Here is a 72,089-nt window from a genome sequence, read left to right on the forward strand (position 1 = left end):
GTATGTATGGACTGGAATATGGACAGTGTTTGTAAGGCGTACCAGTCTAGGCAAACCCATAGGGGTGAATGGTGTCCGGCATGGAATAAGGTAATAGCATATACCGGTGGTTGGACCCCGGAAGAACCTAGCCTTTGGACCCGTACCTCGGCGTAATTTGATTTCAAAATGCAAAGAGATTACACTGCAAGCCAAAATCCACTCACCCTTTCAATATCCATCAGAACGGGATCAGCCAATTATACAGGGGAATTTTTCCTTATTATGGGGGTAAACATGCAAGGAACAGATAGAAAAGCAGTAATAAAATTTGTTGTGAACAGTTCACCTGAGGAGGAAAGAAATAGACAATAGCTGAGCCATTATCGGTAGAACAGAAGAATGGGGTAGTAGAAATAGATTACAGCATGTTAAAACCAGAAGATATGATAGAAAGAGCCACAGGATATGGGGAAAATAATTTGTGGCTGGAATGGATAATCACCACAGCCAGAGAACAGAGGTTAGATGATTGTGTTGGATGTGCTAATGCAAGACCCCATTTATACATTGAACCAGCCCCGTTGTACCAAAATGATACGTGGGGTTATGAGTGTATGCTGGCATTGACACGGATGGCCAGTCCAAAAAATTGTACCACATTGGCAGCAATATTCCCACCAATAACCAACCTTTCACGGGCAGGTCCATTTACACCAAAGAAAGCAAATTATACCTGTTTTGATATTAAACGTCAATCACCAACCAGCAACCTGGGGGAGATAAACAAGGAGTGGTGTGATCAGATAATAGTAGATAATGGGACTAAAATAGGTACGTGGGCTAGGGCAGGTTTGTATTATTATTGTGGAGATCGAAGATTATTTACTAGGATACCTGAGAAGGCAAAGGGAGTGTGTGCTTTGGTAAGACTGGGAGCCCCAATAACCCTGATAGGTGACAGAGCAGTCAGAACGAAAACTGTGAATTCAGCAACATTGACTAGAAGACGTAGGAGACACATCATTAAAAAGAGAGCAATAGTTTCAAGTGTAGATTTGTCATTGAATAGTCTAACGTATATCGACGCGATAGGGATCCCAAGAGGAGTGCCAAATGAATATAAACTAGCGAACCAAGTGGCAGCAGGTTTTGAGAATATACCCATAATAGCTGCTCTTTTTCCAGTCACCCCAAACAAGAATGTAGATAGGATTAATTATGTGCATTATAATGTGATGAGATTAGCAAATATGACAAGGGATGCCGTAGATGGTTTAGCGGAGCAACTAGCACCAACTTCACTGATGGCCGTCCAGAACCGTATGGCTCTGGACATGTTGTTGGCAGAAAATGTTTGGTGATCTTTGTTGTACTTACATCCCTAATAATACGGCCCCAGACGGATCAGTGACGAGGGCGTTGGAAGGATTGAAAACTTTGTCTATCGAAATGAAGGAACATTCAGGAGTAAATAATCCTATTGGAGATTGGCTAGACAAAACATTGGGAAAATGGAAAGCAATAGTAATGTCTATTGTGATGTCCATAGGGGTATTTGTAGCAATTTTGATTACGTGTGGTTGTTGTTGCATTCCTTGCCTTAGATCACTGTGTAATCGCCTAGTAATAGCAGCTATTGAGAAACCGGAAAGCCCCAACCATTTAATATGCCATTGTTATCTAGCAATAATAACGACACAGAGGACCAGGAATTGTGACTTCTTTCGAGGTCAAGAGAGGGATTGATGGGTTTACGATGTTCTATGCATTATAAGTTTATATTTACTGTTGTTTTACTGTCAAATATAATGATATGAGTATGTTTATGCTGTGCTTGTTTTTAATCTTGAAAACTAGTTTGCAGGAGTGAGAGACAAGAGCTGTAAGGAATGCAGGAGCTGAGTTTAAGATAACGAGAGAGTGTGTGTGTGTGTGTGTGCGAAAGAATGTTCCTGTCATTAATCACATTCTGCTACTAGACAGGCTGTTTTCAAAATCATGTTTTGCAGAAAACCAACAGTTTGCGGGGAAATGGAGTCAGATTAACGTGTCCCGAGGTGATTGGTTCCAGAGGAATGAACGCCCGCCCCAAGGAAGGGGAGGAGCCTGAACAGAGATTCGACATCACATATATTATAAATATCTGTAAACCGGAAGTTTGTTTTTTGTTGTTTTTAACTCGTCTGTGAGGAAAAACAACCCCAGCTGGAAAGAAGCTTTTACATCTGATAATAAATTTTACTTAAACTTTTTGGGAAAAACTGTCTCTTCGACTTTCTTCAAATTTTGAACATGCAGGACTGAAGTGAAAAGTACGTCATTACTTTCAGCTGGCTCATGTTCAGGGTTACCTGATTTTAAGCAGATCACTCACATTGTTGCAGTGAACACAGAAAAACTGTTTGTGTGCAAAGTCATGACATCATGGTATTCCGAACACCTCCTGTCTTATGAGCTTTGCTGCCCAGATACACCATCATTCTGTGTGCTTCAACTTGAAGACATGAATTATATCCTTCCACTATCACCATATAATGTAAAAAGTAAACTGATGGTGACATTAAAGCGTTGCTCTTAGATGGATTCTCCTATGATTTTGAGAGTTATTCTAACAGATGCGGATATTAGAAAAATCTAACTGACTACAAAGCCATGCTCACTTGAAGATTTGATTAGTTGTCTCTCAACTTCTCTGGCACTAGAGTATAACTTTACTTTGCAATTTCGAGATCCAGATTTTGATAATGAATTTTGTAATCTTACTGATTTGTCAGAGTTCCCTCACAAACCAACTGTGAAAATCATTCCCTTGATTAAACTGATGCCACTGTCGTTAAGTGATACACAGGCATCAAGTGAAGCTTTAAGTGATGCTGCAAGTTCAACAGATACAGTACTGGTCTCCACATCACCCCAGGAAAAGAAAATGCCAAGGCCTGAAGTCTTTTTCATTCCAAAATTTTCTGTTGAGGTAGAGTATAGGATGCGTCAAGCAAACTTAATTTACTTGAGAGATGGAACTTTCCTAAAGTTGACTAAGGAGTTGAAACACGACATCCTTCAAAAGCTGGCAGAGAACATATACTCCTTCAAAGCTTACCCAACTTCTTCTGATATATGTGATGTTGCTAAGGCATTGGTGGAGGCTCACCCATGCCTTCGAGAATCAGGATTACCTTCTGGATACTGTGGGTGGACACACAGTTTAAAAGATAAAATGGGCAATTACAGGTCAAAAATGAGGAACCTTGGGCACATAGATGTTATGGTTAATGCTGGGAAAAGAGGAAGATATTCTGCCAGTCAAGATCCCCCAAACAAGAACATTAAGAAACCCAGGAAAGGAGAAGTCAACTACCTACCTGATTGTCCTGATGGACTGGATGCCTCCACCCTTGAAATATACAGACAGGAATTGGTGGATGAAATGAAGAAAAAACCCAGAGTGCAGTCTTCAACAGTCAGAGGATGGATCTAACACTGTCTTTCCGAAGAAAAGAAATTGTAATTGACAAACCTCCAGTAAGCCAGATGCTTCAGCGTTGGCCAGCAATAATTTTAGAAAGTCAGGTAATGTGAATTCACGAGTTCACCTGCGCAGATAACAGCGATGTTGATAGGGATAATAAAGCAAGAGCTTGGTTATGAAGGTTATGCGTATTTGGCGTGCTGTCCGGGAAGCGGGCTCCGAGCTCGCCAGATCTATCCGAACCCGAAACACTACACCTTGGTCAGGGTGAGTGCGCCGAGCTCGGAACCGGTTTGAGCCCAGAGCACACCCCCCGGGGCTCTTGCAAAAGAAAAGTGAGTTTGGGAGAGGAGCCGGGGTGGAGGAGGGATGCTTAATCTTAGGAGATCGAGCAGGTAAGATGGATTCTCTATTTATGAGCGAGCTCGCTATGGCTAATTGTGTATGTGCAGTGATTGCTGATTGTGGACCAGCCGGCTGATTATATGCTACGGCTCCTCCCGAACTTTGTTAATTAAACATCATTTAAAATTTGAGTGCAACCAATCTAAATTCCTTGATTTTAAATGTTTTTTTGTACTCATTTAGGTGTACCAAGAATTCAGCCGGGTGGTTGGGAAGAACCTCAAACAGGAGTTCTATCACTCTCTTGATCGTCACTGTCCACAATTAATCCAGATCTTAAGGTCAAAGAGAGGTCTCACAGGCCAGATTTTGAATGATCTTCTTCAACAAATTAAGGTTTGTTAATTTAAGTTTATGTCAGCATAATTTTAAAGTCAGCCCGTTATGATACGATACTTCAAGACTGTTAATCAAAACGGAGAGAACAATGGTTAATAGACATTTTCTGAAATTATTTTCTCTCTGCCTCAACTGTACCTCAGACATCAGACCTTGCTGACATGAGATGTGCTGCTTTAAGAGGGCTTCCAGTAATACTTGGTGATGACCCAACTGAGTTCTTTACAGCATGCTTTGTAAGTATAATTTTTTCAAATCTCATCTTATATCAGATAGCTAAAATTAGTTTTTATAATTTCCACTTTTATATCCAGTCTTCAGCTGACGAGACGTCATTTCAGGATGTGGCACTTGGAATCTTAACCAAGGAAAGTGAAGCACAGCTTCCCCAGTCCTTCCACCTCCATCCATCCTCGGTGGGAATTATCTTGGAGGGAATGTGGTGATGGACAATTTGGAAAACCTTCCTCAGGCCATGTGTCTTCTTTTTGGATTGACCTATGCCCTGCATCTGGACTATCCCAAGTGTATGACCAAAACCTTTCATTTCATTCAGCAGGTGATGCTATGTCTGGGTAAGAAGGAGCTAAAAGGCAAAGTTTTAGAACTGTCAAATCAGCTCACCATTTAAGACAAGTTCCTGTCGTGACTATGCCTGTTTAGAGTTAGATGTTTTTACGGCATAGTGATACACTGTAAGAGTGCATATTAATGTGCCTATTTAGGGTCTGTCAAGTTTGTTTTATGTTGAAACACCCTAAGTCTTAACAGTTAAACAATATAAGAGTACATGTTGTGCCTATTCTAAGTGAGGCAAATGTTTACGCAACATTACAAAATGTGAAAGTTTGGCAAATGTTTATGCCTTTAAAGCAATAATTAATATTCTGCCTTTTTAAAGTTTTAGAGGGAAATGTTTATGCAGTAATTATTTCACCTACTTACGATTTGGCAAAGATGCATAACAATGCAGTGAAAGTCAATTTGTATGTTACCTCTTGGAAATGTAGCATTTGTACATGAAAATAAATAATTTTAAGATGTATTTTTTGTTGTCTTATTGTGCACTGTAGATTAAATTCAATAAAAGAATATCAATTTAATTAACTACTAAAGCAAGTTAGTGCTATTTAGTATTTTGAGTTACCTAAACTGGTAATTTGTTGTTATTATAACATATTATGTTCATTTTAATTACTAATACTTTCCAATGTAGTAGTATGTTAATTTTAAGTACCTTAAACGTAAAATCTCTTGTTTGTTCAACAAGACAAAATTAACTTTTTTAGGGGAACGAGTTTCCATAACTTTTTTAGGTTGAATCAACGTATTTGGGTTTAGAGTGTGGCTATTCACCAATACTCTTCTAAAATTTGAGGTGTCACTGACGTTGAAAGGCTATACTGACAGAAGACACAGGTAGAGAATATATAGTCCATCGGTGTTGAGGGGATTGTTGACAGGTGTGGGGATTGCAGACACGAAACAGATTCCGGAGCGTGGAGGACCGTGGGTAATGGAGTCCTGGGGCAAACACTGGTAGAAACCGGAACACAGGGTGGCTGTGGAGGAGATGCTTACCACTTAGGGTGTGCTTGTCAGAATGGTCGAGATCAGTGCTAAAGGTCTGTCAGCATTTTTGAGCATTTAAAAGCATTTAAAAATGAATAAATATATAAATACTAATATAGTTATACGACAGGGCAAAAATGAGTGATTTTGCACATGCTAAATTACAATTTTGTTTTGAATGTCATGGATGTTTAGTACTAAACTAAGAGCTTTATTCAAAGGTCCATATCAACTTAATTAACATTCACTATATCAACAAAAGTATTGAGATGCTTCTTTTTAATGAACAGTTTCATTTCTGTGACCTCAAATCTTATTGCTGCAGCATATAATGATATTGTAAACTATGTGCCTCTAATTTTTTAGCAATAGTTTGGGAAGGGCCTTTTCTATTCCCACATGACATTGATCCTATATAAAAGACAAGGTTCAACTCATCACTCCACATCAGTCACTTGTACATAAAGGTACAGCCATTTTGGACCAGAAAAGATGCTTCTAAAACTGTTGCGAAAGAGATGGAAACAAAATGATATACAAAGGCAGTTGTAGACTACTCCTGACTGTGTACAAGTCATTGGTGTTGGGTGACGAGTTTTTGGCTCAAAGTTGAATTAAAAGTCACACACCAAATGTGCTTTATGCAGACCAGTTAAGTTGTTCCACACTGACTCAATGAACGATGTCTTTTTATAAAACGGTCAGTTCTGGTCCTTGATTCTGATTGGTTGAGCAGAGATCTAAGCCGTTATAAAATACCCCGATATATAACGGCTGACCGCATTACCTAGAATCACTGCGCCACTCTTGCTACGTACAGCGAAATAATTGTCAAATTGTCCGATTTTGTGAAGAGATTGACATGACAGACAAATTAGACCAATAACAAAGATGACACGCTGAAATGAATGAAAGAGAAATTGAAGACATCAAAAAGTCTAGAAATGAGGTGAATACTCATAAACAGACTCTGTGCTCTGTTCGTTGTTTTCAGTCCTGGTGTGCCGGAAAAGGTATTGTAGTGAGGTAGGCGGCACGAGAGTTGGGATGCGAGGCCGGTGCGTGCAGTGTTTACGAGCGTCAGCTGTACGTTAGGGATGTGCACATCGATGCTATAGTATCGATATATCGATACTCGAAAGCTACTGTTTAGGTATTGATATTTCATAAAAAGTATCGATATCTTAATTAAGGCATGACTAAATGTTATCAAAGCTGTGCAGTGTTTATGTCAATCGGTGACGGTGTTTATAATGTTAAAACTTTCCAGCCGGCTGTGCGTGCGTGCAGTCTGTAGCGCGATGACGTAGTGGACTTTACCCATACGTAATGGATGTTATACCCGCATGTACTGCGGGTGTATTTTGATGGTGAAGAGCGAGTTGTGTGGTCACGTGGACAACGCATTCATTTTAAACAGAGCGGCACGATGGCAGAGAGGAAACGTAGCGTGGTGTGGTGCTATTGTAATGGAAATTTTCTAGTCTAGCTTCTTACATTTACATTTACATTTATTCATTTGGCAGACGCTTTTATCCAAAGCGACTTACAAGTAGGTTTTTTTTTTTTTCAGTGACACATTACTGCAGAGCAATCAGGGGTTAGGTGCCTTGCTCAAGGGCACTTCAGTCATGACCTGCTGGCACTGAGATTTGAACCAGCAACCTTCTGATCACAAGCCCTACTCTCTAACCACCAGGCCACAACTGACCCATTCCACACTTCTTGATGTGTCTATCTATATGTTTATGAAGTTTCTATCTATGTTTTCTTCTCTATGTTATCATGTTTTTCTCTATACACGTCATACCACTCTGCCTTTGCCCTCGAGCAGAGGCCAAGATGTTCTGTTTGGAATAACGGGCATCACTTCTCGTAAACCAGCTCGGGATTCTGGCTAGGGGGCAAAGGGAGGGGGTGTCACGTTTTAATATATACACTCTGGGTGCAGGAGGAAAGAGTGCCTTTGCTCTGCACCATGCGCATTGCTTATGATGCAGATTAAACGACAATAAAATACTTTGCAAAGTACCTGATGTCTCTGTATATTGCGTTTGTCAAAATTGACTCACCTTGATTAAGGAATAAGAAAATTCCACAACACTATTTTTCTACATTTGAAAAGAGTATTGCACGATGCAATATATGTGATAAAAAAGTGGCACACAGCAATAATACTAGAAATCTTTTTAAACATTTACAAACGACACACCCTGAAACTAATAAAGAGGTTGAACGAAACCAAGCTGCCCGTGCCCAGTCTTCCTCTGCCCAGTCTTCAACTGTCCGACAAAAGACGTTACAGGAGACTTTCCAGGGAGGAAAAAATTATCCAGGTACAAAGAGCTGGTCATTAGTTAACCTATTACGTGTAATCCCTTGTCACTTGGTACAAATAGGCAAATAAAAATAAGTGTGTTTGTGCGCGCACACAAATGAAAGTTTGCAATAGGAAACTTCAGTACAGTACAGTAATAGTTCTGTACAGTAAGTGTAACAGTTCAAGAAAAATGGCCTGTTTAAAATGACAGTGAAAAAATGCACAGTTAATGTTTTTAGGATTTACGTTATTTCGTCATAATTTTTGGAAGAATGTGGTTTAAACATTTTTATTATTTGTTAAATTAACCTTTTATAATAAATATGTTATTAATGGCCAGTACAAGTCGTAATTTGTCTTTAATTGTAATTATATTCTATTATAAAAATGAAAAATTCTCATACACTTTAAAAATGATAGCAGTATCGGTATCGGTATCAGTATAGCTTAAATTTAAAGAAAAAATATCGGTATCGTATCGCATAAAAAAAATGTGGTATCGCCCATCCCTACTGTACGTGCGACGGTCTCGTATCACGGAGGAGATTGTGGAGCATATAAAAGGACGAACGATCGGACCGTCAGTGAGAGAGGAACAGGCCTGGATTTTATGGTGTGGTATTTACGTTTGAGTTATTTATTAATTAAAAGTTAGTTTATGTTCGCCGGTTCCCGTCTCCTTCCTTCCCTTTTATGGAACTTTGTTACACGTATGTTTATTGACTTTAAAACAATGTTCATGTATAAAAATAGATACATGTTAATGTTAATAGATAAACACCACAGTCTTTAGGCACATTTTTCATTGTGTTCTGCGTCTGTGTTGCTTGGCAGCCGCTGTTTCTGGAGAACTACTTTGTTTGGCGGAAGAATATATTTCTATTAAAATAATTACATAATATTTGTTGTTTTATTTCATGAAACTTTACTATGCATATGGATTAACCGTTTTATAAAAGCAATAAGCCTAAGCAATAAGCCTAGCTGTTATAAAATGCACTGTAACCCACGGCTTCTTGGGGCTTATTGCTTTATTAAACTATGCATTTCTAGACCCATCCCAAACTGCTGCTTTAAAATGAGAAGCACACAGTTCCCTAGAATATCATTATATGCTTTGAGATTTGTTGTCACGGAAATGACTAAAGCAGTCAAACCTGTTCACGAGAAGGGGGTGTCCAAATATGTAAGCATGTAAACTACGTGTGTGTGCTTGCTTTCTGTGTCCTCGTAAACTTTATTGCCTAAAAAACATACAAAATTATAATAAAAAAAAAGGTTTTCTGTGATGTTAGGTTTAGGGGTAGGGTTAAGGCTTAGAATATACAGTTTGTATGTCTTGCGTCTATAAAGAGTATTTGTAAACCACAGATGCATGTGAATGTGTATATACCCGAAAATAAAACCAATAATTTCCAAAAATAAAAACATGTCATTCTTACCTCTCAAAATACCAGATGCTGCAACATGTTGTCATACACATTGAAAAGATTTATGTGCAGCGCTTCTCTCACATGAATTGCCATTTACTTGTTAAACAAAGCGATATGCATCCACTTTTCTAAAAAAAAGAAGGAAGAATAATAAAGATGTATAGAAGAATAACAAAAATGTTTCCCAGTCTTTTTACAGGTTCTCTCAGTACTGCACACTTAATAATTTTTATATTGGCATTTTAACAATTCCAATCTGATTTGAGTGACACAATACTGTCATTTTTCTGATGTAAATTACCTAAATTATAAGCGGACTGGATATACAGTACGTCAATGTTATTTCAAACTATTAATAAAATCTAGTTATTTATTTTACTAGGAAACATTAGAGAAAGCAGTTTCCCCAATAATGCATTTTATTTTAATCATTATTTTAATCACTTTTGGCATTTGATGAAACTGTGATACAAGGCATTTATTATATAAATGTACATACAACAATTTAAACTGAAAGAAAAAAAAATTGACTACTGTATATAGAAGAGTAACATAGTCGCGCGCCAGGCCCACGAGCCTGACTGCGGTCATATAAGCCGAGGTCTGGGCCCTCCATGCACACGCACAGCTGGATTCCATTCTTAGTAGACGGACCGCGTACTGTCAACTATCCGGAGGTACTTTTTACTTAACCAGTGATGAACATTAAAACAATGTTCTGCGCGTTCAAAAATTGGAGAAAGGCCAGTTCAGAAAACGTTGAAATTTATTGATCAGAAGTCTCAAACAAACAGCTGTTTCGGTGGATTCTCAGACACAAAAAAGTCTCACAAAGAAATCGACCACGAGAAACAATCTCACAGGCATTTATATGTATTTCTCGACGAGTCTTTTCTCCATGGTGGGGTCCAATCAGATCGTCTCCCCTTTGTCTGCTCTCCAGCCAATCAGCTCACTGCCTTGTTTTTCAAACCACCATTCATCTGTAACAAATTATATAGGAGGCCCCAACATGCTCTGTGCATAACCTGATCTTAACACACACACATAGCAATTTCCTGTGGAAAAAGCCCACAGTATCAGCGCTTAATTCTTGGTTACACACAACTCACACACTTGGTTATATTTTCAACATATTGGTTATATTTTCAACATATTATGCACAGTTGGTTAACAATAATAAAATCCTAAAGAATATTAAATGTAAAGGCACGTTTAATACCACAATAAGATCCTTCAGTGTACACATTTCTTCCCCAAAAAGAAGATTTAGATTAGATTAGATTCAACTTTATTGTCATTACACATATACAAGTACAGTGTAACGAAACGTAGTTTAGGTCTAACCAGAAGTGCAGTTAGCAAGTGAAGGATATACAGTTAGAATAAATACAGAATACAATATGAAAAATATAATACAGTGGGCATGGACTATAAAAATATTTTGCATAAGATGCTTCTTGTTACACACACACATAAGCAGAACATGCAACCCCCACTTACTGACCACATTCAGATCTCTGACAACATCTAGCAACTGTAGAACTCTCAGCTTCAAGCTTTTGTTCACAATCATGTCATGTAGGAAAATACATCTGATTTAAACAACATCAATCATCCATTTTTATATCGATCCATCTATGGATCTAAATTCCCACAATCCCTCTCTTGACCATTAAAAAATGGTCACAAATCATCACAAACATCATTATCATCCTCATCTAGGAAGTGGTCGCCAGACAATAGAGGCATGGTATATTTGGGAGGGGTTAGGTCTGTCTTTTCTATTGACGCTAATATCAGCCGGTTACACAGTGATCTGATACAGGGAATACAACAGCATCCACATGAGACCAAAATACCTACAAATACAGCTATTGATAACACAATCGACATTAATACTGATTTCCATTTGCCTAGTGCCTTGTCTAGCCAATCTCCAATAGGATTACTCACTCCTGAATGTTCCTTCATTTCGATAGACAAAGTTTTCAAACCTTGCCCTAGTGACTGATCCGTCTGGTGCTGTATTATTAGGAATGTAAGTACAGCAAAGATCACCAAACATAACACATACTCCTCCCTTTTCTGCCAACAACATGTCCAGAGCCATACGGTTCTGTATAGCCATAAGTGAAGTTGGTGCTAGCTGTTCTGCTAAACCATCTACTGCATCCCTTGTCATATTCGCTAACCTCATCACATTATAATGCACATAATTAATCCTATCTACATTCTTGTTTGGGGTGACTGGAAAAAGAGCAGCTATTATTGGTATATTCTCAAAACCTGCTGCCACTTGGTTCGCTAGTTTATATTTATCCGGTACACCTCGTGGAATCCCTATCGCGTCAATGTACGTCGGACTATTTAATGATAAATCTACACTTGATCCTATTGCTCTCTTTGTAATGATGTGTCTTCTACGTCTTCTAGTCAATGTTGCTGAATTCACGGTTTCCGTTCTGACTGCTCTGTCTCCTATCAGGGTTATTGGGGCTCCCAGTCTCACCATGGCACACACTCCCTTTGCCTTCTCAGGTATCCTAGTAAACAATCTTCGATCTCCACAATAATAATACAAACCTGCCCTTGCCCACGTACCTATTTTAGTCCCATTATCTACTATGATCTGATCACACCACTCCTTATTTATCTCCCCCAGGTTGCTGGTTGGTGATAGACGTTTAATATCAAAACAGGTATAATTTGCTTTCTTTGGTGTAAATGGACCTGCCCGTGAAAGGTTGGTTATTGGTGGGAATATTGCTGCCAATGTGTCACAATTTTTTGGACTGGCCATCCGTGTCAATGCCAGCATACACTCATAACCCCACGTATCATTTTGGTACAACGGGGCTGGTTCAATATATAAATGGGGTCTTGCATTAGCACATCCTACACAATCATCTAAGCTCTGTTCTCTGGCTGTGCTAATTATCCATTCCAGCCACAAATTATTCTCCCCATATCCTGTGGCTCTCTCTATCATATCTTCTGGTTTTAACATGGTGTAATCTATTTCTACTACCCCATTCTTTTGTCCTACCGACAATGGCTCAGCTACTGTCCCATTTCTTTCCTCCTCAGGTGAACTGTCCACAACAAATTTTAATACTGCTTTTTTATCTGTTCCTGGGCTGTGCACCCCCATTATAAGGAAAAACTCCCCTGTATAATTGGCTGATCCCGTTCTGGTGGATATTGAAAGGGTGAGTGGATTTTGGCTTGCACTGTAATCTCTTTGCATTTTAAAATCAAATTTTGCCGAGGTACGGGTCCAAAGGCTAGGTTCTTTCGGGGTCCAACCACCGGTATATGCTATTACTTTATTCCACGATGGACACCATTCACCCCTATAGGTTTGCCTAGACTGGTACGCCTTACAAACACTGTCCATATTCCCGTCCGTACATACATATACCTCGTACCCCCTCCATGAGCTATTTTTTCCCCCACAATTTATAACAGCGCATAGGTCGAAAGTAAATGATGTGGTCTTACCCCAAACATAGTTAATTACAAGTTGTTCACACGGTAACCTCGTATCGGCTATGGCTCTTTTGTAACTCGGTTTCGATATGTTGTTGTTGCTTTTCTGACCCTCAGTTATGCTAAAAATTATTCCTACTATAACCCCTGAAATTATTAATAGGATCCCTGACAGCTTACAGTTTTCCCACAGCTTCATCCTGTTACCCTCTCTTGGACTTTAAATGGTTAAACACACTCTTGGAAAAATTTAAATGGTTAAACACACAGTACGCTTAATGGGAATATGAAATTAAGAAAAAATATGTGGTTAAAATCCCACAAAATAGAAATGTAAGGAATAAATGGTTATACGTTAATGAATATGACAATATAAAATCACAATAGCAATATAAAAGTATGGAAAATATGGAAAATACTGAATATGAAATATGAAAACTGTGAATATAAAAATATGAAAAATAGTAAATATGGAAAATGTGAATATTAAAATTGAAGAATCACAATAACAACAATATATATTGATTATAAAGAATTAGAAAGAAAATTAAGATATAGAGCTTACGATAAAAATTAATATGAAAATGTTGACTTTTTGAAAATCTAAATTGTCCAAACCATAGCCTTTTTTGCACTAGATTGTTAATGCCACTGTCGTTGATGCCTGTGTCCCACTTTCTGCTCCAGAGATACCCTCCCCCTCTTGGACTTGAGCCCCCAGGTCCACAGCAGTCTCTGACAGCGACCTGTTTGGTGGATCACAGTTAACACCAGGTGTCGCCCTTGCCAGATAGACGGACACAATGTGATGTCCTTGCCGTCACTTTCAGAGGCTCCGTCCAGCGTGGCTCATTCCACTTCCTTCGAAACTTCTTCAGGCGCACCCACTGTGAACCGGGCTCGACAGGTTTTCCAGCAATGTCAGAGGGAGTCTGCTGAGAGAAATGTTGAATCATAGCAGTCAGTTTGTCAAAATATACACAAACAGGTGTCCGGCTTCAGCGGCGTCGACAGTCCTGGAAAAGATCTACCTGTAAGCAATTCAAAAGGTGTAAAGCCAGTGATTCTGTTAACAGAGGAACGTACAGACAGTAGAGCCAACGGAAGAGCTGATAGCCATGATAATTTGGTCTGTGCACAGATTTTAGCCAATTTAAGTTTCAGTGTTAGGTTCATCCGTTCGACCTTACCTTGCGATTCAGGATGATAGACGGCTCCAAACGCATGCGTTAGGCCCAGCGATTTCTATACGATTTTTAAATGCTCATTTTTGAAGTGCGAGCCGTTTTCCGACCGGATACGCCGGGGGAAACCGTAATGCGGAATGTACAGATTAATGAGACACTTAATGACTGCAGTGCTGTCTTCTTTTCCACAAGGAAAAGCCTCAGGCCAACCTGTGAATTGGTCAACTATCACCAACAAATACCGTTTCCCTTGCACCCTCTCTACCATGTCTGTAAAGTCAATCACGATTTCCTCTCCTGGGCCTCGCAATGGCAAAAATGTGCCCTTTAACTGTTTTAAAGTTGGTTTGATGTTATGTTTTTGACAAATGTCGCATGAAAGTACAAAGTTAGACACCATAGCCGTCAAAAAAGGATGCCACCAATATTGCAATGTTTTCATCATCTGCTTTGAACTCACGTGCGACATAGTGTGTGCTTGGTTCATGATAGAGCGTGACAGGCTCATGGGCAATGCTGGTCTGCCATCTGGGGCCTGCCACAGACCATCTGGTGCACACAGGGCCCCATACTCTGTCCACGTTGACAGTTCTTCTGGTGTGAATTTGCCATGTTCGGCCACAAGTGTTTCTCTGCTGAAAGATGGCATCAGTTTCACATATGAACAGTCAGTCTGTACCATCATGGTCACCTGATAGCCTGCAGCTGTTTTGGCAGCCAAGTCAGCAGCCTCATTTCGCCGTGCTACAGCACTGTCTGTTTGATTCTGCCTTCTCATGTCTTGATTTTCTAGTCTAGTAGCAGAATCATGACAGGTCCCCGTGTTTTGTGTGGAGAGAAACATATTATTGTCAGTCATGACATAATATGTGTTCTCTCCGGTCTCGTCTCTGACCCCGCCCCTCTCGTTAGCTTCCCCTGAGTGTTTCATTACCCACACCTGTCCCTTGTTAATTATCCTCTGTTAGTTTAATTTAATGCCCTCATGTCTATTGTCTTGTGCTCGGTCGTTGTACCTGTTTCCGTAGTCGTGTCATGCTTTGCTGTATATTTCCTTCCTCTGGTTTTGAGGTGTCGTGTCGTGTCGTGTCAGAAGTTAGTTCATTTTTGCCCCCCATGTGGGAATTGTTTGTTTTGTTATTTGTTAAAGTTGTTTACTTGTTTAACCCCTTCACCGCTGCCTGCGCTTGGGTTCTGCCTTCCCGATCCTTGACAAGAACAGACATACTGATAAAGATATTTATTGTTGGAGTATTTTTAAGTAGATTTCGGTAAAGGCACATGCTTAATGGTAAATGCATATTTTTTATTTATTAAACATGATGTAAACCCCGGTCGTTCAAATTTTACCACTGAGGGCCAATGCCCTTCAGAGTTTAACTACAACCCTGTCAAACAACAGTAAAAGAATATTTAGGATAATGATTTAATTGTTCTGTAATATGGTTGATGAGTTCGATTTTTAATAGAACAAAACCAAACATTGTGGAGATTGTGTAGACAAAGTAGGAGTTGAATTTGATTATAATCACTCAAACAGAGAAGGCTTCTGGGGACAAGTATGAACTGCTTTTGGGATTCCCGCTGTAGACTACAAGATGCTTTCAATAAGGTAAGCAATTTTGATTCAATGCCTGATCTTAGGAAAATAGTAATAAAATAGATTTGAATACAATTAGTATTGCTAATAAATTTCTATTGGTTTTCTCTAATCGGAAAATTTCCACATCTGTCAAATCCTCTGCTGAACCTAAACAGTCACCAGGTTATTTTATGTAATACAAACCATCTGAACCATATGTAACTTTTGCTATATGAAAAATTCTCACATCAAAATAACAGAAAAGCAACAGAAAATGATATTGTGACTGATATTTTTAAGCACCCTACATTTTATTTGGTATATTATGAGAGGCATCTGTAAAAAAGGTTGTTAATATAAATATTGTATAAATATTTATATATATACACTCACCTAAAGGATTATTAGGAACACCCGTTCAATTTCTCATTTCTCATTTCTAATCAAGCAATCACATGGCAGTTGCTTCAATGCATTTAGGGGTGTGGTCCTGGTTAAGACAATCTACTGAACTCCAAACTGAATGTCAGAATGGGAAAGAAAGGTGATTTAAGCAATTTTGAGCGTGGCATGGTTGTTGGTGCCAGACGGACCGGTCTGAGTATTTCACAATCTGCTCAGTTACTGGGATTTTCAGTCACAACCATATCTAGGGTTTACAAAGAATGGTGTGAAAAGGGAAAAACATCCAGTATCATCCATAGATAAATACTGGTAATGTTTTTTTTTGAGCTGTGAAAGCTTGACTTTTGTTATGACATTTTTAACAAAAACTGGAAAAACTAATGAACTCTGTCAGAAAACGTGTAAATCACGGAGAACGGCTGCGTGATAAATAAGGGAAAGTCTCATGAATGGTGGTGAAAGAGTTATAATAATTTAAGCAAGTAGTCAACCTTTATTAGACAATGTATGAAATTAATGTTTTTTTCCATGGTTTTGCTAATATATTTAAAGTTGCCACCTACATTACATTTGCTTTAACCATTTTATTTTAATATATCCATTTAAAGTTTTTTATTCAATTGCTAACAAGCGTTTACCGATACTTAAGTCATTTTTCTAAACTCTTAACACAGTAACACACCTACGTCACACAATCTGCTAAATAGTTTTTTTGCCAAGACCACAAACTCTTTTTTCAAAATGCACTAGTTTTCTATCCAATAGGAACACATGCTAACAAATAATGACATTACAAAACATGCATTACTTGTCATGTTTCAGTTCGATCTGTGTAGAACATACAATATGAAAGTCTTTCTTTTATTATAATTTTTTTTTCTATTGTCTCATGTTTTTCCTTTCTGTGTCCTATTCAATTCAATTCAATTTTATTTATATAGCGCCTTTCACAATTTGCATTGTTCCAAAGCAGCTTTACAGGGGAAAAACGAAAAACCCAAGAAAGGGTAAAACACACTACATGGTGTTTTATATAATAAATCCAATTATTCTAGTAAATAATATCTAATGTCAGCATCTCCTGGTGGTTTATTTAGCATATTTTGCATGAAGTGAATGCTTGGCTGAAAAGATGCGTTTTTAATCTAGATTTAAATTGGGCGAGTGTGTCTGATCCTCAAATAATATCAGGGAGGCTGTCCCAGAGTTTAGGTGCTACGTATGAGAAAGCTCGACCCCCTTTGGTGGATTTAGTTATTCTAGGTATTATCAAAAGTCCTGAGTTTTGAGATCTTAGAGAGCGTGATGGGTTGTAGTATGATAGAAGCTCTGTTAGGTAGGTAGGGGCTAAACCCTTTAAGGCTTTATAAGTGATTAAAAGAACTTTAAAGTCAATACGATACTTAATGTGTAGCCAGTGAAGGGTTGATAAAATTGGGGTTATGTGATGGTATTTTCTGGACCTGGTTAGAACTCTGACAGCTGCATTCTGAACTAACTGTAGTTTGTTTATTGATGATGCAGGACAACCACTTAGTAGCGCATTACAGTAGTCAAGTCTTGAGGTCATAAATGCATGAATAAGCTTCTCCGCGTCAGCAACACACAGAATATTTCGTAACTTGGCAACATTTCTTAGGTGGAAAAAGGCTGTTTTTGTGACATTTGAGATGTGATTTCGAAATGACAGGTTGCTGTCTAATATAACGCCTAGATCTTTTACTGTATTTGTTGGAGTAACAGTACATCCTTCAACTTGCAGTTTATAATCAGAAATTCCTATCACTGCTATGCGGATGACACATAACTCTACTTGTCATTTCAACCGGACTATCTGACGGTCTCTGCTCGCGTCGCGGCATGCCTGAGTGACATCTTGCTTTGGATGAAGGGTCATCACCTGCAGCTAAACCTTGCAAAAACGGAACTGCTTGTGATTCCAGCCAACCCAAAGATTCACCACAACCTTGCTATTCAACTAGGCTCATCAACGATTACACCGTCCAGCACAGCCAGAGACCTGGGAGTGGTAATCGATGACCGGCTTAACTTCACAAGTCATGTTGCCAGCACCTCCCGGTCCTGTAGATTCATCCTCTACAACATTAGGAAAATTAGACCTTTCCTATCGGAGCACTCTACGCAAGTCCTAGTCCAGGCTCTTGTCCTGTCCAAACTGGATTATTGCAATGCGCTTCTGGCTGGACTTCCTGCTTGCACAATCAAACCTCTACAGATGATCCAGAATGCGGCGGCAAGAGTCTCTACTCTCCCGTACCTCCTCTGGATCTGTTCCACATTGGTGGAATGATCTACCTGCAGCTACAAGATCAGCAGACTCTGTTGCCATATTTAAAAACGCCTAAAAACGCATCTCTTCCGTCAACACGTCGCAGATTGATTTTACCTCATTCTTTTCCCTTTCCTTCTTAAAAAAAATATTAAAAAAATATTACTAACCTCACTATTCTTAGCTTTGTATACTGTGTTAGGCTTTAATGGACTAGTTTGATGTACTTATGTATTTTGTTGCCTATGATGTTGTGGTGGAAATTTTCATGACGTGGGTTTCTTCACGCTAATCTCTGTAAAAATTGATTCAAGACTGTCTATCTTGTTGTTCTAAAATTCCTTGAAATTGTTTTGATACGTGGCATACCACTCAGCTCCTTTACCCTTGAGCAAAGACCAAGAGGTTCTGGTGAAGATAAGAGATGGCGACACACTTTTGTTGCCAAAGATACGTTCTTGCTCAAGGGAAGGGGTCCAAAGGGGTGTCATGTGTGGATCATATAAAAGGCTCTGTAAGTGAGAAGGAGGGACCTTCTCTCTGCATATTTCTTGTGATGCAGACTGAATGTCAATAAAACATAAAATACCTTGCAAGGTAACTCATGCTCTCTGTGTGTTGCATTTGTCTAAAGTGTTTAAAAACTCACCTTGATTAAGGAATAAGAAAATTCCACAACAATGTTATAATTGCTTCCAATGTTTCCTCATCTGTAAGTCGCTTTGGATAAAAGTGTCTGCTAAATGACCAAATGTAAATGCCCAATTACTCTGTGTGGACTCTTTTTTGATAGGGGAGAGCGAGGGCACAATGTAACGCTTTTTGGTTTCAGACTCACTCACTTTTCACAAATATTTGAGCTTGATTTATTATATACGCAAAAACAACACACACATCTCTACTACCAATGAACACTTTTTAGAACCTTCTGTTTACATAAAATTACAGCAAAAGTGACAGGAGTGCAAACCTTAGTATTCAATTACAGCAAAAATGGGTCAAGGGGAATTTCCTTTTAATAATCTTTTTGTTTTTTCATTAGTCTATATTACATAAATATCCACACATCTATCCCCTCATCTTTCCATCCTTCTATTATAGATCAATATGGATAGATATATGAGAAAGTGATGCACAAATAAGAAATATATATAACATAATAATTCAATTACTGTCTGTGACATAGACATTTCAGTTTCAATACAGTGCTATGTTGAAGATGATTTGGTGACTAACACGGTTACTGAGAGATCGGGAAAAAAACATATTATTTAAAAAAGTTAACTTTCATGATGCCCAAACACTCCAATATCTACATGAAAACAAACTTTCAAAAAACTCACAGAAGACAACATAATGAAGAAATCAGTAGAATGACTGCTGCAGTCAAGGCTTTATTAGCAATATATGTCATTGACGTCAGTAATAAAAATACATGCCCTTTGGTTCAAAGACAGCAAACATTTTACAAAAGAATGCACAGAAAAAAAGAGAGTTCTAATCTACGGTATATGATCTTCAGCATTTGGATGATCGTGTTCATTTTTGTCATGCTGTATTTAGGCATTTGTAAAAAAGATAAGAATATCCACATTTCTTACTATGGTGTAAGCTTGTGTGAAAAGAAAATGCAAGCATTTTAGAACGTGTTTATCGACCGAGTATTGTGTGAAAACAACAAATAGTGCACTAAGACAAATCAGGACGCGTTGCTTTAATGAGAATTTCAGCAGAAATACAATCAAATATATGATTCACTGCTAGGACTACACCACTGAGAGTATGTGCTCGGAGAGAGGAAGGTTAGGGGGGATTCTCTTTATTTGTGTTTGGTGCCGGCGCCACCTAAAGGCAGAGTATACAATAGCCTTGAGCCTCACTGTAAAAGCATTTTTGTCATTTTATCCATAACTGTAACTATTCTATACACTAGTTTAACCAATCAATGAAGGGAGGAGAAGACTGGGCTCTTTGACCACTGACTATAAAAGAGGTGTCGCTCACTCACTCACTCACTTGTACAGCAAACCTACATGATGGAGTCAAAACGGGCAAATCCTTCAGGGGCTGATAAGCAAACAGCTAAACTGACACGCACAGAAGATGGAGCTTATTATGCAGGTATGCAAGTTCACCATCATCATATATTTTGCCTTAAAATTAGTGGGTCAAAAAACAAGTGGGTCAGCTGTGGCCTAATGGTTAGAGTGTTGGACTTGTGATCAGAAGGTTGCTGGTTCTAATCTCAGTAATAGCAGGTCATGACTGTAGGGCCCTTGAGCAAGGCACCTTACCCCTGATTGCTCTGCAGTAACGTGCCACTGTATAAAACTACTTGTAAGTCGCTCAACCAAATGAATAAATGTAATGTAAATGTAAGTGCATTTAAATGCCAGATTACAATGATACTCTGCATTAGAAACTGAATACTACAGTAAATGTGTTTTGTGTGTACAGATGTTAGCAATTTTTAAACAAACTTTAGCCTATATAAAGAATGTAAGGAAGTTTAACATACAAACCCAGATAGCACCGGTATGTCTGCTAATATGTTTAGAGTAAAAATGTAGGGGCGGTTTTTCCAGAAAGGGATTAGATTAGTTAAATTAGCATATTTAGTTTAGTCAATATTAAGTCAAACAGTACTGATGTGCATCCTAAGATTAAACAATGGGCGCTGCTATATTTGAAGTTATATCAGTGCAAGCAGACTTCATTAAAGACAGTTCCTACACTCATTTTGGTTTTAAGACTAGGCTTAAACTCATCTAGTCTTAAGTATGTTGAAATTGTAAGACTCACAGAATTGTATTCTTGTTCCTAGATGTAAGAATTAGTGTGATTCATAAAGATTTGAAAGTGTTAAGACTAGTTCTCAGCTCCTGAATTTGTGCTGGGGGGATATCGTAACCTAGTTGGAGATGGCAGTACAGAGCAGAGATGGGCATTTCTGTTCCTGCAGAGTTCAGCTCCAGCACATCTGCCCTGAAGTTTTCTAGCTGTCCTGAAAGTCTTGACTTCCTGCTTCAGGCGTGTTTAATCAGGGCTGAAGGCAAACGTCTGTAGGACAGATGCTGTGTCTCCATCAGCTCTCTAGCTCCAGAAAAGTATTTTGTGAATCAGTATATGTTGGACACAGGTGTAGGCACTGGTTAAGAGCCTGGCTCACTTCACATTGGGACACTGTTCACTTATCTGTTACGTGAGCGTGTTGTAATTAGAGCTGCAACTAACGATTATTTGAATAATCGATTAATCTGTCGATTATTTGTTCGATTAATCGATGAATCGGATACAAATTTTTAAAAGCATTCATTTTCAACCCTTTCTTGAAAAATAGAACTGACATTGCAAAACATATTTCAAAAGCTTTATTATTACTTATTATATTATTATTACAGCTTGCTGTGGTTTACATGATGCATTTCCCATCAAGAAGCCTCTCATGGTTTGATGTTTTTTTCTGGAATTTTTTCGGGTCTCTCTGATGGTCTTTCCTCTACCTCCGCTCCGCTCTGCTTTTTTAATTTATTTGTTCTCCGCTATGCTGCGCGGCGCGATCAACTTTTTTTAGTCCTGTGACACACTAGATGCGTGGCGTGAGCGTCTCAGAAGCCTGGCGTGACCGTTTTTAAATCGGCTCCCATGTTAACAGGTTAGAGCTTGCACACTGCCTGCGTGAGACGAGCCGCACGGAAAACGCGCGCATGCTAGGAATTGAATCGACGCCTATTTTTCACGAGACACGCAAGCGTGTTGGAAGCGTTTCCAGGCAAAATAGAATAGGAAAAGATGTTTATATGTAATTTTGTACACGAATACATATTAATGAATGCCATTTTGATGTTTGAAAGCTAATCATCATTTATTTGAACGTATTTTCAAATTGAATTTCATTAAACCAACATCCACACGTTACGGGGTTTACATGTCCACTGTAGAAAACATCAGGACTTAAATCATGTTTAAAATGCATTTTTGGAGAAACAACAAGTGAATATTGAAATAAATTATACATTAATATTCCTATTAAGTATGAGATACTATTACTAAAATGTTGCAAATGAATACTCCAATTAACTACTTTTTTCCATAAAATCTTCCTCCAAGAAAATGCTTAGGCTATATCCAATGAAAAGATACATTGCATTGAATGGGAATATTAATTTATGTCCATCTTATACACATATTGCATAAAGTAAACTCGTGCATAAATTGATTACGTTACATCTTTAATAACATATCTGAGAATCATCTTAATACCAATTGTGGTTCGTATTAAACCCCAAAATGTATTGGTGACTGAATTATTTTTGTTTTTTATGCTCTTAACAATGTGATTAAAAATGGAAAAAAATATGACACACTACAATAACAACGTAGTCTAGTGTGTCATCTGAGTGACGGTCCAACATCAGGTAATAAAGCTACAAAACATTTGGAAATGTTATTTAAATAAACAGACAGCCTACTTACTCATTTTTCGGATTTTGGAAGGTGTAGGTTATGTGAAAAAAGTTTAAACTTGTCGTGAATACAAGACCCTTGTCTGTCGGCGGCCTCCCTCTATGTCACCTTTAGCAGCAGCAGCGCGCCAGCGCCGCGTCAGGCACGGTGCTGGTGTGCAAAGATACAGAAAACACGACGCAGCCGCCACAGAGCTGACACGCAACAGAAACGCCACGCTCACGCCACTCAAACATGTGGCGCGCGTTATAGTCGCGCGATACAACGAATCGATAATGAAATTCGTTGCCAACATTTTTAATAATCGATTTTTATCGATTCGTTGTTGCAGCCCTAGTTGTAATACTTCACTGCTGGGAATTAACAACAACAGGCTCATTTTAAAGTAATAAAATATTTGTAATATTTACATTTAGTCATTTAGCAGACGCTTTTATCCAAACCGACTTACTAAGAGTTCGCGGAGCAATAAGCGATATGTCATAAAAGAGCAATAGTACGATAGGTGCTAATACAAAGTTACTAGTTTCATTAAAAGCTAGACCAATACCTGTTGAGAGAAGAGAGTGGGTTAGTGTACGTCAAGTATTCACAGAAGAGCTGGGTTTTAAGTAATTTTTTGAAGGTTGTGAGAGATGTGGTTGACCGGACCGCGTATTTCATACACACTGGTAATTCAAAGTGCTTTTTATGAATGCAAATAGGCCTATGCTAAATAAATGACCGGTCATGCTTTAAATCATGCAAAAATCAAGTGAAAACAGGCTGGTGAATATTTTTAATTTAAGCCACGTGGGGCCTTTTAGGTGTATGTGTGTGTTTAAGGTCATTCTCAGCAGCGCCCCTGTAGGCTGGAGCAGGAACTGTAATAGCAGATTAACACACGCCGTTCACACGTCTCAATTGTTTGACTGGCTTGTCCCAGAGAAGCTTAAGGTTCATTTTTCAAACTGACCAAGCATTAAATATTGTTACATCGCCCTACATTACATATTTCTAATTGTTGCACTAAAATGTTGAGTTAGGTGCAGTGGCGGTTCTACATTGAATTGCAACCCGGGCGAGAACACCTTTGAGCATACGTAAGAGTTATTAAACCTACAATTAACATTAGCCCTTCAGATGGATACAGTAATCATACCACAGAGAGAACATTATAGTTGCATACCTTTATCTTTTCAGCATGCAGGGGCGCCAATTTGCCAATTCACCACATGATGAATGAATGATAGATAATAGAAAACCGCTTCGTGACGGCCCAGTTTTATTTTTTCACTGCTCGTGCCGGTGCCGCCCCCCCATGTGACATGAAAAAATTGCCGCCCCGGGCGACTGCTCGGTTCGCCCGTGCCTAAAACCGCTACTGGTTAGGTGTATTGAAATAGCAATGTTATAAAGCCTTGTCTGTGAAACCAGGCCATTAAGTTATAGTTTAAAACTCTAAAATCTTAAGTGAAGGTAAGAAATGACAACGCTGTCAAACAGATCATACATCACCGTCTAACAGGGGACCAAAGTCAATTTGTTCAACAAACTCACTATTTCACGCTATTTGCACACAAGTTCAGTGTCAAACTAATATATACGGTCATGCCAATAAATATCCTTAACATGAGCATTGTTAAACAGGACACCATTTTTTCCAGATGAAGGATGCATTAAATTACAAGAGCACACAAACACATCTACACCACAGATATTAAGTAGAGACAACAGGGCTGAACTTTACGTGAATACTGGCAGGGCTGAAATCACAATGCTATAGAGTTCATGTTATTTCTGTTAGGACTCTGTCCTTCCTGTCTCCAGCTTTCAAGCTCCCTGGGCAGAGTCGTGACATTGCCACGTCTTTCGGGTTTCTGTTGTGTTATGTGTGGAGACATGTGGCTTTATGTTGTTACTTAATGCCACGTGTCTTCCTGTTATGTCTCTCAGCCCCACCCTCCTATCTCCTGTAATTTCATTAGGGTTTCATTCCCATCGTCTGTTTTGTAATTCACCTCGTTAGGGTTTTATTCCCATCAGATGTCACCACTCTCCCCATGTAATCACTCCTCGTTAGTGTCTCCCTTTATATAGTCTTAGTTTCCCTCTGTTCAGTGTCGGTGCATTGTCTATATCAATGTCTATGTTTGTGCCCAACACTGATGTCTTTCGTGCATGGTATTATCCCCCTGGTTCCTGTTACAGTTTGTGAATTTATTATTTTCCACTTTTCTAGAGACTTTGTTTTGTCCCCCTCGTGGGAAGTGTCTGTTTTGCTAGTGTTTCTTGTGCTTGTTTTTCCCCATTCGGGTGTTTGATTTAATAAAGTTTTTTGTTATACCTTCGTCTGCCTGCATCTGGGTTCTGTCCAAAACCATTTTGTGACAATTTCTGAGTGAAATGATGTAAAGATTTCACATTTAATAACTAAATTTCACACTCCGTATCATATAATGTAATGAAAATGTTCATAAAACATCAGCTCTTGCCATCAAAATAACCTCTTGTTTGAGGTCAAAAAAGTTTAATGTTATTTATTGTTGCACTAAAATGTTTAGTTGGTTGTATTAAAATATGAATGTTATAAAGTTGTTTAATGTTCATAATATAATTAATTCAAAAGAAAATATTCAGTGCATTGAATCAACATAAAAGTTTGAGTTTAAACCTCTAAAGTCTGTAGTGAAAGTAACCATGATGTCAAACAGATCACACAGGGGACCAACATTTTTATTTTTTCAACAAATTTCATTATACATTTTTCTTCGAGTTTAACATCTTTATGTCCGTTTCTACATAAACTGTTTATTTCACATGAAACATTAAGAAATTAAAGTCACCTTCATTGAACATATTGACTTTGGACCCGTTTCTGCTGTAAAGTGACAAGACTTTAAAATTCATAAACATTTTGGAGGTCTAAACACAAAATTTCATGTTGATTTAATTCATTGATTTAATGACATTAAATTTTGTAGACTGAAAGACTTTATTTCAGTTATGAAGAATTTGGTTCCAAAATGAGAACTCGATAAAAAATGTAAAAAAACTATTTAAAATTATGTTATTTTATTGTGTCAGTCAGCTGTATTTTTTATTATGTTACTATGAAGATTTTCAGCTGTTTCAGATAAATGATGTCTTTAATCAGTATCAAAATGCTGAGCGAAGCCTGCTTGAATTTGTCTCCCAGGTTTGAAAAACTGTCCCTTGCACTTTCGTCGCGTGAATCTCGTTGCTCTGTGCTTCAAATTGCATTATTAACAAAAATAAACAAGGCTTAAGGGGCATATAAACTTACACGGTACAGATCAGATGCATCAGCCTTTGTAACTTTGCAGCTTAAGGCGGCCGCTCACTGTGCCATTTTATATAGTTATCTAAGATCGTTGCTTGTCGTACTATACGGACATGATCCCAGTTAAAGTCATGTCACACTCTGCGATCTAACCTGTAATTTATGACAGACTGTACGACACATGCAAGAAGATCGTCCGGTATACCGGGTGTTGGCAGTTATACACAAATTCCTCGTTTATCAAACGCTAATAAACCCGCAGAAGAAGTTTGTCATCAGACGGTGACGGTGAAGCGCATACCACGCTCAAAAAAATTTTTCCCTCTGTCATGAAACAGTGGTGATGACACGTTGAACAAATAGTCTAGTTGTACAGTCCACCTCGCTCTTTTCTCTCTGTGTGTTTTTTCTCATTGTTGTCATTGCCGCTGTATTGGTTACGGATTACGCGATCGTCCTAGTAGCTAAACATTTCTCAATCTGCCAAAACTTTATTGGGGGACAAATTTGATCGCAGTGATCATTAATCGGCTATCGGCGATCATGTCAAACTAGCGATGAAAGACTACAGATATTGGCCTAGGATTTAAGAAATTGTTAAAGATTTTCAAAATTTCTGAGACGGCCGAATTTTGGCTAAGATCCTACAGTGTGCCTTTAGGGTAACTTACTCCCTGTGCTCCCTTACCCTAAACTGAAATTCAAATAAAATTAAAGCTGCAAGCAGCCTTTAAGCGGGTTTCGAGGTTTAAAGCAGTCATGCATTCATGAACAGGTTAGGGGGTCACACTTCAACACAGGCATGAAGGATCAAAGTCCAACACACACACACACACACACACACAGAAAAATTACAGGTATGAACTCATAGAAACTTTGCATGATTACAGAAACATGCACATATTCTACAAGCATGTCAAATTATTTGGACAATTCGTTAATGAGTATCAGATTTTCATTGTTGTTGGCTTTTAAATTGAAGCGAAGGTGCTTTCAAACACAAGAAGTCTGAAGTTCCTAGGCCGAGACGTTTATTTTCAAAGCGTATCAGAGCCTGTAGATGTATGTCACGTGATACACAATTGTTTAAGCACTCCAAAAACGTTATTTCGCCCCCAGTGGCCAAATGAGTTCATATTTCTTATAGACTTTCAGGGCCATGAGTCGAACAAGCCCAGCGAGTATCATTTTGATCGGCCTCTGTTAACCCTGTCTAATGAGTGCTCAAAATTCATTGGCCGATGGCGGCCATGTTTTTTGAGGAACGCCAAAGTCCTTTTATACAGTCACGGTGCATGACACAAAGACACACCATACCAAATAATAAGTCGATCGGGCAAACGGTTGCGTAGTTATAGCCCTTTTTCGTGTTCTTTGCTATTATAGCGCCACCTAGTGGCCAAAAACAGAGTCTTTTTTATTGTGACCCCGGACTGAGGGTCTACATCTACGGTCTAAGCCCCGTGAAGATAGCTCAAACGGTTCACGAGTTATGGTCATTTTAGTGAAACTGGCTACTTCCGGTTTTGATGTTTTGATGCCCCCTAGCGACCCTGAATCGAAATTTCAACTTCTTTTTATGATTATTCATATTCACACTCCACAGAATTCATCAGCGTTGGTTTGGTTCCGATCGGGCAAAAATCCAGGGACTAGTTTTTTTATAAAATGCAAATTAGCTAAATGACATCGGAGATAGACATTTTTTAAGTTTGGAGCCAAGGATTCCAATGACACCAAAACTTTGCTGTGCGACATCCGGTTTACGAGCAATGAGCCCAAACGCATTGGCCATCGCTATAGCGCCACCTATGGGCCGATTTGGCTGGGTCACTGTATCTGAGTAACCTGCACAGATACAACCAATTGACAAAGTCTCGAGTTTCTACGACTTACGGTTTGGGCTGGCCGATGCGTTTTATGGTGGAAAAATAATAATAATAATAATAAGAAGAATAAAAATCCTTACAAAAACAATAGGTTTTCAGCACTTCGTGCTCGAAACCCTAATAAGAAGAAGAAGAATAAAAATCACTACAAAAACAATAGGTTTTCAGCACTTCGTGCTCGAAACCCTAATAAGAAGAATAATTAAAGCTGCAAGCAGCATTTAGCGGGTTCGAGCACTTTAAGGCATCTAAAGCATCTTTGCCTTCATCAAGTAGGCCGAGGACTCTCATCCTAAAACACCCAAGTGGACGATACTCCCAACGCCTGAAAAATCATAGATACGGTCAGCAAAGGTTCATAGACACTACGCATGAGTACACACATATGCACATAAAGTACACTTGAGGGGAATCAGCTTTTCAGGTTCATTTGGTCACATCCATTGAAGAAATGACCCCGTCTAAATGCCTAAATGCATTGAGTTGCTGCCATGTGACTGCTGAGTAGCTATTTGGGTTTACATGCAATTAAACTGGTGTACATAATAAAGGTGTGTGTTAAGTTTAGCAAAACAGGATCTTACAACCAGCCAGACATGTTCTATATTTATAGATGTGTAAATATGGAGCAACGTTTAATGTATAGTGCATTATATGTCTAACACTGTGTTCCTGTGAGACAGGAAACGTATCCCTTGTCCGATCACCATCATATTTAGCATGCGTGTTAAGTGTAATAAGATGTATGATTGTACTTAATGGCAAGTCAATTGGATTATTTGTTAAGGAGTAGCGAGCTTTCAGGTAAACTGTTCAGGTAAACTGTTCACTTGAATATAATAAAGAACCCTGTAATGGTCACGCAAATGAAAAAGTTGAACTTGTTTTTGATAGTTATGATCTAGAGAGTCCAGAGACTTGTATGGTGGTGGAAATTTTAAAATCGCTTGAAAAACCTAGGACAAGTTCGCAAAAGTAGGTTCTTAACATCATCACAGATAACTCACAAACTGTTTGATCGACATCAATGGTTCAAGAGCCAAATTTGTTTGGAATTATGAGAACTTTCATATGATATTGATAGTTTGTGTAAATGTCAAATGTCACTAGTTACACAATTGTTAAGGCAACCAAAGATGTGTCAATTTTGCCATTTTTACTATTATAGCGCCACCTAGTGTCCAAACGCCGCGATATTTTGTAAGTCATCTCGGAGTGACAGTCTTCACATATGTTCCAAGCCCTATGATGATATCTCTAATAGTGCTCGAGTTATGGGCATTTTAATGTAATAGGCTCCGCCGATTTAAAATGTTTACGCCCCTAAGCGACCGTGAAAGGAAATTTCAACTTTTTTTGATAATTATTTACATTCACACTCCACAGAAGTCATTTGCATTGGTTTGGATTCGATCGGTCGAAAAACCTAGGACAAGTTCGCGAAAGTAGGTTTTTGACATCATCAGCGATAACTCACGAACCGTTTGATCGACAGAAGCGTGTCCAGAGACAAAGTTGTTCAGAATGTGAAGAGCTATCATATGATGTAAATAGTTTGAGTATATGTCAAATTTCACGTGATATACAATTGTTTATGCACTCCAAAAACGTTACTTCGCCCCCCGGTGGCCGAATGAGTTCATATTTCTTACAGACCTTCAGGACCATGAGTCGAACAAGCCCAGCAAGTGTCGTTTCGATCGAGTTCCGTTAACTCTGTCTAATGAGTGCTCAAACTTCATTGGCCGATGACCGCCATGTTTCTGTAGATACGCCACTGTCCTTTTAGACTGTCATGGTACATGAAACAAAGACACACCATACCAAATAATAAGTCGATCGGGCAAACGGTTGGGTAGTTATAGCCCTTTTCGAGTTCATGTATATTATAGCGCCACCTAGTGGCCAAACGCCAATTCCTTTTTTCTGTGACCCTGAACTGAGAGTCTACAGATATGATCCAATCCCGTGAAGATATCTCAAACGGTTCACGAGTTATGGCCATTTTAGTCAAATGTGCCACTTCCGGTTCAGACGTTTTGGCGCCCCCTAGCAACGGTGAATCTAAATTTCAACTTTTTTTGTCGATAATTATTTACATTCACACCCCACAGAATTTATCAGCGTTGGTTTGGTTCCGATCGGGCAAAAATCCAGTGACTACTTCATTTTTTTTTTATAAAATGCAAATTAGCGAAAACATTTGCATACCGGAAATGAAATCGGAGATATACGTTTTTTAAGTTTTGAGCCAATGATTACAATATTATAAAACACTTGGGTGTGCGCCAAACGGTTTAGGAGTAAAGGGTGCAAACGCGCTTTTCCTCGCTGTAGTGCCACCTATGGGCCGATTTGGCTGGGTCCATGTATCTGAGTAGCCATCAAGACTACTACCATCTGACCGAGTCTCAGCTCTGTCGGCCTTACGGTTTGGGCTGCACGATCAGTTTTACGGCGAATACGGCGGAAAAATAATAATAAAACCTACAAATACAATAGGTTTCAATTGTTTATGCACTCCAAAAACGTTATTTCGCCCCAGTGGCCGAATGAGTTCATATTTCTTACAGACCTTCTTGACCATGAGTCGAACAAGCCCAGCGAGTGTCGTTTCGATCGGCCTCCGTTAAGTCGGTCTAAGGATTGCTCAAACTTCATTGGCCGATGGCGGCCATGTTTTTTTAGATACGCCAATGTCCTTTTCTAGAATCATGGTACATGACACAAAGACACACCATACCAAGAAATTAGTCGATCGGGCAAACTCTTGGGTAGTTATTGCCCTTTTCGAGAAAATGTATATTATAGCGCCACCTAGAGGCCAAACGCCGACTTTTTTATACTGTGACCTCGGACTGAGAGTATAAACATATGGTCCAAGCCTCATGAAGATAGCTCAAACGGTTCACGAGTTATAACCATTTTAATCAAATATGCCCCTTCCAGTTCAGACGTTTTGTCGCCCCCCAGCCACCACGGATCGAAATTTCAACTTTTTTTCGATAATTATTTACATTCATACTCCACAGAATTCATCAGCGTTGGTTTGGTTCCGATCCGGCAAAAATCCAGAGACTAGTTCATTTTTTATTTTTTTGCATAAAATAATAAAACCCTCAAATAAAATAGGGCTCGAACCCTAATAAAACCAACAAATACAATAGGTTTCTAGCTCTTCGCGCTCGAACTCTAAAAATCCTTACAAAAACAATAGGTTTTCAGCACTTCGTGCTCGAAACCCTAATTATTTTCAAAAAATGTAACAATTTCCGTAACTCAATAAAGATTTTTAACATTCAAAGGCAAAGCTGCAGTAAAGAAGGTTCAGTTAAACCATCATTTTAGTTTTAGTCGACAAAATCTATATTATATTTAGTCTAGAAAAATCGAACTGGTTTAACTAATTTAATTGATGTAATTAAATGTTCCATGCAAAGATAAACTTTTGACATTTGACAAGAGCAGCATTCCTTACATGCTCACAGCAGCATGTTGTGGATGTATTTGCAGTAACAAGTCTCTGTACTTGCTCTACCGCAGCAGATCTATTCCGCCAAGACCAAATACATTTATATGTCAAGTACACTTCCATGCTAAACCCTAAACCCCATGACAGAACTAGTTCAACTCTATGAAACCCATTTAAGATTAGTTCAGATTAGTTCGGTTCATTTAAGTCTTGGGTCATTTAAGTTTTTAGTTTTGGACTCTTAAGCGACTTTTATGAAACAGCCCTCTGGAAAATCTGTTTTCATTACATTTCCCATAGACAATTGTCTGGGCTCATTATCATGATTACATACATCTGTGTCTGTTTAAACCCTGCTCAGATTGTGTCATACTGAGCGGTCTCTGTCTGAGTACATTGCCTTGCGCCACCCCACCCCTGGATCGCATCGATCTTGCATAAAATTGCATTTGGATCCTCAACCGTGTGTTTTCAAGCAGGCCGTGAAATGTTTTTGAATTTTTGTTTTTGTTTTATCTGCTTGTGATTATGATATGTTACGTGTCTTTATTATTGTGTTCGTTTATACACTTTGTGTAGTTTTTAAAATGTGCTAGAAGAATAATCATCATATCGTATTGTATACGTTTTCTTTCAGTCCCAGAGCAGTACAAGGTGTTGGTGTCTACTGATGGTAAAAATGTGAAGGATTTTTGCCTGACACTGGTGGACTCCAACAATCAGCGCAGTAAGACAACCTATGTGATAAGCGAAGGATTTGAAAAGGTAAGAATTTTTTTTAAATACAATATATAAATATGGTTTTGTCTGATCTTGTTTTGTTTGTGCACCTATACTGTTTACAGTAAATTAGACAGCAGAGAACTGCATCTCAATAGAGAGGCCAGTAGAATGTCTATAACCCCACCCTAAACACGCTCCTCTCCGGACCACACGTCGCTCGAACACGTAGTTTAGGGCCTACCCTAGCAAAGGCTCTGTACACTCTATGTTTTAGCTTAGTCCTGCACACCGAGAGTAATCCAAGATCCCCAGACCTAAGAGACCAAGTAGGGTTGTGAGGTAGTTCACCCATTGGGCGTCTTCAACATGTTTAATCTCAGCTGCTAGGCTGCTGACCAATAGTAAGAAATGTGATCGCATTACCGGTTACATTTAGAATAGAGTTGAAATCTTAGTCTTTTTTTATAACTCTTTACATGGTTGAGCTCCAGGTTACCTTTCTGTTTTGGTACTATTAACTCTGTAAGAAAGTGAATTACAGTAGTCAAGACGTGTGGTGGTGAATGCAAGAATAACGGTTTCAAAATAGAAACATTTTAACTTAAGCAAGGCGACCATTTAACAACAGAATGACTCTGTTTATCGAACTGAAGTCCTGAGTTTTTCACACACACAGAGTAACATGAGAACTTGATCTGAGATCACCACATCATAAAAATTTTGGAAGCATATTGGTAGCAGTTTTCTATTTAACATACAATAACCAAAATGGCAATGCAGTGTGTAAAATGACAATGCAATTATGTATTTATACATTTCAAATAACAGATGTGGAACATTAGGTGCAAAATGAAAATGAACATTCAGTATGTAGGTTTCTACATCAGTTTTAATAGATCATTTAATGCTCTAAGTTGCAAAATTAAAAAACCTTCCCATGATTTATTACATCTAAGATGGTCAGGCAAAACTGTAGGAAATGATCATTCAAATGTTATTTTCCCTAAATGCATAAACAATAAATATTGCATTTTCATTTACACACAGCCCGTTGAGTGTTGAAATATTCAATGTGGACTTGAAAATGCATTTTGAGCTGGCCACGCCCCCCTCCCTGATACAGCGTCATAGCCAATACCAATATGCTTCCATTAAAAAATCAATTGGTCCAAACGATACAACTTCAGTAATTTTTCTCATTTAAGGCCAAAATATTCTGCGAAAGCCATCATTTCAGATCCTGTAAGCATGTTAAAACGCCTCAATAGAACTCAAATCTTTGCGTTTAAGTGGAAAGTACAACTGGGTGTCGTCAGCATATAAATTAAAAGACACTCCATGTCTGGAAAACAAAGATCTCAGTGGCGGCATGTGCTGTATAAGGAGAAAACTGTGGGAGCTAGGATTGATGCCTGTGGAACACCAGAAGACAGGTGTGCTACTGAAGAACAAACAGAGAAATTACTATAAGATCAATAGGACCAAATCCATGTTAACACGGTACCCTGAATGCCAACATAACTTTCCAAACGAAAAATTAAAAGGTTATGATCAACCTTATCGAATGCTGTGCTGAGATCTAGAAGGACCAAAGATGCAACATTCTCATTATCAGCAGACAGCAAAATATCATTTGTGACTTTCAAAAACGCAGATTCTGTACAATATAATTTTCTATAACCCGACTGAAAAGTTTCGTAAAATGAATTTGAACTCGGAAAAGACTGAAATTGAGAGACTACAAGCATATTTGAGATTCTTAAAATAAACGGGAGATTTTAATTGGACTTTCTTCAGAAAAGGAGTGACGGAAGCATATTTTAGGCCGTTTTTGGCTCCCTGCATAGTGTATATAGTATTTGTATCTGACTAGTGACTTTTTCTCACTATATTTTCTTTTTCACACTCAAAGTGAAAGCTGCTTCAGCAAAAATACATTTGAATTGAAAATTATTATTATGTACTCTTTCCCCGCCAGCCAAAAAGTTGCCAGCCAGCGTTTTTTATCATTTTCATTTTCACAGCATAGTTTGTTTTGTTTAAAAGCAGATACTGTGTTCTTCTTTCTTCATTTGTTCTTTTTTTATCACATTTTTATTGCTGTAATAACTCGACTTTGGCAGGGATGTTTGATTTTTTGATCTATAAAATTGTATAGATGGTTACGTATTTTAGAAAAGGGTCTCTAACAATAGGTTCATCTTATTTGGGGGTCTTTGGCTTTTCCCCTGCTATACACCATGACGAGTCACACTGATCACTAATGCGAGGGTGAGAACATAATCATTTGTTGTTATTTGATTTTTTTCTGTTGTTTCATTCATTTATTCACGGATTAATTTATCTGTTTATTCATCACTGTTTATATTATTCGTGACATAACGGTAATGCCACGAATCCTAAACTAATACTCTAAACGTGGAAAATAAAGTGAAAATTAGAGTATTTTATAAAACAATCCACAAAGTCACACAGGTGTAATGTAAGCTAATCGTTATGTTTATGATGAACGTCTGCGCTGGTACTGTCAGACGCAGGCTTTATACGTCAGTGTCCGAAATCAAAGCTGGGAAACAAGACACATCACAGTATATTAGATCCATGTATCTGTAATGAGCGCTCTTAAAGGGGCAGCAGCATAATAAAGATCCCTGTTTATAAAGTTCATCATACAACAAAAGATGGGCTCAAAACACTCACTCATATAAAAGGAATTGTGTTCTTCTTATATGAACGGTCAAGATAAAAAAAACGTAGCATGCAATTTGAAGATTTGCTTTATATACACTTTTAATACAGTACACCTTAAACTTTGTGTCGAAAGAGTTTATATATTAGCAATAACATCAATAATCATTATAACTTATTTTTATAAAGAACTAGGCAGAACATTAAAGCCCTGGCAGTGGCAGAAAGCTTTGGTTTTATAATTAATTTGATCAAAATAAAATATGTATTGTAAATCTCAACTTAAACATTTAACACAATGTGCTTTTTTACAACAGTATTTCCTTTAAAGTGTTTGCAAATCAAGTATTATTGCACTTTTATTCATTATAGCAGTACTTTTAAAATAAAAAAGTGCACAATACACTACTTTTGAATTAATTATTGAATTTGACGCATGATATAGTTAATCGCAGAAAAGTCATGCGATTAATCGTGATTACAAAATTTAATTGTTGCCCAGCACTACTATACGTATATATGTATATATATGTCATGGGAGGGAGGGGGGGAAGGGAGGGAAGAACCCAAGAGACAGTGGTGAGACAACAAAGGCTTTAATGAAAAACACAAAGCAAAAGCCCACAATGGGGTAACGAACAAGAGAACAAGGTACTAAATAAAACTTCACACGACTGGGACCAAACTAAATAAACACAGCAACAAAACAGGGTATAATACGTCCAATGCCGGGAGTAATCCACAGGGTCTCGCACGAGGCAAGACAAAGTGGCACAGGACAGCAAAAACAAGGGTATGAAATAGGGAGACTAACAAATGATAATAAACAAGGGAGAGGTGTCGGGAATGAAACACAGAAGGGAAGCTAAACGAGAAAATGAGACATTGTTTCAGGCAGGTCTGGGTGAGCATTTGCTTTTAGATAGAATGTATCTTTTAAATTTTTACGTGTCTAATGTATGCATGTGCAGCTCATAACACACCAAAGACACAGAAAACCCCCGTATCTTGCTACCGATCTCCCCTTTAAATAAAAATCTAGGGTTTTGCTGGTTTTCTTCTATTAGTGATGAAAAGTAGGCGGAACTAGATGTTTTTTAGGCCTTTCCTGTATTTTCGAATAACCACACAATAATGTTCATATTTTAAGAATAATTATATGAGAAATGAACTAGTGAACGTGTTTTCAAAGTAATTTTTGCAATCAGCCTTTTGGTTAGAAAAAAATGACTAAATGTAAAATGGTGTTTAGTTTTAATTTATATTTTAATCAATTGAGATAAAAATGTAGGCAAGTCAGAAGTTCACTCGTTTGTAATGAGCCGCGCTCTGCAGGAAAATACCCTTAATTTACCAAAGTATTAAAATGACATATCAGCCAACATTTTTATTGTAATATCATTAGCTTAGTAATGACATTTGTAGTATCCACAAATGTAATATTGTTTCACTACTAGGAGCCAAAAAAAGCTAATAATGTTGAAAAAAATGGTTTCTTAACCTTTTCTCAATGAATAACATTTCATAGGAGAGAGACAGAGGTTCGCACGTTTTTGATTCATCCAGCTGCTTAGTGTCACACAGTGTGAGTATATAATCCATATTATAATGGAAAGATCAGCAGCAGCTATCGCAATAATGTCGTTGTGGCACATTGAGTAACATTAGTTAATCCCTCTTTATCAATGCCTGTCTGAGAGATGTTTGTTTATTTCCCATACATGATACTGTATATTTAATAAATTATGTTTTTTTTTTCACAGGATATCCCCATTGACATCGATGTAGAGAAGTACCTTGGAGACATTGTGCAGGTGAACATTGAAAAGGACGATGCTCCCTGGTATTGTAGTCATATCCAAGTGAAAACTCCCTCTGGAAAGTCCTTAGAGTTCCCATGTTATTCCTGGTTAGACAAAGAGAAAGTGAAGATCAGAGAGGGCAGTGGTATGTACAGACTCACTTTGTTCATTATCTAGTTGTTAATAAAGCATTATTATTGTTGTTGTTGTTTTGTGTTTGTTTTATGTATTTCATTGTTGTTCACTTAGCTCGATTGCCTCAGGATGACACCGACATTTTTATAAAGCAAAGGCAAGAAGAACTTGAATCTAGGAAGAAAATATTCAGGTTTGATGAAACGATATTTGTTTACTGTAGCTTTTCTTTTTTTCTCTCTATAGACACAGTTTATTCTAATATGCAGATTTATTATCAATGTTTTATTAATAATGTTTTTTATTGGTAGCGTTGTAGTGTATATTCTTTATAATAATACATTTTATTTTCTAAAGTGCTTAGGTGCTTTACACAAAAATGCAACAAAAATAAAATGCACAACAATGCCAATGCAGTCATTTCTCAAAAGCTATTTAAAAACTACAAATGAACTGATATTGTAGCCCAAAAAAAAAATGTTTTCAGTGAAGACTTAAAAACACTAAAAGAGGCTGCATTTCTCAACTCTGAGGGGAGAGATTGGGCAGATTTTTCTTGCTTGTTTTAAGCAACAAATTCACAGAATTTTCATATCTTTTGTCTAAAAACAAGGCTTATTTTCTAAGGTCATTTTCTCATGTCTAAAAGAAAAACGTTTTCCTGATGTGGACAGGGAAACATGACAAAAATACTAAGTATGAAAGTCATATTTTGCAGTGTAGGTCTGTCTTGTCCATTTCTGTTGAAAGGGGTACCTCAACCCCCAAGATTAGATACTTGAGGAGAACATCTTTTCCCATGAACTAGACACCTCAGTGGGAAAGAAAGGAAGACCCTGACATGATTGTGATTTTACTGTCTTTGACAGGAAGCACTCTTCTAGCTTGGTTTTAGAACATCCTCAAAGCTGGAGTGTTCAAGTATTGGAATCAGAGTTAAAAATCAGAACTTTGGCGAAAATTCGCACCGCGCTAACCAATCAGAAGCTTGCACTAGTAGGGCCGTGATTATGACATAGTGCGCGGAGGCAGAAATCCGAAACAACAATGAAGGACTGAGTCTCCGAGAGATCTGATGGACCCAAACACGGCACCGAACGAATCAACGTAGTTCTTCAGCCTTCCGTAGGACATAATGCACAGCTACCCTCTCAACAAAATCCATGTCAGCCGTTTCGCAACAAGACTGGAGCCGCCTGGTAGAAGCCCCTCCCATGATGTGAATTTGCTCTATAATGAAGGGAATTTCACACACAAATGATGCGAGTAAACTCAAAATGTTCAAGCGTGCAACTACACGTGAATAGCGCGATTTACCGCGTTTGGTGTGAACACTATAAGACAACGTGGTGCCTCCGCAAACACGGCTCCAGAAATGCAAACCAGGCCTTCATTATCAAATAGTGCCAGGCAGGAGGTATGCCTTCAGAAAGGCAACTTTTCTCAGTGCACATTAGCAGCTCCCACTAGCTGCCCTTGCATGCTCCAGTCCCAAACATGAAAGACACAACTTGTCTGTCCCCACCTGTAATGAAATGTACATTTTAAATATTAAGCCGACCAGATAAGACAAAATTCGTCAGAACTACTGAGTGCCTAGCGCCAATCAGATTTGAAGTAACATTCTTTATATGTAATCATGCAGAGCCATTTCCCAATTTTTCGTCATCATTCAACGTAGTGCTGAATACCACTTTTTATATTTTTATGTTTGCTTTCATCACACTTTGTTGAGATTCATTAAATGGAGACGTACCAAAAATGGGTAAACAACTTGATTTTTAGTTTTAGTGGAGATAGAATATTCATCATATTCAGTCTATGGTGTGGAATTACTTGATAAAATCTTAAGGATTCTAGTATTCTATTGTAGGAATGACTGAACATGCATGTCAAGAAAGATCTTCTCTCAAGTTTGGAGGAAAGTACTACTGCAAATACGTGCATTTCCCTTTAAAATATTTCCCCTTTCATAGTATAAATTTGGACAAGCCTTTCATGCCAAATGGAAGTTTCCTTTGTACATGCCAATTCTCAGATATAATTTCCCCTAAAAAAAGCGTCCAACAAACGGCTTATTTACTCATTTATAAATTAATCTGGCCTTTACATAAAAAGAACCAAATAAATAAATAATGCTTTACCTTGTGATAATTCTTGGTGTAATTGTACAAGTAAATGATGTCATTTTTCTTGTTCAAGATGGAGACTGAGCCGCGAAGGCTTTCCTAGGAACCTAGATGCCAAATTGAATGAACTGCCTTTAGACGTTCGGTTTGATGAAGAAAAATCATCAGACTTTATGTGGAATTACATTAAAGTGTAAGTTTGACCAAATGTGTCATGACCACAGTACTTGTTTTTATATTGGTTTTTTTTCTCTCGATTTTACAAAGTTGTCTATAAATGTCTAAAATCATATATTCTATTTCAGGCTGGTGGCAGACAAAATTGACGCGTTTAGAAGTTATTTTCAGTCCTGGGATAAAATAGCAGATTTTAAAAATATATTTGTTAGAAACATCAATAAGACACCTCTTCTAGGTTTGAAAAGTTTCTTTATCTAGAACGATTGTGGGAAACTAACAATTTGGGGGCATACATAAGTGAAAAGCCTTTGACAGTTGACTGAAATTTCTTTTTTGATAATTGGACAGCGAAAGTGGTGGAAGACTGGAATAAGGATGACATGTTTGGCTATCAGTTTTTGAAAGGCTGCAATCCTGTCATGATCAAGAAGTGTGTGAATCTTCCAGAGAAATTTCCAGTCACACATGATATGGTGAAGGGCTTTCTGAACAGAGGTCTCACCTTACAAGAGGAAATAAAGGTCAGAAACTTGGAATTGATAACTGACAGCTGTTCTGTGTATTTACAAGACTTGCTGGTTGTGATGTGATTTTAGCTTACAGACTTCTTTGTTTCAAACTATACAATTGTGTGCGCTTAATAAAATATCTCTGTGTTTACAGGCAGGAAACATCTACATAGCGGATTATGAAATCTTGGATGGATTGGAAGCCAATAAGACTCTTCAAAACACCCAGTACTATTTGACTGCACCCATCTGCCTACTGTACAACAACAGACACAAACAAATTGTGCCAATTGCCATTCAGGTACGTGTCCCATAAAGAATCAGTGTGAACTGAAAATATTAATTACCCAAGTAAAAGTGAGGGAATTTGCTCCGAAGTATCTGTTGTTTTACCAAAATGTCTGCTTGGCTTTAACAGCTCAGTCAAAAACCAGGGGAAAGTAGCCCGATCTTTCTCCCAAATGACAATGAATACGATTGGATGCTTGCCAAGATGTGGGTAAAATCTTCAGACTTTAATGTACACCAGCTGGTCACACACCTTCTCAAGACACATTTGCTATCGGAGGTTTTTGAAGTAGCCATGTACAGACAGCTGTCTACTGTCCACCCTGTATACAAGGTAAGAGTCTTTCCATACACAGTCAAGTAAATATTGGTGAAGATTGTGTCACTCATACGATGGTGACGTGGACTGGAATGCATAAACCATTGCGAAGAGATGCAGCGTCAGGTCCTCAGGGAACCATGGTTTAACTGCATAACCTGAGATGTTATTTTACGAAAGGGAACTTGTGCTGCAGGGTTTTAGAACTGGTCCTGGAGGACCCTCAGCCATCCACATTTTGTATGATGATTCCTAATTGGACGCACCCCATTCAAATCTTCCAGTCTCTGCTGATGAATTCAATCAGGTGTGTTAGATGAGGGAGACATACAGATTAGCTGTGTCCCAATTCGAAGGCTGCGCCTAAAAACAAGGTCTCAGTCTTATTTCAGTTTGCCTAGCGGACTTAAAGACAGTTTAGCCCTAACGAGAATATCCAAGTTACTTCACCTACTGCACTTGTTGGCTGGTGACAGCAGCGGAACACAGAGAAAATGTTCAATGATTTGAGAGAATATGATACATTAAAGCATCGACAGGGACGGTTTTCTGCAGATTACATACTTTAATTTTTCAAACAATTTAAACGTATATTCTTTTAAAAATATTCAGCCGTTACAGGCGCCTAATGAATCTTGGGATAGCGGCATCTGTGAGGGATTCTTTCGTACTATCCTTCTCAGCAGGGCTGTGCACAGGGGGGGAGAATCCATTTTTCTCAAGAACAGTACATTTCCCACTATAATCTATTATCTTATTTAAAACCAGTAATCTGTAACATGATATAATATAATATAATATTAAGATCATATTAACAGTAGCCCAGAATGCAAGGGAGAATGTTGACTGTTGACTTGTCAATGTTAATGCATCAATATCACTTTTGGCCAGCAAATAATGTTGAAAAACAGAGTATTTTCAACAAATCACCATTATTATGAAAATGCAATAATGGCTCTGGCATCTATAAATGTTTTCAAATAGTTGCATAATACAACACAAAATATAGATGAACACAATTACTGAGTGCCACAGTGTAATAAGAAGAAAGGCATTTCTAAGAGCGTGTTACCTTACTGCCCTTTTTAGTTTGTTTTGGCCACTGCCCCTAAAAATGTCTGTGCATGGCCCTGCTTCTCAGCCTCGGGAAAGGTCGGATTTTGTGGCTGCGTTTGAACCAGAATTCGAATTAGGACAGCCTTACCAGTCTTCAGTCGCGCTCCTGTGACTCCATCAGTCTTGAAATTCAGCCTTTTGAAGGACACCGCCACATCTAATGTGTAGGGCTGGGGGTCATTTCAGAACAGCTTTGAAACCCTGCCCTTGTGCACGCAATTGGGGAATGAATACCCACTCCACCATGTTGAAGGGATGAGTTGCTTATCGGCTGGCAGTAGTTGCTTCTTTGGAATGTAATAACATTTATCAAGTGGAAGAGGTACTTCTGCAAAATGAATCTTAAATTGAGAAGAAGACCAACATCATTCTGTTTCAGTGGAAAATAAGAGCTCAAAAAACTAATTACAACCAAAAGAATTAAGCCCAGACTGCAGTATAGAATTTAAAGTGTTGAAGCATATCTCTACCCAGACAGAGCTAAAAACCAAACTTTTAATTCATGAAGATCCTTGAAGTTCGGCCATTCAGCTCCCTTAGGAGCTAAATGTGTGTGCTCCATTATATACACGATTTAGCAGTTGGACAAGCAGTTTGCTGAACACAAGATGTGAATGACATGCTCTGCACGTGCCGTAGTGACATCCCTGGCTGTCATCGGTCAATGTCAAGTTGATTAACTTTGTGATTAGACTCATACGGGCCATATCAGACGCATTACCCAATGTTTTCTCAAGGACACGCAGCAAAAGTTTCCTTTCAAAAGGGGACCACTTTTTTGTTTGAGGTTATGCCTTGTAATGATTTAATGCACACGGCTAAATAGATGTTTTGCTTCTTACAGTTACTGATACCTCATGTCCGTTTCACAATTGCAATCAATGCAGTGGCCCGTGAAAAACTCATCAGTAAAGACGGGGTCTTTAGCAGGGTAGGTTTGCCTCTAATTTGATAGACTCACATATAAACAGCATTTTGTTAGGATCCAAAGAAATTCTGTAAATATGTGACTATCTACAATGTGTTTGTCTGGCAAGCCATAATTTGTGTCCTTGATATACTGTACATTTAAGGGTGCACTGTGTTAACCACGGATGTGATTTTTCCATATAAATATGGATCTGAAAGAGAAAAAATGTATAAAGCAAACATAAAACTGTGTGTGCTTGATTTAAGCAGCCAGAAATGCAAGATTAGCAGCATTAGATTTTAAACCTTTATCTTGCATAGAAAAATCATCCGTCTTCTCTGCCACCGACCCCTTTTCTCTTCACCGAAATAAGAAACTATATTTTTTTGCATAGAAACATTCTATAATTGCATTATTCTATATAAATGATCAGTAATTTATGTCAACATTTATTTTTATGTTAACACATCAATATTACATAAACAAATTCAGATTTGTCTTTTTAATTGTACAAATATTTTATTATGGTTTGCACTGAAAGTATTGTTCAAAGCATAAATATCAGATAAAAAATACAAGTTTGGTTCACTACACCAACACTGTTGACCGCAGCAGTGATCTATTTCCAATTGATCTTCCTTTGATTCTGCTTTTTAAGGTTAAACTTTAACTTCTTAATTGGTAAAATTGGATTACATTTCTCCATGTCGCCAAATCTAGGCCTCATGATTGCATCTACACCCTGAATTTATAGAGGTGTGATATGTAAATTATGACCAATATCAGTTGCCACATTTTCAAGGTAAGATCATTCGTACAATGAGATTAGCGGCATGCTAATGTTTGCCTTGTTCCTCATTTATTAAGTCGATTTGGATAAAAGCGTCTGCTAAATAACTTAATTTAATTTATAGAGTACATAATACGTTTGTCACGATCTGAGAGAGAGGGAGAGACCCAAGTGCAGGTGGAACATAAAAGTTTATTAAGGACAAAGTCAAATGAGGGTCACACTCGAGCCAAGCTCGGAAATAATAAATACGGAGGTAGTCGAGAAGGCTGGGGTCAGTCGATCCGCGAACAGAATCCAGTGGGGCAATGACAGTTCAGAAGAGGGACAGGCAATCGTCAACCGAGGGGCGAACTTTATCATAGGGGTGAAGCAACTCGTACACAGGGCAGGCAGTAGTCAAACACGAGGGGACAGTCCAAGGAGATCGAACCAGCGATCACCAACTCTGATGAGCACACACTGGACAGAAGACAAGGTTAGTACACAATAGCTTCAAAATGACAAGACGTACCACGGTACAAGGGCAAGGCGATCAGCATAAATTGCAAAACACACTGGCAAGGAACAGAACGACGGAAGCAACTATAACCGTCAGAAATTAGCGAGCAAAGAGAGAACAGGTGTGCAAGAGAGCGAAATGATAGAGTGGTAGCAGCTGTGCGTGAGCGCACGTAGAAGAGAGTAAAACGAAAGACTGAGCGAGGATTAGACCAGAGTCCTGACAACGTCGCTGCATTTGATGTTTAATGCATCTTTAGCGGAAGAGAACATGAGGGAGAGGTTTTCGCTACAGTTAAATATGAGATGATATATAAATGTTAAATGCTTACGCACTGCTCATTTTAAACTGTGGAATTATTTGAATGTTTTCATTTAGATGAAACGAATAAGAGGTCTGGATTCCAGTCCAGACTTGGACAATTTTCCTGATACCAGTTAGGGAAAATTAATTTGCCACCATTGCACATTGTAAAAGACACAAATGAACATTAGCGCTGCTCTTGACTAAGGATTTACACAGTCAAATCAGAATTGTCATGTCTTGACTTTAGTCGACTGATAGTTCAAGCGCATGTGTGCGTGCATGTGGGTACAACACCAGGTGGTTAACAAGGGCGCAACATTGATGCACCAAAAAAACAAACATTGTAAATTTACAGTATTTGCTAAGAATTGCTCAGAATTTACCTTTTGTGTTAGATAAAAATAAAAACAAAATAAGCCAGATTCAAGTCACAAAGTGCAAAATAAATGTGTTGCAGGGGATTCAACACAATTCAATGCTGTAAAACACATTCAATGCCGTTTCATAAATTACCACATCTCGCCTCAAAACTATTTTCTAAACTACTCGATAATGAATTATTTTTTACAAACGGGAATATTGCACATTCATTACCAATGAATCACCAATAATGTGACTTATTTACTGCTTTTAATATGCGGTATTACATATATAAAGCATCTTACCAGTTCAACAACAAAGCATCTTACCAGTTCAAAAAGTCTCTTCCACCTTTTTTCCTACGCACCACGTTCTCATGAGACTCACAATTTTCTGTATCCAGATTAGTAGCATAAGTGCTGCTCGGATTGATGAATTGATGAAAAGGACCATGGAGACTTTTACCTACAAGTCCATGTGTTTCCCTGAGGACATAAAAGCTCGAGGAATGGAAAACACTCCCAAGTACTACTACAGAGATGATGGCATGAAGATCTGGGGGGCCATAAACTGGTATGTGGAAGGGTAACAACAGTTCAGATTCTGTACTACTAGTGAGAAAGTAAAAATGTGCCCAATGAACATATGTGGCATCTAAAGTGTTTTTTTTTCTTTCTTGATGCGTCATGTTATTGATCTTCCTGTAGTTTTGTTGACGAAGTGATCAAGATCTTCTATGACAGCAATGAGACGGTTCAAAGAGATCGGGAGATTCAAGAATTTGTTAAGGACGTTTCCATAAATGGCATGATGGACTCCGAGGGTAAAAGTGAGTACAGGTTCAGCTTTAGCAGAATATCAGTGTATGTTCATCTGTGCTAGCATGACTATTCTTGTATATTCTATATGCATGTATTTGTGTGCATCAAATCAACTTATTTTGTACACCAGATAAAAGCAAATTGTCACTGTTTACAGAGTTTCCACAGTCTCTGAAAACTCGTGAGGAGCTAATCAAGTACCTCACTGTGGTAATATTCACAGCTTCAGCACAGCATGCCGCAGTCAACTTTGGACAGGTGAGAAAACACACTTTAAGATCATTAGCAAGAGCATTAGAAAGTGCTGGGCAGTATTCTGCATGATATCTAAGCATTAGAAAGTGCTGGGCAGTATTCTGCATGATATCTAAGCATTAGAAAGTGCTGGGCAGTATTCTGCATGATGTCTAAAAGAGAATCTTATGTGTTCCAGTATGAGTGGTATGGCTGGATTCCCAACAGTCCTTCCACCATGCGCATGCCGCCGCCCCATGAGAAGGGCAGAGTGAATCTGGAACATATCATGGATACTTTGCCTGACCGTGCTTGTTCCAGAGATGCTCTAGGGACAGCTTGGGACCTCACTCGGTTCCAGAACAATGAGGTTTGACATCTGATTTGTTTATTCGTTGGAAATTGTATTGGACATGGCAGTAGCCTTGTCTAAATCACGTGAAAAAGAATGAACCTGTAACTAGGTGAGGGTACACAGCATCAAGGTATGAGTTAAAAGGCCAAAGATTGTTTTGAAATGTATGTTGGTTCAAATACATTTATGTTGGTTCATATGTTGGTTCAAATACATTTAAAATTCAACTTATTGCTGTAGATTGTTTTCTTGCTACACTTTTGTGACAGTGGTTACAGTTAAAGTACCAAAGTAGAAAAAATGCTGTATATTTTGAAGAATTTAGGAAAGGAAACAGTCAATGTTCCTGCTTTGGTAGTCAATGTTGCCCCAGAACTGTAAGTTGCTGACATTCTTCCAAATATCTTTCATTTATAGAGGTTTGAAACAACTTGAGGGGTAATAAAACAATAATACATTTCACTTTAATTAACACATGCAATCCAGTATCGATAATCGCAATATTGTTAGAGAGACACTGAAAAATCTGTCAGGAATAAAAAATCCAAAAAGCAATGTCAGCTGTTTCCATTGAGCAAGCCAGTGGCAAAAAACTATGAATCCTTATGACTTCTTTTGTTGTCCAGGGTCACGTTTAATTTATGGATTTATACATTATCAGAATCATCAGAGATGTTTCGTTTGTTGGGGCAGGACAATATTTGGCTGAGATATAACTATTTGAAAAACTGGAATCTGAGGGTGCAAACATTTTTTGAGAAAATCGCCTTTTAAATTGTCCAAAACCTTGACAACACATTTTACTAACGAAGGGAAATAAATGAAAGGTCTCTATTGGCTTGCCGCTAAGACATGTTGGATCATTATCTGGTATCATGCTAACTTCACTGGCCTACTGCTGCAAATCAAACTCCTTGTTACACATACGGTAGAATAATAATTTCAACTACCAAAGATTTGTTTCTCGATAATCTGCCGGAGTTTTCTCAATTACCTAGCATGAATTAGAGGTATTTCGTACAGCATGGAAGGATAGTATATGAAATATAAAGGAAAGCCCTAAAAACTTTATCACTTAGAAGAAAACCAGCACAACCCTATAGGTTTTTATTTATAACACAGTGGCTAAATTAACCAAAAATAAATCGTCAGCAACTTCTGATTCTGAATATCAGCATAGCAGTGATGAGTTTATGCACTACTTCACAAATAAAATTGAAGATATGAACAAACAAAGTAAGTATTTTGAAAAGTATTTTGTTTCTACGGCGCACAGTTCAGAAGGGCAAAAGTGTAAGTGAAATATTGGACTGCGCTAAAGGGATTGAGATACAAACTCTGGACAATGCCCTCCCTTTTGGGGCTTGGCCCCTAATAATGATAACAAACAATAAAAGGGAAAATGAAACAGTATATAGGCTTTCTAAAGCCAAAATAATTTTTAACCTCCATACCTCAACAAGTGTCCCATTGCAAATGCACTTTTCAGAGCTTGAATAAAGTACCAGTTTTCCTTGTAAAAATAATGACATATTTTTCAATTTTTTTCCCCAGCGGTTTCTAGGCATGCATCCAGAAAAGCACTTCACAGAGCAACCAGTGAAGGAAGCCATTAAGACATTTCAAAACAAACTAGAGGAGCTGACCGACAGCATCAAGCGCCGTAACGATGGATTAACAATGGCTTACTGTTATTTGTCCCCAGACAAAATCCCCAACAGTGTTGCAATTTAAGAAAATTTTTCCAGGCCTAACAGTAGCGTTTACGGCCTTAATGCTTGATATAGAGAAGAACAGCTCTGCTTACAATATGTAATGGTTTGGCAAATCACAGAGTATTGTGGCTTTTTTTAATTATGTTTGATTTATGCTTATTAAAAGCGTAAAGTTAGGGATCTATCTTAGGGGTGACTGTTGGTCCAGCTCATGCCAAGAAATCAGAATCGTTTATTTGGTATCGCTTTTATAGATCATGTTATAATCCATTTTTTTATTCTTTTCTTTATTCATATAAACTTGCATCATCAGATATCAATATTATGGTATTACTCGATACAAGTTTTGAGTCATTTACATGGTCTTCATTACTCATGGTGTATGGTTTGTTTGTTTTGAATAACCTTAGTTATATTGACATCATATATCTCTATGGATTTAGATTATCTTATGTACACACGTTTTCAGTAGTTGTGGAGGGAATAATAGTTTAAGTTTACAGTTTATCAAGTATGAGGGAGGGTTTTTATTGTGTTACCGTCAAGGTTAGCTAATAAAGATTTTCTATTATGGGTTTGAAATATTTGTTCATGAATGGTGCCATGGATTGCCAATGGTGCCAGGTATTTATATTGTATGTTTAAAACATTTCTGACTGCACTTCAAATGGTTTTTACATTGTTGTTCTGTATCCTGGGATCTCTCAGAAAAAAAAAATAAAGATATCACAATATTTTGTTGTTGTTGTGTAAAGACTGTGCCAAGGTGTCCACACCAAAAGGGCAGAACATCCTAATAAAACACAGATTCTTCATTTGCATAATATTATATATATGAATGAATCTGATGTCTGAAATAACATATCTAATGTCTGACATCAACGTCTGTATAAGGGTGAAAAAGTTCTCGGTAAAAAAATCTAATCCGATGGTTCTCTACCCACGGTTCGGCACGCACTTGCGCAGTTCATCTCACATCTGAAGACGCATCTATAATATAGGTTGTAACTTGAAAATAACACTTTATGTATGTTTCTGTGGATTGATACATGTGCTGGCTCCTCTGTGATACATTACAACAGCGATAATAATTGAAAAAAGTGGGTCACCTTATTGGGATTATGATGTTTATGTATTATAAATTCATGTTTACTGTCAAATATATGTCCATGCTGTGCTGGGTTTTTTGTCTTGAAAACTAGTTGGCAGAAGTGTGTAACACAGCCCTGAGGTATGCAGAAGCAGGGTCTCAGATTACAAGTGTGTGTGCGTTTCGGCAGGACCGGCTATTTTCAAAATGTTTTGCAGGGGCCAATAGTTGGGGTAGAATGGAGTCAGATTAACATGTCCCGAGGTGATTGGTTCCGGAGGATTGAACGCCCGTCCAATGAAGGGGAGGAGCCGAAGAGAGAATCGACGTCACATATTTTATAAATACTTGTAACCCGAAAGTGTGTATTCAGTTGTTCATCTCATATGTATGTTGAGAGACAACCACAGCTGGAAGAAGTTTTTACATCTGATAATAAATTCTACTTAAACTTATTGGGAAAAGCGATCTCTTTGACTTTCTTCAAATTTTTGAACACGCAGGACTCGAGTTTCAAAAGTCCAATAGTTGGTGACCCCGACGTGATTTGGAGACAAAGGAAAGTTTTCGCGCCACATTTCGGCAGACCCCGTGGGGGAGGAAAAAAAAAAGATCGAGACGGATTCAGATTTAACACAAAAGCCGGCTAAAATATAGAGGTAAGCGCAGAAACCTGTTATTCCGAATTCTGCTATTGGATATACTAAATTTCTGTGTTGAATTTGATGAACATCTCGATGAATAGACGAGTAAAATTGAAATAAGGAAAATCAGATTTAAAAGCTTCTTAAAACAGGGTCCTTTGGTTTAAAAGATAAACCATAAAACTGGGTTAGAGTCCCGTGATCGGCGAATCACAAATTCTTTTAGGTTAAAGTCCTTCGGAGAAGAGATCCGTAAATTATTTACTAGTTTGATTTTATTTGTATGAATGGTATTGGGGATGAAAGTATTTAGACTAAGTAAACGGAAAATTTGCACGTGGTGTGTGTAGGCTTTGTGTATGTGTATAATTTAAGTTGGGGTGAGGAGACGATCGTAAAGAAACTAGTAGGAAAGTTATATTGAATACTGTCATGAACGGCTCCGGGACAGGCAGGTTAGATCCAAATGCAGCTTTATTCAAAGAGAATGGTCAAACAGGCAGCGATCAACAACAGCGTCAGGGGTGTCAAGGGATATCCAAAATCATAAACAGGAACAGGCAGAGGTCGAGGCAGGCAGCAGAGAATCACGGTCAAATCAACAGTCCAAGATAATGCACAGAAGGAATAAACACAGGGAAATCGCTCAGAAATGTCAGACAGGCTAAACAAGACTTCCCAAAGAATGGATGTGTGGAAGTGATATATATGTGTATGTGAATGATCTGCAGGTGTGTGTGCAATCAGTGCTGATGAGTCCGGGTAGTGAGTTATGGGAAATGTAGTGTGTGAATGAATGATAAGTTTGATGTGGAGTGCCCTCTAGTGGTCCTCAAGGGCACTCCAGCTGGTGACCGTTACATAGCCCCCCCTTTTAGGAGCGGATTCCAGACGCTCCTAACACTGTCCATGAGAGAGGAGGAGCGGAGGCGGACCCGGGGGCGGGATGGAGGGCCAGGACCGTGGAGCGGAAGAGAACCCGGAGACTGAGGTGGAGCAGGCGTCCAGGGCAGAGCAGGCTGTGCAGGCGTCCAGGGCGGAGCAGGCTGTGCAGGCGTCCAGGGCGGAGCAGGATGTGAAGGCGTCCAGGGCGGAGCAGGCTGTGAAGGCGGCCAGGGCGGAGCAGGCTGTGAAGGCGGCCAGGGCGGAGCAGGCTGTGAAGGCGGCCAGGGCTGAGACGTCCCTTCAAGGGAACCAGGCAGACCTGTCGGTTCAGGGGTATAGCGCGGGTCCGACGGTTCAGGAACCGGTACAGGCTCAGGAACAGGCGTGGAGAAGGCCATCTTGTCCGAAGACACAGGCGTGGAGAAGGCCATCTTGTCCGAAGACACAGGCGTGGAGAAGGCCATCTTGTCCGAAGACACAGGCGTGGAGAAGGCCATCTTGTCCGAAGACACAGGCGTGGAGACGGCCATCTTGGGATGAGGCTCTGACTGGGCGATGGTCATTTTGTCCCAGGGCTCAGATATGGCAGACGTGACGTGAACAGTCTCTGGCTGGGCAGACGTGACGTGAACAGTCTCTGGCTGGGCAGACGTGACGTGAACAGTCTCTGGCTGGGCAGACGTGACGTGAACAGACTCTGGCTGGGCAGACGTGACGTGAACAGACTCTGGCTGGGCAGACGTGACGTGAACAGACTCTGGCAGATCGACTCGGACTTGGGTTGACTCTGGCAGATCGACTCGGACTTGGGTTGACTCTGGCAGATCGACTCGGACTTGGGTTGACTCTGGCAGATCGACTCGGACTTGGGTTGACTCTGGCAGATCGACTCGGACTTGGGTTGACTCTGGCAGATCGACTCGGACTTGAGTTGACTCTGGCAGATCGACTCGGACTTGGGTTGACTCTGGCAGATCGACTCGGACTTGGGTTGACTCTGGCAGATCGACTCGGACTTGGGTTGACTCTGGCAGATCGACTCGGACTTGGGTTGACTCTGGCAGATCGACTCGGACTTGGGTTGACTCTGGCAGATCGACTCGGACTTGGGTTGACTCTGGCAGATCGACTCGGACTTGGGTTGACTCTGGCAGATCGACTCGGACTTGGGTTGACTCTGGCAGATCGACTCGGACTTGGGTTGACTCTGGCAGATCGACTTGGACTTGGGTTGACTCTGGCAGATCGACTCGGACTTGGGTTGACTCTGGCAGATCGACTCGGACTTGGGTTGACTCTGGCAGATCGACTCGGACTTGGGTTGACTCTGGCAGATCGACTCGGACTTCCCTTTCGTGCAGTGGCTCTGGGCTGGCGGCCATCTCGTGCAGTGGCTCTGGGCTGGCGGACATCTCGTGCAGTGGCTCTGGGCTGGCGGACATCTCGTGCAGTGGCTCTTGTGGTTCAAGCTCCGCTGCCAACTGCGCTTGACACTGTTGCCCCCCCCCTAAAAATATTTTGGGAGTTTCAACACTGTCCTCTGCCTCTCCCACAGTGAACGGAGAGTCACATAACATCAGAGCGTATTGCATGATGTCCCTTAAACTGCAATTAAACTCCCCTCCCGGTAACCATGACCTAATTGGGTCATTGAGTCCGAACCGGAACAAGTCCTTAAGAAAACCTTCATCATAGAATGGGACTTGATGGGATATCGCACAAAACTGTTGGACATACTCCTCAGTAGATAGGTCTCTTTGACGAAGGTTCAATAGCTGATCTACTGGGTCCATGACCGAGCTGGAAAGTTGCCATGCTGACCTTTGGGCGGGAACAGACATCTCAGTAAAGAGAGAGTACCGGGCTGCTGGATCCTGGTGTGGCGAAGTCTTCTGTCATGAACGGCTCCGGGACAGGCAGGTTAGATCCAAATGCAGCTTTATTCAAAGAGAATGGTCAAACAGGCAGCGATCAACAACAGCGTCAGGGGTGTCAAGGGATATCCAAAATCATAAACAGGAACAGGCAGAGGTCGAGGCAGGCAGCAGAGAATCACGGTCAAATCAACAGTCCAAGATAATGCACAGAAGGAATAAACACAGGGAAATCGCTCAGAAATGTCAGACAGGCTAAACAAGACTTCCCAAAGAATGGGTGTGTGGAAGTGGTATATATGTGTATGTGAATGATCTGCAGGTGTGTGTGCAATCAGTGCTGATGAGTCCGGGTAGTGAGTTATGGGAAATGTAGTGTGTGAATGAATGATAAGTTTGATGTGGAGTGCCCTCTAGTGGTCCTCAAGGGCACTCCAGCTGGTGACCGTTACAAATACATACATATATATATATACAAGTAAATAAATAGAATGGCAGAGTTTCAAAAGGAGTGTGATGAACACGAATGTCCGACCGTATTAGCGCAATGGCAGAGTATCGCTGAGATGATGATAGCACAGGCTGAACCAAGAGAGAAAAAAGGGAGACAAAGAGAAGCTCAGGAATGTTGGATACAATTGTGTGATAATTATGCATGGACGAAAGAGGCAGAGACATTTAAAGTGCCCCTGGCCCCGAAAATAAGAAATATGGAGAAAAAGGCTCATTGTAGGTTAGTCAGACATAAAGGTGATGAAAAAATGATTAAATGGTATAATGCAAATCGATATAAAAATAAAGGGTGTGACTTAGAAAAACAGTTAAGAAAATGGACTCGTATTGCCCTCGTGGCAACAGCTTTATCACCCATTAGACATAGGAAGGAAGGGAAAGCTACAGAGGATGATGTTAGACTGAAAGTGAAGGATGGAAACAGGGAGACTGAGTCACTAGCACCGCCCCCTGAACAGTACCGCCCATTGTATCCGCCTCTTGCTCCGCCTATTGCTCAGCCCCCACCCTACATCTCACAAAATACGACTGACAGCAGACAACAGGTCATGCTTGAGGTACGAGAGGGAGTTTTAGACTGTAATTTAAAAGAATTAGAAGACCTTCGACAGGAGGTACAACACCTGGGCAAGGTAGTGACAGAACAGGTACATGCGGCACGAGCTCAGGTGAATGAGACAATGCGCCACATGGCAGAAAATATGGAACTTCCAGAGGGAAGTGATTGTAGTGAGAACGGAGTAGGAAGTGAAGATGAAAGGGGAAGTTGTAGGGCATCTGGCCCTGTAGAAACAAGAGGTCAGGCCCAGGGCACGATGCATACAGTATGTATTAAGGGAACGATGGTAATGGATGAGGAGCCAATAGCAAAACGTACTAGGGGAAGGGAAAAAGAGCAGGAGTTGTCTAACTTTTCAACTGATCATTGCCCCCCTAACGTACCAGAGCAGAGAGAGCAGGCAATGAGTCACCATACTAATCAATTATATCCAGGCGTACAAGCCCCATTGTTAGCAAAGAGCACTGGGGTGCAGTACCAGCCCTGGTCACACAGTGACATGACTGCTATTTCCAGTAAACTTCCTCCAATTACATCAGGGGGCTCTAAGTGGTTGAGTAAATTAACGGCCTTGAGTCATGGTACCGTTTTGGCTTTGGGTGACATAAGGTGTCTGTTGGGTCAGATTTTGACAGCCTCTCAGATGGGGAGTTTTGAACTCGAAGCCCAAACATTACAATATCCAAATGATCTTGATTTTTCAAAGGTAATCACAATGGTGGGCAGGGCACTCGGTCGATTGTACCCATTGCCACCCACCGTATACCAAAACATAAAGTTTCGCATAAAACCAGGTGAGACAGGTGCAGCATATTATTTCAGGTGCGCGGCTGAGTGGGAACAGATGGTGGAAGAAAATAGTTTAACTAACCCAATTACACGAGACATATTCAGAGCAGCGGTCATGGCAGGTGCCCCTAGTGGTGTTAAACAAATAATGGAAAATAACCCTGACATTCCAATTGCTAGTAACGAAATATGGGAAAGGCATTTAGTCCACCACACAGATAGGGCTGTAGAGAAAACAGGAAAAGAGGAAGAACAATTAGAAAAGATAAAAATAGAGTTGCTAAAACTACAGTTAGAACAAGCAAAGAATGAGGGAGGGACAAAAAAGAGTAAGCAAATGCCACAACAATCCTACCAGCCACCCCCTTACCAATATAACGGCCCACCCTATGATACAGAAGCCCATGCAGCAGGTGGGAGGGGAAATAGACAAAGGAGCAATTGGAGGGGTAGTAATAGAGGGAGGGGGTCTTATGGAGGGAGGCAGCAGGGCGAGGGAAATTGTTACGTGTGTGGTGAGGCAGGCCACTGGATGAGAGAGTGTCCACAGCTTTCAGGTCAGTTTAACGGACCACCTGCGGAGGGATGGGGTCCTCGAAGAGGTGGTGCCGATGGTCGCGGCAGGGAACCACAAACCCCATACAACCCGGGGCAATACCCTCCACCACCCTCCAACCTACAGGTGCCGATGTTCCCGCCATCGGGCCCCGAGGGTGGCGCGAGCGTTTATTGAAGGGACCCCCAGGGAATCGAAATGAGGGCTAGGGCCGAACCTCTCATTTCGTTAATGGTAAACAACAAACCATTAAAAGCTCTGGTGGACACCGGAGCCAACTATTCGACTGTCACAGGCGGCATAAAACAATCTGATTTGAGTGACAAGACTATGACGGTCGTCGGATTCTCTGGGGGCAGAGAAAGCTGGCAAATGACACAACCACTTAAAGTTGAAGTGGCAAATCAATGCTTATCACACTCGTTCCTTTTCTCCAGCAATGCTCCCATTCCTCTTTTGGGTAGAGATTATTAATAAAATTAGGGGCTAGCATTTTGTGCTCAGCAGAAGGGGTAATAGTTACATTTCCAGATGGTACAACCATTAACTGTTCCCTATCAGGTAATACGACAGACAGCCAGTGGATGCTGACCTCGTGTGGGGAGGAGGAGGCAGCTGATCTATACTGGGTAAAATTAGATGATGACGCACAGTGGGGCACAACAATGGAACTGTATAACAAATACCGTTCATGGATTTCAAATTAAGATATCTATTTACCCCCCATAGACCCATTGCATTGTACATTGTTTTATGACAGAAATGACATAACCATTTATGAAGACATGTTTCAGGAAGTGGAGGGAGACAGATGGGTGTTGGAGGGAGCTGGAATTTTTGTGAGTAAAGAAGGAGTGATGGCTCCAGTGAAGCTGACAGAAGAGCAGTTGAAGTGGTATGAGATGGCAGACACAGCAGCACCTCACATATCGTTAGCCTTACACCCAAGCCATGAAGCCAGGGAGCTAGGTAAGATTACAAAAACACTGTTGGCCGCCCAGGATTGGGAGCCCACGGAGAAGACAGATGTTAAATATTCACCGAAACACAAAGCCTATTGGATAGAAGGTGCCACACGAGACACTGGAGCTTTAGAGCATGTGCAGGTTTCTAGATTCCATGGCAGGGAGCTGTCAGATAGTGTGGGAGCACCAGACATCATAAAAAATTTACCTGAGGATCTTTGGTCTCAGGGCCCAACAGATGTAGGTTTTTGTAAAATGCCTGCAGTTTACTTTCAGTTAAGCACACCTGACCCCATCTGGATTCCACAATACCGCAACAAACCTGAGGCGGACGAGGGTGTGGCCGCAACAGTAAAAGGTCTCCTAGAGAGGGGTGTTATTACACCATACAAGGTGGAACACACCTATTTTTCCGGTGCCGAAACCAGGCACGAATAAGTACAGGTTGGTACATGATTTGAGAGCAATCAATGCTGTTGTGGCTACACCATCGTTAACAGTGCCTAATCCGTATACTGCACTCTCTGTGATAACACCTGAGCACAATTGGTTTACATGTATTGATTTGGCTAACGCATTTTTCTGTATCCCTTTAGCAGAGGAATGCAAGGCGTGTGTGGCTTTTACATACAAAGGTTGTCAATATTCTTACAACAGATTACCCCAGGGGTTTGTTTTATCACCAGGAATTTTTAACCATGCATTAAAACAACAATTACAGGACTGTAGTTTGCCTGGAGACTGTGTGTTGATCATGTATGTTGATGACCTCCTTTTGGCAGCCAAAACAGAGCAAGGATGCCTGGAGGGGAGCGAAGCTGTGTTAAGACAATTACACAAAAGTGGCTTCAAGGTAAGCAAGGAAAAGCTGCAATTTTGCAGACCTTATGTTACATTTCTAGGTCGCATGATCACCCCAGAGGGCTCCACGCTAACTGTAGCCCATAGACGAGGAATTCTGAGTCATCCAAAACCAACCACGGTTAAAGAGATGTTGTCATTTCTAGGCCTAACAGGGTATAGTAGACATTATATTCCAATGTATGTTTCATTAACAGCCCCTTTGAGAGATCTTGTAAAACAACAGGGTATGAAGAATTTGAGAGCAGACATTGAGTGGACACAGGAAGCTGAACGGACGTTCATTAACCTGAAACAACAGATGGCACATGCAGCTAATCTCAGCAGTGCCGATTACAGATCACCATTTCACTTAGACGTCTCTGAGACAGGGTCAAGTGCACATGGGGTACTTTATCAAAAAGACCAGGGGGGCAGAAAAGTGTTGATGTATGTTAGCATGTTGTTGGACAGTGTAGAACAAAGACAGCCACCATGCAGCAGGTTTGTCGCAGGATTGGCAAAGATAGTGAAGAAAACGTCTCACATCGTTATGGGCCACCACCTAATTGTTTTAACCACGCATTCAATCGCATCTTTTGTTAATTCTGAATCATTCACATTTTCCCCTTTACGACAGCGACGCATTGCAGCAATTTTGCTCGCCGACCATATCATATATACACATGAGGGCATTAACATGGCAGATTTGGTGGAGGAGGGAAAACCACACGACTGTGCACCGATCACAGAGAGGGCATCAGTGGTCAGACCAGGTTTGTTTGCAAAACCATTGACTGGCCCTGAGTCAGTCATGACTTTGTTCACTGACGGGTGCTGTTTCAGGGCGGAGGACGGAAGTTTGAAAGCGGCTTATGCAGTGGTAGAGCAGGTAGGACATGAGATGATTACGAGGGATGCAGCAAGGTTAGATGGGAAGCAGTCAGCACAGAGGGCAGAAATGATAGCAGTGATCAAAGCCTTGCGACATACTGGTGGACACCGTGTAAACATCTATACTGACTCTGCTTATGTTGTTACAGCTGTACACGTAGAAATGCCGTTGTGGAAACGTTGTGGCTTTATCACTTCGTCAGGTCGACCAATAACACATGCATGTGAAGCCAGAGACCTTTTAGAGGCTCTGGTGATCCCCTCAGAGGTGGCAGTGATTAAATGCGCTGGTCACTCTAAGGTGGATAGCTCTTTGAGCAGAGGCAATGACGCAGCAGACTTGGCGGCAAAAGCTGCTGCTGGTTATGTGTCCTCGCAGATGATGTGCACATCAGAAAGAACATCTAACGATTTATTGCCGAGATTCACAAGGGAATACCTTTGTAAAGAGCATCAGCGCTGTACCCCTGAAGAAGTCTCTGTGTGGGCACAACATGGAGCTGTTCGTGCCTCTGACGGACTGTGGCAAGCTCCGGACGGACAGATGATGAGAGCGCTTGAATATTGGTGGCATTCTTTTTTAAAAGCTATGGTCTCAGCACATGTGAGCACGTGTGAAGTTTGTCAGGGATATAACGTTAAACCCACGATTAAACCAACAAGGGGTTCGTTTCCTTTGACCGGTGGTCCGGGGGACGAAATCATGATTGATTTCACAAACATGATCACGAGGATACAGGGTAAGCGTTATCTTCTGGTAATCGTAGACTATTTCACTGGATGGCCTGAAGCTTATCCTGTCGGCAGAGAAGACAGTACGGCGGTGATAAAATGTTTAATAAATCATTATATACCTCGTTATGGTTTCGCCCGGCATTTACGATCGGATAATGGCAGCCATTTTAAGAATGAACATTTGCAAGTCGTCGAAAAGGCCCTAGGCCTTTGAAACCTACTTTATCGGTAGGACAAAAGAATGGAGTGGTAGAAATAGATTACACCATGTTAAAACCAGAAGATATGATAGAGCGAGCCACAGGATATGGGGAAAATAATTTGTGGCTGGAATGGATAATTACCACAGCCAGAGAACAGAGCTTAGACGATTGTGTTGGATGTGCTAATGCAAGACCCCATTTATATATTGAACCAGCCCCGTTGTACCAAAATGATACGTGGGGCTATGAGTGTATGCTGGCATAGACACGGATGGCCAGTCCAAAAAATTGTACCACATTGGCAGCAATATTCCCACCAATAACCAACCTTTCACGGGCAGGTCCATTTACACCAAAGAAAGCAAATTATACCTGTTTTGATATTAAACGTCTATCACCAACCAGCAACCTGGGGGAGATAAATAAGGAGTGGTGTGATCATATCATAGTAGATAATGGGACTGAAATAGGTACGTGGGCCAGGGCAGGTTTGTATTATTATTGTGGAGATCGAAGATTGTTTACTAGGATACCTGAGAAGGCAAAGGGAGTGTGTGCTTTGGTAAGACTGGGAGCCCCAATAACCCTGATAGGAGACAGAGCAGTCAGAACGGAAACCGTGAATTCAGCAACATTGACAAGAAGACGTAGGAGACACATCATTAAACAGAGAGCAATAGGTTCAAGTGTAGATTTATCATTAAATAGTCCGACGTACATCGATGCGATAGGTATTCAACGAGGTGTGCCGGATGAATATAAACTAGCGAACCAAGTGGCAGCAGGTTTTGAGAATATACCCATAATAGCTGCTCTTTTTCCAGTCACCCCAAACAAGAATGTAGATAGGATTAATTATGTGCATTATAATGTGATGAGGTTAGCGAATATGACAAGGGATGCAGTAGATGGTTTAGCAGAACAGCTAGCACCAACTTCACTTATGGCTATACAGAACCGTATGGCTCTGGACATGCTGTTGGCAGAAAAGGGAGGAGTGTGTGTAATGTTTGGTGATCTTTGTTGTACGTACATTCCCAATAATACTGCCCCAGATGGATCAGTGACGAGGGCATTGGAAGGTTTGAAAACTTTGTCTATCGAAATGAAGGAACATTCAGGAGTAAATAATCCTATTGGAGATTGGCTAGACAAAACATTGGGAAGATGGAAAGCAATAGTAATGTCTATTGTGATGTCCATAGGGGTATTTGTAGCAATTTTGATTACGTGTGGTTGTTGTTGCATTCCTTGCCTTAGATCACTGTGAAATCGCTTAATAGTTTCAGCTATTGAGAGACCGGAAAGCCCCAAACCTTTTAATATGCCATTGTTATTCAGCTATACTGACGACACGGAGGACCAAGAATTTTGACCTCTGTCGAGGTCAAGAGAGGGATTATTGGGATTATGATGTTTTATGTATTATAAATTCATGTTTACTGTCAAATATATGTCCATGCTGTACTGGGTTTTTTGTCTTGAAAACTAGTTGGCAGAAGGGTGTAACACAGCTCTGAGGTATGCAGACGCAGGGTCTCAGATTACAAGTGTTTGTGTGTGCGTTTCGGCAGGACCGGCTATTTTCAAAATGTTTTGCAGGGACCAATGGTTGGGGGAGAATGGAGTCAGATTAACATGTCCCGAGGTGATTGGTTCCGGAGGATTGAACGCCCGTCCAATGAAGGGGAGGAGTGTGTAACCCGAAAGTGTGTATTCAGTTGTTCATCTCATATGTATGTTGAGAGACAACCACAGCTGGAAGAAGTTTTTACATCTGATAATAAATTCTACTTAAACTTATTGGGAAAAGCGATCTCTTTGACTTTCTTCAAATTTTTGAACAAGCAGGACTCAAGTTTCAAAAGTCCATCAGTGTGTGTGTCAAAATTATGAAGTGTTTTAAGTTTAATAGATGTGTTTTAATTATATAACCATGTGTACGCTATATAACTATTGAAAAGATGTTTTGTTAAAGGCAAGGAAACTTGCAGACAAAGGCTGGTTTCAAAAGTTCCCCCAGTTGTAAGAATGTGTTTTCAGAGATCCGAATGTGGTCAGTAAGTGGGGGTTGTCACGAGAAGAGGCTACCTGGAGATGGGGGATGGTAGCCCAGACCGGCTCCCAAAGGAAACGGCCCAGAACTGAAGGGAAAAGCATGTTCTGTTTATGTGTATGTGTAACGAGAAGCCTCTTCTTCTTGGGGGAAGGAATGTGGACTCGAAAAGGGAGCACACACACACACAACGTATTTTGGGGAACATGTTGTTTTACAGATTTTGAAAATGGAGTCAGTTCGAGGTGGCGGCACTGATTGGCTGCCGAAAGAAAGAAGAACCGCCCAGATAAGGAGGAGGTCACAGATTGGCTAGGAGGGAACAAAGAAACCAGAAGAGAGATCGACGTCACATTCAGTATTTAATGTGTTTTTGTGAAACTTTAGGGGTTGTTGGTTTAGCTCATTGTGGAGAAAACAACCCAGCGCGCTGTTAAACTTTTTAATCTGATAATAAACTTCACTTATTTTTGTGAAAAATTGTCTCTTCAATATCTCAAATTTTTTAACATGCAGGACAACAGTTTTCCTCTTGAATTCGGGTTCTGGTGGGCAGAATTGTGGAAGTATCTTGTTCACGTGTAAATAAATGAAAAAGACATTTATTATTTTTCTGTGTGTCTTTGAGTCACGCCTATAAGCCCACCGACCCTTGTGGTCGGTAATAATCCTGCGAATGTTACAATTGTTCACACCTGTCCCTGTGTCATTATCCTTTGCTTGTTTCCTCTATGTAATGCCCTCATGTCTATTGTCCTGTGCTGGTTCGTTTTACGCAGTCTGTCTTCGTAAAGTGCTATTGTCCAGTCGTGTGCATTACTCTTGTAAGTCCTCTGCTTTTTGGTCTTGTTTTACTGATTTTTATGGTTTTTGTAGTTTTGTCCCCATTCTTGGTGTTTTTAATTTTAACATGCGCCCATGTGCACCGACTGTTTTGCCAACACTTTAGATCATGCATTTAGATTATAGCATAGGTGTTATTAATAAATAAATATTTAACTTACTAAAATAACAATTCGAATTCTAAATAAAAATGGTAAGGCTTCATATTACAGCCCGCAATGTATCGCATAATTAAACAAAATATACATCATAACTATTTCTAATAATAATGTTAGAAAAAAAGTAAAGACAATCCTCTATGCCAAATTCCAAGATATTTAACAGTTAAAAGCACGAAATCTACCCGGCATAAATCAAATAATTGAAAAGACACATACAGTAGGACTTTATTTTGAGGTGCAACACAAGATGGATCAGCTCCAGCTTCGTTTAACCCATCTGCTGTTGATTGTTCTGTGGTCACACAATCCTGCTTGTGTACGAATGTAAAATGTGTTATTTGTTTGAAACTTTTAGTAAAAGTAAATCTTTACAAGCATACAAACCTGTAAAGGTAGTTCAATTGCCATTAGAACTGCTTCATCATCACAGGAACTGAAAAACAAATTCCTACATTTTAACCCACAACAAGCACATTCACCAACACGTTAGTGCACACAGTACCATACCTATTCTCTGATCGGCTGACTGAATCCTTGTAAACATGGAATAAAAAAAGGTTGTATCTTTTCTAAAGCTACTCAATGCTTACATTAACACTAAGATAGAAACGGTCATAACACAATTTACCATTTGCTTTTTTCAAGGTGTTCAGCCAGATGAGAAAGCATGATGTGGCTTTTGCATGTGAAACACTCCTGCATGACAGCTGGAACCTAATGAATTGAAATTAATTAAACAAAATTTAAACATTTACATTATTCACAAGCTGTTACTACAGCACTTAGCACATTGCACTTACATTTTCTTTTGGTTGCAGCTCAAGTTGTTTCTGTAGGGGAATTTATTGTACTTATTGTATGTCTTTTTGTTATATGTTGATGAACATTACAGCAATGTTCTGCGTGTTCAAAATCCGAGAGAGGCCAGTTAAGAAAATGTTGAAATTTATTGATCAGAAGTCTCAAACAATACAGCTGCTGCTCCAGGCGGACCAGCGGGCCGACCTGGGCGGACTCGGTGACACCCAAACCCTAACTCAAGCTCAACACCAGCAACCCTTGGATGCCCAACCCTAAAGCCTGCCCGACTTAGAGTGACTATTGGCGGACACAGAGCCTGCCAACACCCGCCTGGAGCTCCAGGCGGACATACCCGAGCATCAGCCCGCTTAGTCACCATGTGCGGACTCAGAGCCTTCATACACCCGCCTGGACCTCCAGGCGGACATACCCGAGCACCAGCCCGACTTAGAGTGACTATTGGAGGACACAGAGCCTGCCAACACCCGCCTGGACCTCCAGGCGGACATACCCGAGCACCAGCCCGACTTAGAGTGACCATTGGCGGACTCCGAGCCTGCCAACACCCGCCTGAGGCGCATGCCTGACGCGCTATTACAACGCTTCATCCTGAACCTCGCCGTTCTATTGAACGGTTTCATGTTGCATGTTTATTCATGTACCCCTCATGTAGGTATCGTAGGTGTTGATAGATCCCTGGATGGCGCAGAGGCACACATCCATTATGTCTCTGGTGGAGAAGCCGAGGCGTCTGAGACCTCTCCCTGATGGCCCATACATCAATCCTCTGCTCGAGATCACCACCGGCAGGTGGTCGATTGCAGTACCCGGCCCCCACCAGGCCCTGATCGCCTCCATGCTGTCCTTCCCTCCGTATTTCTTTATTTTGAGGTCCCACGATTCCCGCAGTCTGAGTCCTGATACTATTGTCACGTCCAGTATCAGCTGCATTTCAGTACAATGGATTATTAGATCCGGTTTGATGTGGGTCTTGAGACACGGAATTATTGGTTCAATCGAAGTTTTGATCTCTTCCCAATGTAGCTTCTTATGGATTAATTTCATCGCTCTGTTGTGGCGAGCACAGCGTACCTCATGTGTCCTTGAACCTTTTTGAAGAATGTGGTTTAGAGTTTCCGTGCTCTGGCAGCCCCCTCTGCAGTTCCTGTCCTCAGATAGTGTCTCTCTCCCTCTGGTGGCTCTCGATTTCGTGGAGAGCGTACCTCCGCGGAGTTGTATGCCCCTGATGTATAGGCGCGGGAACACTCTTTCAGGTCTCTGAACCCACCGGTGGCTGCCTCCATCAACATCTGTCTCTTCCAGCTCCCGCCCGTCCACGGACTCCACAAGCCTCTTGCCCACGCCAGTTTTGCCTCCGCTCTTGATAGTACTAGTGTTCTCCCAACTCTCACCGGGATCTCGGTGGCCTTTACCGTGACCCTGAAAGCTTTGGTACAGGTAACGGCTAAAATGAGGCTCTCTGACCCGTTTAGTAATTTAGAAAAGCGGTTCTTTTGCGCGAGGGGGATGTCAATCTCTAGGCATTGGATGCCGAGTCCTCCGCTTTTTTCAGGAGCATGGAACAGTCCGATGGATGTATCTTTCGGGAGCCGAAGCCACAGCCTGATGGTCTTCTTTACCATACAGTCCATCCTTCGCAGCGTGTTCAGATGGGCATTGTCCAGCACCAGCCCATGTACCAGGCAAAGTATCAGGAAGTCTTTGTGGATAATGATGCGTTGTTGTGGCTTATTGGGGGCTGCTTTTATCTCCCCCAGCATCCTCTCCAGCTCTGTCAAGCGTTTTGGAGTGACTCTCCCCATCCAGTTGTAATCAAGGCCCAGGTATTCGTGGGTATCGGCAATCCCCATTGATGGGACCTGGTCGTCTCCGGCCGTGTAGGTTGTAGGCGCAAGGCACATGGCTTTGGTCTTTCCATCCTTTACTATAGTAAGGGCCACTGACTTTGCATTTAGGGTCATTCCGAAGCAGGGCAGGGAGTTGGAGAGGCCATTAAGTTTTACTTGCATTTCTTGAGCAGAGTTGGCGAGCAGTATCATGTCATCCGCGTATAGTATCGAATGGAGGTAGTTCGTCCCTACTTCAATTCCTATTTCCGGGTGGGGACCCTTCACCGGCATCTCCATTGCTAGAATAAATAGAATAGGGGACAGCGGATCGCCCTGCTTCACCCTCCTGCCAGCCTGGATCGTATGTGTGCCGATGACCGACTTCGCCCTCCCTAGCAGGTGGCCGATGTATCTTAACAGCGGATTTGGCAGTCCTGCAGCCTCGCCCAGGGCTTTATGGGTGATGGTATCAAATGCCTTTGATAAATCGAGAAGCGCCAGGGCCGGAGGACGTTGTCAATCGTGGGCGTTACGTATAACTGCGTGCAGGATGGTGGTAGCTTCCAAGCATCCGTCCCTCTGAAGAAAGGCATACTGTGTGGCAGAGAAAGCGAGCTGGCAGGTTCTCCGTCAGCAGTATCAGGTTTAATAGGCTGGCAAGCGAGGGTAGGTGCCAGGATAACAGGTCGGCAGCTGATAGCTTGTCCACCCCCACTGCCGAGCCTGATAGCTCTCTCAGTGCCCTCCTTAGGTCTTCCATCTCAATAGGGTCTAGCAAGGTCCAGAGCTTTCCGGTTGGCAAACCTCTCGTTGTAACCGGGGGTCCCTCTTTTCCGATAATGGTAGCCCAATCATCGGACACTTCCGGCGGGACTAGTGTTGCCCCCTGTGAGATGTTCCTCCAGCTCCTGTGTAGGACTGCCGCCGCCGCGTCTTTTCGGCTGATATTCAACAGCCGTTGGACGTTGGCATATTGCCTTCTTCAGACTTCCTTGGCTTTTCCAGTTGGGAGGAGTTTAGCAGGTCGCTGCGATCGTTGGTGCCAGAGTTCGGGAAAGAGCAGTGAGACTTGCTCTTCCACCCCTCTGGCTGCTTCCTCAATGCCAATTCTGTCTTCTGACAGGCAGGTTGTGATCTCCTTGAGAATTTGCGCCTGGACAGGAGGTTCCCTAAGATGTTCTAGGATTGAGGCATACATCATCCGTCTCCATTCAAGACCTGGATCAGGCTGTGTTAGCATAGTAGGGGTTGTAGGTCGAGAAGCGGTCATTAGTAGGTTCTCCAAAATGTAGCTCCAAAATCTTCAGCAGAAGGACTCTTCACAGGATGCTCTGGAAGAAAGTGAGTAAATGACCTTGTGAGGTCTCCTCATTTATGGAAAAAAAAATACATGAAAGCCCCGCCCACCTACCTGAGAGGGAGGGTCTGAAATGGGCCCGGTTTAATCAGTCATTTCAGTTTCAAACATGTTTTTTTTTAAATAAGTTAAATCTAACCAAAATGTATTATAAATAAAGTAAAACAAATAAGATATGCATGAATAACAACAAACAAATGCAATAAGATTGTCTAGAGAAGAATAAAAAACCAAGAACTGTACTTATTTGCTTTGTCCTGGTCGGTTATCCATGCATCATCTGACTGCATGTTTTTTCTTAAGCGCAAATGCAATAAGATTGTGGTTAATGAACAAACAGCAAAACTGTATGAAATCTTAATACCTTAATATAAATGAAATCAACTTTATGTGAAACTCACTAGTGTTGAGAGTTCGAGAAAGAGTTTGCAAGAGTTTGAGTCGCAGGAGTGGGTCATTAAGCAGGGTTAGGCTATTAAGCAGAACAATAGATGCATGCACAGCCTCTGCTGAGAGTCATTACAAAGTTGTGAATCAGGGCTGTTCAAGTATTAAGAGATATATTTGCAGATATATCGTGAATGAGAGTCATTCCAAAGTTGTGAATCAGGGATGTTAAAGTTTTAAGCAGATATATTTGCAGATATATAGTGAATGGGGGCAATCTGAAGCTGTGAATCAGGGCTGTTAAAGTTTTAAGAGATATATTTGCAGAAATATTGTGAATGCGGGCAATCCATACAAACACACTTAACAGTTATTTTTTTAAATGCCATGGCTGTATTTGTTATTCATCTGTAACAAACAGGACAACCGTATGCAATCCAGTACATGACACCACAACAAAACAACGTATGAAACCCCTTTAGTGTATTTCCTTCAAGTTTAAGTCATTTATGTTCTGCTGGGGTGGGTTTTTGGCTTAAAAAGATGTGAGTCACAAGTACTCATCTGCTTTGCCCTGGACTGTTCTCCCGGACCTTCTCACTGAAAGATATCATGTATAAATATAAATACATACATTCACACAACACAATAACAAACATGAACTTTCCTCATGACACCGCTGCTAAAACACTCACAGTGGACACCAGCAGACGGACATCTAAATGAATCTGACCTCTCGCGATTGTACAACACTGCAGCATTGTTTATACTGCAAACCTGTGGGTCCCAATAATTGAAAAACGAAAGTTTCCCTCGTTGAACTGTTCAAACTCATTCATGCACGGGTGCCGGCATGTTTGTTTACGATACAGTGCATTCTGGGAATTAGAGTTTCGGGAAATGAAAAATAACCTGCAACACAACTTCAAGGTAAGAATAATTAGTTTGATTTGAATACAAAAGTAAAATGGCACTGAAGAACAAAACATAAACTATGAATCTTTCTTCAATAGACTGTTTTGTGCACTCGTATTGTATTGTCGTTTTTCATTAACGTATATCTTATTTGTTTTAATCTATATCAGCACTAAAGCTTTCATTATATTTAAGGTGTTGTACCTGAAGTGAATTGACTCGTTTTAAAGTTACAATGTTTGTTTACCCTTGATCAGAAGTAAAGCTGCACATACGTAATATATAAAGTTCAACAGCTGTGATGAAATACAGCTACATACAAGGCAACTGATCGGCTATAATAATACAGTTGGTTTGTATGTAGCACTTTTAATGTTTAAAACATTTATTAGCACTTTATTTAATATCAAAAATAAAAAAGACAAATATACCCTTGATCAGAAGTAAAGCTGCACATACGGAATATATAAAGTCCAACAGCTGTGATGAAATACAAGCTACATACAAGGCAACTGATCGGCTATAATAATACAGTTGGTTTGTATGTAGCACTTTTAATGTTTAAAACATTTATTAGCACTTTATTTAATATCAAAAATAAAAAAGACAAATATACCCTTGATCAGAAGTAAAGCTGCACATACGGAATATATAAAGTCCAACAGCTGTGATGAAACACAAGCTACATACAAACTCTGATTGTATTGCTATTATAGTACAATTGGTTTGTATGCAGCTTTTAATGTTTTTGAAACATTTATTTTGTGCTCGCTGAGCGTCTACAAATGTATCTCATGAAACCACACAACCCATCAAAGACAAATATTGCTTTAAATTCAGCTTTCATGGTTCATCACTTCTTGTAAAACATTCTCACAATCGTGAATCACATCATATTTGGTCCAGCGCATTGTAAAGCGTGAAAGCTGCTGCTGCAATACACATTATAGTTATCCACACACATTAAGGTTTTGTGCTTTTTATTTAATATGGTGAAATACAGATCAACTTTACTGAAACACCAGCAAATGTGGACAAGATAAACTCTTGGCAAAAATAAGAATTGTACACAAAAACCAGTTTAACTAAAATCTCTTTTTATTTGTCAGAAATGAGAATGACAGACAGCTTTTACAGTGAAGTGAGCTTAAATTTTCAATTATAAACATGCAGATTGTGGGAATTTAGATCCATATATGGATCGATATAAAAATGGATGATTGATGTTGTTTAAATCAGATGTATTTTCCTGCTTGAAGCTGAGAGTTCTACAGTTGCTAGATGTTGCCAGAGATCGGAATGTGGTCAGTGAGTGGGGGTAGGATGTTCTGCTTATGTGTGTGTGTGTACCAAGAAGCATTTTGTTGTTAGGGAAGGAATGGGTACACTGAAGGATCTTATTGTGGTTTAAACGTGCCTTTACATTTAATATGATTTCATTATTGATTACTAACTATGCATAATATGTTGAAAATATAACCAGTGTGTTAGTTGAGTTAACCAAGAATTTAGCGCTGATACTGTGGGGTTTTTGTGTGTGCGTAAAGATTAGATGGAATGGAATGGGTGAGGGTCTTGTGTGCAAATTTGTTACAGATGTCGGGTTTGAAAAACAAGGCAGTGAGCTGATTGGCTGGAATGCAGACAAAGGGAAGACGATCTGATTGGACCCCGCCATGGAGAAGAGATTCGACGAGAAATATATAAGCTTCTGAATGTGTTTTTCGGGGTCGATTCTTTGTTAAGACTGTTTTGAGTCTGAGGATCCACCGAAACAGCTGTTTGTTTGAGACTTCTGATCAATAAATGTCAACGTTTTCTGAACTGGCCTTTCTCCAATTTTTGAACGCGCAGAACATTGTTTTAATGTTCATCAAGATGTCCAATTGTAAATGTACACTTCAAGTCTCTATTGTATTATATTTTTCCAGGCACCCACAGATCTCATCAGCCGGACAGTAAGATTAGTCCGCATGTTCTTCCAAAGCCCTTAGAACCCTAACAATGGATTTACAGCAGTTAAAAACAGATGTGGTTTTGTCTGGTTTCAGGACAGCGAGCACACATCGTCAGATGATGAGGAAGAGCCACCAGACCCAAACCCTCCTCTTCCTCTTCCCCCTCCACCTCAGCCATCACCACCTCATCGGGACATAGAGGAGGCATGTAATGGAAATATTACACATTATCTGTAACCCTATGGTTTAAGCATTGCCTGGTTATTTTTTGTCTCTCAATGCAGTATTTCGCGGATGATGAGGACGATGATGAGGATTAACAGTTTTTAATTGAATAAAACAAATTGATCTTACGATTGCATTGGTTTGCTTGTTTTGTTGTGGCTCTCTATGGTCGCTCTCCTGAAGCTACCGGATAATCTAAGAAACAGTGTGCATCAGTTGAATTGTAAAGGTATTTCTAATACCAATAATTATTATTTAGGTTCTCTGTTTTGTGCTTTTAAATGTGATGAAATACAGATCAACTTTACTGAAACACCAGCAAATGTGTACAAGATAAACTCTTGTCAAAAATAAGAATTGTAGACAACAAACAGTTTAACTGAAATCTCTTTTTATTTGTCAGAAATGAGAATGATAGACAGCTTTTACAGTGAAGTGAGCTTAAAATTTCAATAATAAACAGGAAACCACCGATCTCATCAGCCGGAAAGAAAGATTATTGTGTATGTTCTTTTACAGATGTCTGGAAGGGTCTGGGGATTCTTCTCACTGCAAGAGATTAAAAGACGGTGTGAGCATATGTTTACAAAGAAGACAAGAGACGAAAAAAATGAGAAATGTACTTATCTGCTTTGTCCTGGTTGGTTTTTCATGGATCATCTCACTGCAACATATCATACATTTACAAAAAAAACCATAACAAACATGACATTTCATCATGAGAAATTCATCCAATTCTCTTTGGTGCAGGACAGGAGAAACAAAGTTTGCTGGACAAAATGTCAATGGTTTGAAAGCCAGCTCGTTCACAGTTGCAAGTTTGGTGTTCCAGTAGTGAGAAACAAGGTTTGCTGGACAAAATGTCAATGGTTTGAAAGCCAGCTCGTTCACAGTTGCAAGTTTGGTGTCCAGAAGTCGGGGTCTATTGCCAGTTGAGATCTAGACCCTCTCCCCTGTAGGACTTCTTCTTGTCTCCGTAATCAAAGCATAGTGCTTCTTTGGACGAAATCTTTCTGATTGCCAGAAACAAGATTATGTCCTTGTCCTTCCCATCCTCCTGAACTGTAAACAGCCTGGGACGTATGTTTGCGTGCTTCCCGGAGTGTCGAATGAGGTGACAGAACGGCTGCCTGTCGGGGTGGCATTCGCAGCGGCTGGAGTCTGTGCACATCGGCTCGCCCTTCCTGTTTGTGTAGAAGAACAAGCCTCCAGATTCACCCTTGCCAGTTAGGATTTTCTGGCCCTTCCTCGCAGTTACTACACGTCCGTGGAAGTCACATATGACCTCTCCGATCTGGAAAGAACGTTTCGTGAAAACATCCTGATCAATCCGTTCCAGGCCTTTCCACTTCTGTGAGTTGGTGAGTTTCTGGATGTGCGTGCAGTTCATCACAGCACGGACGGGTCCAGGCGCCTTCTAGTCATTGGCGATGCGGCCGAAGGAAGGAGAGTTGCTTTTCCAGCCCTGGCTCGTAATCCAACCAATTACATGTTTCTCTTTGGGAAGTCGCCGGCCAAAGTGTGCTGCAAAAAAACAAAAAGCACAATTTTGTTACTTGCAGTGTACTTAACAACCTTGAGTATCATACACAGCTGTGCAAGACCTTTCCCAAAATCAAAACAAAATACTTACAGCGCAGTCTCATCTGTGCTTTAATCCAGCGCTCATAGAGCTGCCTCTGGAATTTCACAGACACCACGGAGCGCACATCTTTGTCAGGCACTTCCCCATCCAACGTCACCGGGTGTGCGAGGAGAAGCGTGTCGTACGCTTCCTGTACGTCAATCTTCTTCTCCGCTGGGGCATGCGTGATTGCAGCCTCACTGCCGGAAGAAAGGGTAAATGGAGCTCTTTCAGCCTGTGATTCAGGCTCGGATTGTGCTTCTGGCTCAGATCTAAAAAAACAATATAATATTATTAGAATAATGATAACAAAATGCAGTTTTTACAGTGGTGTTGAGATGATGCAGCCATGCTTACCCAGATTGACCACCAGCCAGCTGGTCCAGCAGTTTGCGAGCAGATACTAAACTCTTCAGTGTCTTCACGCGGTAATACATTTCACTGCTACAGCAGACAAGCGTCAGGTAATCTACCCTTTGGGAGTCATCCAGAGATTTGGCGGCAGTCTCAAACACCTTCCTCGCCGTCTGACTGTTGACCGGCTTCAATCCATATCTAAATAGAAATATGTAAACACATTTTATTACAAGACCTGAAACAAAGAAAATACAAATCAGAGTGGTCACTATGGTGAGCTTACTTCTCGTGAAGCCGATTGATGTCGTTGGAGGCGTTGTAGATCGGCCTCCCAGTGCTGGAAATGAAGAAGCGCTGTAGTCCTTCCGCCTCATCCCATGTCCTCTTCCGTGATTTGCCGCTGAGGAGTTCTGGCCTGATCTCGTCATAGTAAGCACCAAACCACTGTTGGCAGAGGACAAACATGAATGAAGATCAAGTTCTGTTTGTTCTGGTAGATAAAAAAAATGTACATGCATCTGATGAACTTACGCTCTCCTCCACGGTCGACAGAACAAATGTTGCCACTTGTCGAGCTGACGATTTGTGCTCCTTTACCCCAATAACAGCCCCGTCCTTATTGGGAATAGCCACTCTGCTCTTCCACTCATCCACCTACACCAAACAAGAATACAACACCGGTTAAAAAAAAGGGAAAAAAGTGACAGGTACACAATGCAGACACCGCAATAATACGCACCGTCATGTGCTCGACAACTCCCGGCCGCTGGAGATTTTTGAGTATGACAACTGCCTCCAAGTAATAGAGAACCAGTGTGCACTCTGACATAGCCAGAGTTTCCTCAAACGATCTCTCCGGTAACACCTTGCCAACGACGGCAAGGAAGTCGCTCTTGGCCTTCTCCAGCACCGCCCAGCAGTCCCTTGGTGTAAGCTGCCCTGGCTGCACCAGGAAATCAAGCCTTTAAAAAAGATAAAGTGGAATTAAATAACTTGCTCGTACATATCTGTTATGTGATCGGATCAAGCGATTAAACTTACCGCTTCTGGTCGATTTCCTTTCTGACAAACTTTGCACAGCTTTTCTGCAGAGTCCTGATGTACTCGATGAAATGTTTGCAGTCTCTGTGCAGCAGTTCGTCGCTGTGAATTAGGTCTGTGTTGACCGTGTGTTGATGGAGAAATCTTTAGCAAGAATGACAAGCGTTTAAGTCATGACATGCATTTAAGACCATTGAAGTGTCAAAATCATACAAAGTATCGAAAGCATACTAACCTTTTCAGGCTCTTCAGGTAGTTGAGCTGGGTCTGCTTGGTCAATTTGGCTTCAGTGAGCTCACGCAGATAAAGTTTTGATTTGTTAGCATGTTATAAAAGTGCCTGTACGTGAGTGAAATAATGTTCAAAACAAAGAGCTTTATTCTCACATCTGAAATGTCTCGCCGCTGCTCTCACTGCCGACCTCAGAGGGCTCAGTCTCCTCATTCTCCACCACAGCTGGTGGTTCTGGGGTCGCGGTGACAGTAGCTGGTCGCGGAG

The 72,089-nt window shown here is 40.3% G+C and overlaps 1 protein-coding gene across 1 annotated transcript; it reads left to right on the plus strand.

Moving 5' to 3' along the window:
• Window positions 1-3,247: 3,247 nt before the first annotated feature.
• On the plus strand, window positions 3,248-47,488 carry LOC306907047 (polyunsaturated fatty acid 5-lipoxygenase-like; the record flags this gene model as incomplete). Its single annotated transcript, XM_079478874.1, has 13 exons — window positions 3,248-3,442; window positions 4,040-4,148; window positions 32,225-32,352; window positions 36,762-36,945; window positions 39,593-39,765; window positions 39,908-40,054; window positions 40,172-40,375; window positions 42,321-42,407; window positions 44,748-44,929; window positions 45,052-45,173; window positions 45,323-45,423; window positions 45,599-45,769; window positions 47,309-47,488. 13 exons carry the CDS (start codon window positions 3,248-3,250, stop codon window positions 47,486-47,488), a joined length of 1,983 nt encoding a protein of 660 aa, XP_079335000.1.
• Window positions 47,489-72,089: the final 24,601 nt, after the last annotated feature.

The sequence above is a fragment of the Barbatula barbatula genome, assembly GCF_947034865.1.
Source record: "Barbatula barbatula genome assembly, chromosome: 17".
NCBI lineage: Eukaryota > Metazoa > Chordata > Actinopteri > Cypriniformes > Nemacheilidae > Barbatula > Barbatula barbatula.